Below are 72,089 nucleotides of genomic sequence, written 5' to 3'. Positions count from 1 at the left end.
CTTCCAATGAAAAAATAGTCAGTCTTGGTTTCCTCCTCTGTAAAATAACAAGTGCGTACTAGCATGGTCTCTAAACATTCTTTTTACCATAAAAGCCTAAAAACTACCTGCTTTCCTCTGGTTGGCAAGCATTTATGCTCTGTACTTTCGGTTGTAGTGATTCGGCAATGCCTGTTGTTTTTATGGAGGATGTGTTTGTACCCACACGTGCTGTTGACATGATCCATGTAGATTCAGTGTCCATCCTAACTGGCACGACTTTCGAGAACAGCCAAAAAGTCCAGAGGGCACACTGAAGGATTCTTACAGGAAGCTTATAGCCTGTCTCCTCTGGCTAATTTGCAAAAGCATTTTTTGATTTAAAACAGAAGGAGGGAGAATCCCTGGGAGAAAACTCACATCCACTAATGTTCCTTCTGGAGTGAGTTATGAAAGAAAGCCCCAGATGGATTAGAGACGAAGGTTAAACTTTGAGACAATAATTTATTGAAAAGGTAAAGATAAAAGAACAAAAGTGCCCTGAATGTTATGTCCATGTGTCCTTCTTGCCCCATACCCCATGCATTCCAGTAATTTAAGGATCTCTAAAAGGAATATGTGTTTCTATAGAGATGATTTCATGCAGATCTCTAAAGATAATCTTTGGAAACAACTGAAATGATCATTCAAATTAGATTCTCCAATTAAACAAAAAATGGACAAACTTTAAAGAAGATATTTCAGTTTGAAAACAGCAAGCCTAGCAGAACTGTTTGGGGGCAAAGGTATCAAAGCCTACAGTGTTATTCTGGAAAAATATTTTTGTGTACAGTGAATTCAGTGATGTTTAAAACCATATTTCATCAATTGGAAGTTACCCATTATTTTTACATTTCTGAAATCGTTTTATAACCAACAAAGTCTTATAATACTGCAGGTCAGGTGAGAGTTGGGGTCAGTTGTCACTGAATACCCACATACGGATCTGGTTATTTCTCCTGATGGTACAGCCTGACAGCCATAACTTTGTAATATTTCAGTCAATACACCTTGTAAGGCCCATTTGAGAAAAGGATATGCATACTGATTCTTTTCTGAAAAGCTTCTGTTGACACCATCTGGTAAGATTGAAAAAAGCACCTTCATCTAAACTTGCAGAATTGGGGGCAGTTGGTTGGAAGAAAGTTCTGGGCACAATAATGGTGTACTTTTATGAAATGCTCTATAACCAACATGCTTGAGGAAGGGGACATAGAGGATAAAATTTTAAATCTTTATATATTTTCTAAATATCATTTTAAAATCTATTTTTGTTTTTCTTCTTTTCTCCCTAAATTCCAGGTAATAATCATGCATCCACACAGCTGTCATTTGGTAGTGTCGTATGAATGGCTGATGAAGATGTAGTGTCCAAATGAACTTTGGAGAGCACATTAAAAAGAAAATCTTTATGGAATTCTTCAAAAATTGTTTATTTAAAAATGAGATATAGGGGGCACCTGGGTGGCTCAGTGGGTTAAAGCCTCTGCCTTCAGCTTGGGTCGTGATCCCAGGATCCTGGGATCAAGCCCCACATCGGGCTCTCTGCTCAGCAGGGAACCTGCTTCCTCCTCTCTCTCTCTCTGCCTGCCTCTCTGCCTACTTGTGATCTCTGTCAAATAAATAAAATCTAAAAAAAAGCCTCTGCCTTTGGCTTGGGTCATGATCCAGTGTCCTGGGATCGAGCCCTGCATCGGGCTATTTGCTCAGCGGGGAGCCTGCATCCTCCTCTCTCTTTGCCTGCCTCTCTGCCTACTTGTGATCTCTGTCTGTCAAATAAATAAATAAAATCTTTAGAAAAAATGAGATATAGTGGATGGATATATTAATGGCTCCACTTAAAGTTTTCTGTATCCATACCCTTTGCAATGTGACTACATCAAGAATTGGGAACCCATGTTTCCATCACTGGAAGCTTGGTTGGCCCTGTGATTGATTTTGACCAAAGTAATAAAGTGGTGTGCCACTTCTGAGGCTAGGTCTGCGGAGGTCTTGCACACTTATGCCCTCTCTCAGAATAGGCAGGCCTGGGGTAGCCTGCTGGAGTATGACAGATCATGGGGAAAAGAGGCCAGTTGTCCTATCAGAGGCATTCTAGACTAGCCCATAGCCAGCCAACTTTCAAGAATGTGAGACAACTCAGCTAAGACTAGCAAAGTTAGCTTACCTTACATATAGCTAGCTGAACACTTACAATTGAATGCAGCCAAGAACAGAGTTGCCCAACTGACCTACAGAATCATAAGCCATTAAAAATGCTTATTGTTTTAAGCCACTGAGATATGGGGTGATTTGTTACACAGCAATAGCTCACTGATACATGAGGGGCAACATATGTTTCTCACATAAAATCAGGTCACTGTGAAGTTCACATCAAGATGCTTTTTCTGAAGGTGTTTTGAAGCTTTTGAATCCCACATATCCATCTATTTCTGTATTTCCCAGGAGTAGAAGCACTGAAATTCTGTAAGACAGGCTGCTCTTGAGATATTTTCAACTTAGCTGGAATCAGGATTTGCCAGAAATGTCGTGAGACAGCTTGTTTAAGTGAGATTTCCTGCTTAGTTTCTTTTTTTAAAAGAGAGAGAGAAAAAGAAAGAAAAAATAATGATTTTTGGATAGAATTCATCTGTTCTGGACACATTTCGACATGTAGTGGAGGGGAACCAATATATAAGGATCTTTGAGTTCTTTAGAAACTTTGGCAAAGTCCTAAACCACCTGGAAATTCATAAGATTGAATGTTTGAAGTGTGATTTTAAATTAATAACACTGACATCACAAATTGCTTGCACAAATCAGTCCCTCACTACTCAAAAACGTTCTGTTTACAGATTGCTCTGTCTTACTATGGCTGTTTTTTATTTAGGCTGGATATGTTCTTTTACTATCTTGCTTGTAAATTACTGGAAGATTGTCTTCATTTCTTCTTAGGCTTCACACTGAAAGGTTAGTTTTAGATACCTTACTGTTTGGTTAATATTTTACATTTCAATTTTTCAGTTCAAACAGGGAACCAGAGAAGGGTATGAATAAAACTTAAGCTATAGGTGAACATTTAGAAAAAAGAAAGAGCAAAGGATGAATATGTATGAAACTTATTTAAAATGCCATATTTATGAGGAGAGGAAAAATATTGGAGCCTTGCTTTCCTTTTACATATTTTCAAAACACCACATGGGATTGAGTGGGACCAAGTGAAAAGTATAAAATTTGTTGAGTGTGGCGGGTGTTTTAGTGTGGCAGTGCAGTAAAAAGTTGGCAGTGTGAATCATTTGGGGCTGTGGGTAGGAAGATACACTGAGGCCTTGGGATTAAGGAAAGACATGGGTTCTCTAGTGCCTGATTTTCAGTGGGATGCTCAGGAGGATGCTTGTCCTCTTTCTATGCCAATTTGTTTTACTCTAGAGGCCAAGAGTACAGAGGTCATGACTTGCTTCTCCGTGGGCCAGAACATAGGCTTGCAGCATCCTTATTTCCTCTGAGCCTGCTCTGTACCTGTACCAAATCCAAGGGATGGTGATAATAAGGTCACCTTGTTGCAGTAGACCACAAAAGGGAAGAAAGGGCCAAAGGTAACAACTGACTCAAGGGATTTTAATCAGCTGGCAATTATTTCACCCATTCTGTGATCAGGTTAGGCCCTGAGTGGTTGAAACAAGAAAATAAGGGACCAGAGGCTGCACTCTCCCACCCAGTGATTCCACATATTGCAGCCCAGACCATGAAAAATCACACAGGCATAGGAGACATGGACAGAGTTGTTCGTTTTAACAAAGAAGAGTCTGGTTAAATAAGGTATGGATAGCTGTTCTTGGAGAATTCAGGCAGCAGTAAGTATGAATAATGTAGATCCACGTAGAAAAGACTCTAATATATATAATTGAGTTTTTAAAAAGCTGCAAATTATGATTTACAATGTAATACCACCTGGTATCATTATAAACCACCTAAACAAAACTATATATCTCTACCTTGTAAGGATAAAATTCAGACAAAAAGATTGGGGTGGCATGTACAAAATACTTACCTCCATGAAGGGATGGTGGCTGGTCAAGAAGTATTTTCCCATCTCATTACTGTAACACATTTATGTACTAACTGAATTAAATAAACAAATTAAAAATAATGGAAGTAACTGAATTATGAGCATAAAAAAAAATTCCCCTATCCTCACCATACACATAAAAACAAAGGCAGTCTCCTTCAGGTTACTTCTTTTCCTGTTTGTAAAAATAACTCACAGGGGTGTCTGGTTGGCTCAGTGGGTTAAAGACTCTGCCTTCGGCTTGGGTCATGATCCCAGGGTCCTGGGATCAAGCCCTGCATCGGGCTCTCTGCTCACTGGGGAGCCTGCTTCCCTTCCTCTCTCTCTGCCTGCCTCTCTGCCTACTTGTGATCTCTGTCAAATAAATAAATAAAATCTTAAAAAAAAAAAAAAGACTCACAGATGTACTTCAAGTTTCAATGAGATATGTGCTTTTCTTCATTTCCATAAAAATTTTCTTTTGAGGTGTCCCCCTCCCCTTTCCTGATCTCTTTTCTTCATTTTTAATTCCAGTATTATGCATGTTCTCCAAGGTTTGTCCTTAGCCTCCTCTCCCTTTTTCTGGGAACTTTTACCCAGTTCCATAGAATCAAAGATAACCTCTAACAGAATGACTTTCTTAATCTCTGTTTCTACCTTTGCTTATCCTACTCTATTAAGCATTCCTACTTTGCATTTTCTATCACCATTTTTTTCAACATTTTAAATATATATGATAAAATTTTGTATGTATTTGGCTAAACACATTTTCAAAGTTTTTAATTTTAATTCCAGTTAGTTAACATACAGTGTTATGTTAGTTTCAGGTATATAGTATAGTAATTTAGCATTTCCATACATCACCCTGTGCTAAAACCCACAGCTGATATCATCCTCAGTGGGGAAAACTGAAAACTTTTCGTCTCTGGGCAGGAATAAGACAGGGATGGCCACTCTCACCACTGTTACTTAGCATAGTACTGGAAGTCCCAGCCATAGCAATCACAGAACAAGAAGAAATAAAAGGCATCCAAGTTGGCAAAGAAGAAAGAAAACTTTCACTATTTGCAGATGACATTGATAGTCTATACAGAAAATTCAAAAGATTCCCCACAAAACTACTGGAACTGAAACGTGAGTTCAGTGAAGTCACAGGATACCAAAACAATGTACAGAAATCTACTGCCCTTTTTAGCTCAGTTTTTCCTAAACCTAACTTCATCTCTCTTCATATCCCCAGTGGATTTTTCATCCCACCATCCTAATTTCAACTAAAGACTTAAAAGCTTGGTTTACTCTGTAATTCCCCTTTCCCATCTTCCTCGCCACTCACAATGTCCCATCCAGTCTTCCTTCCCAATGTCCTTTGTATCTGTGGTTTCATCTCCAACTGTACACTTCCTTATTGGATTCTCTCAACCAAAAGCACAACCAAACACTAAGTGGAGAAACTTAAGCCACTTCTTTTGAACAACTGATGGCCTCCAAATTTTTATTTATCTTCCTGTTCAGTCCGATCTTACAATGGTTATTTTGGTTTTAATTGTACAGTTACCACTTCTTCACTCTCAATCATGAATCAATCACTAATAATCTACCAAGTACAAGTTTCACAATCAGCCATGGGAGATATTATAAACACAGAAGACATAGGCTCTTCTTTTGAGGAACTAATTGATAAAAGAAATCAATACATAAAAGGAGCAGCTTGAAATAAATTTCATAGTGGTATAGGGTATGTACAAAACTCAGTGGAAACAAAATCCATGAAGCTCCTCTCCCGTCTCTGCATTACTTCCACAAACATTAATTAGGTATCTACTATGTGCCAGACACTAATCTGAGACTACAGATATGGCATAAATAAGTCAGATTAGTCCTTGCCCTTGTGGGACTCTATTTAAGTGCAGGGAAATAGATAACTAACAGGTAAGCAGATAATTAAGGTGGTTTCCAAGAGTAACAAATGTTATTTATAAGAGAAAAAAAATAGGGTGAAATAAAATAATATAGGTGAAATTTAGCTAGAAAGGTCAGGAAAGCCCTCTCTGAAGAGCTGATATTTGAGTTGACACCTGACTGTGGAAAGGAGCCAATTATGGGGAAATCTAGATGTAGAAAATCAAAGGCTGGACTTACTCCACAAACAAGTGTGCAAGATGACCATGAGGCTGGTGTGCTTGAGGAACTGCCAGATGAAAGAGGTGCTTAAGAATGATGAGAAATAAACTGGGTTGTACTGAACACCATAGTCCACAAATCCACTGACAGTTGGGAATTTAGGACATAACCTCTTTGGAGGGAGTAAAGTATCCTTAGAGGGAAATTTCATAAGTGACCTCTCTGTGACCTGAGCAAGGCCCTTTTTGACCACAAGAATGTGAAAAGGCCCTCCAGTACCCTGCATATTCTATGATGTAGCATTTAAGTCAGATGGATAAATAGGGAAAAGAAGAAGGAATTTGCCAGGGAAGGGAAAAACTAAGTGAATCAACATTTTCCTAATCGGTTTCCAGAGGCATTTGTCTATGCGAGAATGAGATGTTTGATATTCTGGTTGAGTAAGTTCTTGATTCCAGGTCATCAATTATGATAATAGAACAAATCAAAAAGTTTCCAGCAAACAGAAATTCTTCATTTCCTGGCTCCTACTCAAGTTTATTGATTGGACTATTGGGTAAGACAATAAATTTCATGTAGAAATGTTAGAAAAGATTTGGCTGGGCCCTTTGCTCTTTGCAATTTCAAAAATGGTTTGAGATGCCTGTAACAATTTGGATTATTCATCCCTCTCTCCTTTGCCCATAAAGAGAGGCAGGTGCTTTATGGATAAACTATCTTCACTCTTGTCATGGGAGGAATGAGTGGCCTTATACATTACATATCAAATTAAAGATATCTACAACCCTCATTTTCTTCCAAAATACTCCTTCTACTTCTACTTCTACTCCTTTTACTTCTACTAAAATGCCCAAATTGCTAATCATTAAAGTATAAAATGGGATTTTTTCTTAAATTAATATATGTTCCCAGGAGATGAGGGGGGCACGGTTGTGTGATTTCTCTTTCTAAATAGGTTCATATTAATATTCAGGGGGACTGTACAAAGTGCTGAAATTACATAATATTTGGAGTCCAAAGACCCAAGCTCAAGGCCCACCTTTTCCTCTCAATAGCTGTGTGACTTGGTAAATCACTTAATTTCTATAAACCATAGTTTCCTCCTCTGCTAAACTTAAACTTCCTCTGATGTTTAAATGAGTATTGTTTTGTATATGTTAAAGCATCAAATAAGTGTAAATGATTATAAATAATATTAATAGATTTGTTTTTAAGATTGATTTTATCATTTTGGAAGGCACTGGAATTCTGAGTATTTTAAGCAGCAAAATCCTGTGGCCTTTAGATAAACTTTAAATATAATGAAAAGAATAATGTTTAGTGGTTACTTACTATCTGTTGGTAAAGATGCTGGTACCTTCCAAGTATTCTCATTTTATCCTCACAACAATCCAGTGAGGTAGTTACGCCCAAAATACAATGAGAAATCAATCATATACGTTAATTTCCTTCCTTAAGGACACACATTAATAACTAGTAGAGGTCTTCAGAGCTCAAGAGCTTAGGAATCCAGGAGCCCCGACTTGCCCTCGCCACAGCGCACCAATACTGGATTTTAGAAAGAAGCCAGGGTTGTAAAATTTGAGAAAATACAATTCAAGACAAGTATTAAAGGTGACAGGATGTAGAAAAATAGTGCTGACTTGGAGAGAAAATTGGAAAATATGCTCATGTTCTTCCCAATTTTGCTTGCAGGTATCACTTTGTAAATACATACCTTTTTTTTTCCAGTTATGATATCCTTCTTGTATTGTGTATTTGGTATTAAGATGAAATGATACCTCCAAATCTCCATTCTCTCCAACAAAATTCCCTACTAGACTCCACTACATGACTTGTACCCAAAGGAAAGCATCTTGATCTTTGTCACCTTTCCTACCCCTAACTCTCACATGATTACATGATTTAAAATCTCAAGCCACTTGCATTAAAATCCTACACTTTGAACTCCTACTTACAAAATAGTAATTACCCTAACAGCAAGAACTATTCTTTTTCTAAAATTTCATTTTGGGTACTAGAGCAAGACTCGGACAACAGTAACTAAGTGATAAATACTCATAGATCGATTCCAATAAAGGGACTGGGACTGAGAGTAAGTATAGATTACACTCTCCTTTTACCAAGTATTTAATTTATTTGGCACATTGGCTGAATTCTTTTCAACCATTCCGTCTGAGGATATTATGCTTTGCTGAATGGCATGGGGAAGCAAGGGAAGAACAGATTTCTCAGATAGCCAAGATATGCATAGTCTGGAGATATGTTGAGTGGTGTATTTGTGCTTGAATGATTGAGTGGAGACCACCTTCGATGTTTCTTGAACAGGAACCCTCTTATAAGTGCCTGCTCCTTGAACTCTAAGTGTTGATGTTCCTCCTAGAAATCCTTCTTTGATACCTTTAACTGACACAACCTTTCATTAACTGAAAGTCATCTCAGCTTTGGCTGTGTCTACTCCCTCTGAAATCTGAAAGTATGTCCCATCTTTCCCCCTAATTAGACTACTTTCTTGTGGAGGTTGTTTCTTTAAATACGAGAATCCTACTACCTCAACTGTTTGGACTGTAAATTCTTAGGCGAATAGAAATCATGTCTTCTTTGGGTCACCTCTCCAGAAAGGATTCCAAGTCCTGCATAATACGGCTGAAGTCCAGTTTCCTCTAGGAATCCTGTTCTTAATACCCCTGCCCAAAGACATATACCTTCCTTATTTAAATCCCTCTTATATTTTTCACTAGTACTATTTGCTTCATGGTCTTAATTATTTAATGTGATTGTATTTTCTATTTCAAATAATGATTTCAAATCCTTTAAGATAAAGGCCATAAATTTACTTTCTATGCATTTGTTGCAGTGCCTAGCCATGGTTTGGGGGGAAAGTGTTAATTTCTCAGTAAATTATGATGAATGAATTGCATGAATACATGCATGAATGAATGAATTTCTCTTATTGTGACTGCATAGTAGCAGGGCATTTATAATTTCTCTCCTGGCATTTTAGTTGGCTTAGGGAATTTTATTGGATAATTACTGTACGAATGATTTCCATATCTCTCAGCCACCATTTAAAAAAAGTTAGAGAGCAGAATGACTGTCTGTTTGTAAAAACATCTTTCCTTTTCACAGGAAAATCCAGCCTCTTACCTTCTTCCACCTGTGCTTGCGAGTCTGCCCTCTCTCACTAGTAAAAATGATTGAAAAGCATCTTGAAAATACAAAGTGCCATATAAATGCTAACTGAGGCAATAATAAAACAGTAATAATAACTGTTTGCTGATAAACGTCACTTTCAAACCCAGGGGAGACATTTCGCTGGGGGAAGCAGAATGGGTCCTGTGCTTGTCCCTGGGCCATGCCTTGCTCTGAATCACACAGTTCTCTCTCTGTTTGGACACTGTCATTTGCAATGGTCATGAAACAGTACCGGTATGTAAAATTATTGTCATCACCCACGTTATAGAATGCAATGTGTAGCCAAGTAATCCATTCCCTGACAATCGCCAGGGTTACCTCACTCAAGCAGATCATTTAGAAAATAAATGGGCTTGGGAGGGAGTGTGCAAGGACTGCTCAGCTCTTTTTGGCCACAGATCAGCCCCGGATGTAGCTGCGGCATCCATTCCAGTTTTGCTCAGCCCTGAGCTGAGTTCTGTCAAAGAACTGACTCAGTGTAGATCCAGAGGAGTTATCAGCCAATATGGTGGGATTTGAGAGGATTTTGGGAAGTCTCTTGTCATGGACTTTCTCTGTGTGTCTGTACCTCTTTCTCTGATGAGAAATATGAAAGCAGGGACACAGAGGATGGGAGTCAGGGCAGAGTTTAAAGGGGAATAGGCATAAGAAAGGAAGCCAGAGCATCAAATGCAGACCTAGGACTGCATACCTCTGGGAGATGAAGAGGGTGTTCTAAGCAGTCCCCTCCAGGGCCCTGCAAGTGAGAGAGAGGTGCAGGGCCTTCTACACACTGGGCTTTAGCCATAGATGGACAGGAAAGATAGGTGAGGAAGGGCAGTCCAGGTATGACTAAGACAATGTTGTCCATGTTGATTGTAAGGATGATGACGTTCCCAGTAAATGTTTACAATCAGACAAATCATTGTCATTCCCCTGTGTGTGCCCCCTCTTTCTCTGCTAAGGCCCCATGGTACTCCTGGGTTCTCCTCTCTTCTCTCTGCAGAGTCCAGTTGAATCTGTCCTTTCCTCTCTGTCTCCACAGCTAGCACTACAGTTCATCTGGGTGCCCCACATGCAGTTCACTCTATTTATCTGAAAGGACTTAATAGCTTCAATATTTTCAGAACTGGTTCCATTGCCTTCCTATAGTGACTTGTATTACCAGTCCCTGTCACTTTATCAGAATCTAATTGTCATTCTTAATTCCTTTCCCCTTCCCTGCTTCCTATATCCTGTCAGTGATCAAGACCTCTGTTCATCCCCTCCTCTCCACTCTCAGTATTACTCCCAGAGATGAACACATTTCGGTAAAAGAACACGAAATATTCTGAGCTGAACTTACCTCCAGGGTTACAGGATGGGGAGAGGGACTGCTGTGAAGCTGGAATCTTCTTCTTGCACAGAAGAGAGGTTTCAGAAAGAAGCTGAGCGTAAGTAAAGTATCTTTTAGAGAAAAAGGACAGAAAACAGGCTTTCATTTATTATCATATATACTTTTCAGGTACAAGAACAAAGACTTAAGGATTTTTTAAAATATATGATAACATGTAAGGTTTTCAGTTATTGATGGTTTTGATATCTCCCTATCTATTCCCCTGAAGTATTAGCAATATGGTCTTCATAAGGAAAGGATCTAACTTCAGGAGTAGAAAGGATGTGAGCTACTGGTTATAATGTGGAAAATACATGCCAGTCTTTGGGGCAGGAACCCTAAGGATAGAGTGATTTGTGGCAACTACCAAGTATAGAGAAGACTAGAAGCAGCCTATATTTCTGCCTTTCCCACTCTCCTGTCCCTAGCAAGAAATACATAGAGGAGGGGCAATACCCATGGGATTCCTATATACCAGGTACTTCATATATGCTATCTCTAGTGTGCATAAACTCTTCATTTCGAGACACCTATGTTCTTACTACAGACAAGGAAACTGAAGATCAGTGGTAGAGTGGACCTATTAGTTTTTCCATGGCCAATGCTCCTCCTCCCATCTACCATTCCTTCTCTATTCTTCATCTGATGAGGCTATCAAGAAGTTCTGATGTTTCTACACCAAGTCTAGACATAGGATCCAGACTGATCAAGCAAAATGCTGGATTCCTCTGCTGAGGGGTCTGGAATGGTTCTGTGACCCAGAAGACCAAAGTTCTTTCTCAGGGATTGATGCAGGTATTTTGAAAGAGAAGATTTCTCTCCTTCTAATAAATGAGTTGGTAGGGCCATGTAAGCCTGGAATCTTTGCTGCCATGGGGGAATGAACCTGTTAAGATTAAAGCCAGAAAAAGAGGAGAGCCAAGAGATATGACGGAGTCTATGACAGAGATGAAGGAAGTTATGGAGTTCCTAACAGGCTTCCTTCAGGTTTTTACCTAAACATCACCTTCTCAGATCACCTGGTGAAAAAATAGCCCTCCTCTCATGTCCAAGCTTATGAATTCTTCTCCATAGCACTTACCACCATCTGTCACGTTATGTGGTTTGTTCACTGCTATGTCTCAGCACCTCAGACAGCACTTGACCCAAAGTAGGCCCTTAGCTAAAATTTTTGACATGAATAAATAAATGAGTCATTTGAACTAATGGATCTAGCTCTGACTAAACCGTTCCCCAGCCCTTGTACTTCCCAGTCAGACAAGCCAATATTGTCCCTTTTCGACATAAGCAAGCTTGACTTGAATTTTCATCACTTGGAAATAAGAGACCTCACTAATAAGAAGGTGCAGTACTGCATCACAGTCCCATAGTCGGTACATGGTAGAATCAGAGGTGAGCTTAGTTCTCAAGACCCTGAACCACTGCTTTTCTAGATGCCAGTGTCCCCCTGAGACATGATCCATTTGCTCTCTGACATTTCAGCCTGAGGGACTTTGAGAGATAATTTTCTTCCAGCAGCTGACACGTTGGGCAGCTGGGGAGGGAAAGGCTCAAAAGGTGGAAGTAGGAGCCCCAAAATAACTGTACTTTGGAAAGGGTCAGGATGTGATGATTTCCTATGATTTCTCTTTGTTCAAATTGGTCTAATTAATTCACTCTTTCACCAGAACCAATTATCTTGATAAAGGCATTTTATGATATATTTAGGTATCTCTAAGCTTTAGCAGAGGCTATGTCTGGGGAAAACAAAAACAAAAACAAAAAAATCCAAAAAATCCACAGATCACTGGGCCAGGCAGGTCTATGATGATCAAGTGAAAACTATAGAACTTTCGTGGGGGTGGGGTAGGGGATGCGGGCCTGGTCTACCCTTGCTGAGACTGGAGTTATATGGTAATAGATAGATTATTCCATATACATTTGAAATAAAATATATGACTAAACTAAATTTTAGTTATGGATATTGATTTTATTGATCAAAACCTCCTCCTTACAAACTCCTTGGTTTGTCTAACAGAAATGTTACCATTTGACCAGGGTAAACAGGAATGAGGCCTAGAGGTCCATGCACTGAATGAGCAAAGAAGGCTGCAGACTTTTCTCCTGAGAAGAGTTTGCTGAATTAAGACATCATTAGAGTTTGTCTTTTGTGTCCCCAGGATTACTACCCATTCAGTTTCTCTTCCCTCAGGCTCCCTGTTCCCCTCTCAGCACCTACTCTCAGATCTTTCATTTATAACAAGCTATAAATGACCAAAATCAGTCTAAACTACAGCTCTTCCAAGGGAGATTTACACTTTGATCACAAAGAAGAACTCCATTTAAGCTAAAACTATGCAGTTCAGTGGGAGAATCTCCGGCACAGTGACCAGCTGGGAAGTACTGGGAGTCCCCGGAGTGTTCATATTATCCTTGAAGCCTTCTTATGCAGGCAAATGTCAATCAACTCATTGTACCAGACATGGAAGTTTGGGGATTTCTCAGTTCAAGTGGGACTAGAGAGAATACTTCAGCCGCTTTGACAGACATTAGAATTTAGGCTTCAGGATGCCTTTAGTGAAACATGGAGTTGTGCAAGGGCATTGTTAATGGTTGTGCCCTGAGTGGGGCAGGTGAGTCCAGCAAGCTGAGAAGGCAGGGCTTTCAGGAAGAGGCAAGGTGTGCTGGGATGCTGGTTGTCAAGAGTAGGAGATCTGGACTTGGTCCGCCACTGGGAGGATTAGTTTGCTTTCCTTTTGGAGAGCTTCCTCCAGCATATAGATGATTCAGGATACAATAGATCTCATTTTGGTTCTCCATCTCTAGTGGCTTTTCCCTTGATCCATTTTAATGGACTCCCTCCAGAACCATACTCTCAATCATATCACAGCCCAGACATATTCTCTAGCCAAAGTCTCCCTCTACTTTAGGCACTCCTTCTGCTCCTGCTGCTTTGACTGGCTATACCATTTCCTTCTGAACTAGAAAACCCCTTTGATCTCCACATCTGTCTACATTCAGCCCTGCCTTTTGACCTCTTCAATTTTAATCCTTTCATTGGGGAGGGTCATTTTATGATTTATTTAGATTTCTCTAAGCTTTAGTTGAGGCGCCATCTAGGCAAAACATAAACAAAAACTAAAAAGTACTAATAGGTAGAACCTTATGTAGATATTTTGTGAGGACTGTGTGACTTAATGTAAGTAGATGAGATGAGACTTCTACAGAGCTTTGACTTCATTTGGGGTGAGAAGTAAACAAGTTGTGGCTCCCAGTGGTAGGGATGGTGACTGTGATAGCAGTAGCAGGTGTCACACAGGGAAATGCTGCCCATCTTTCCACACTCGCTATACACAGCCTTCCTAACTTACCTGTCATTGCCTAGTAGCTGAGATCCTATAGCATGCATCGTGTCAGGTTTTCTTAGAAACAGGTTAACATACTAGGTTTAAAATTTCTTCCTGTTTTTTCACTTCTCATTCTTGGGAAATGTCTTGTCCCTTGAGGAAAGCAAGTCATGACTCTCCATTTCTCTTCCACCTTCTGTAAGTGAAGAGTTGAGTAGATAATGCAGGTCAGGTTTTTCTCTGTAACACTGCAAATTTGTTTTTCTTTCTCTGATTTTGCAAGGATACCTGAACCTACCTTTTCCAGTCTTTGGGACTGGGAAGGGGCACAAGAGGAGTTCCCACTGAATTCTATGACTAAAGCAGAATGCTTTCATCTATCTTTTATCAGACTTCTGTGAAGGTCTCTGTGAAGGTGCTTCCTCTGCTCTTAATAAATGGATAATTTTACACATATTATGAAATTGTTCCTTGTGTGTCTAGCTTCCCTGACAGCTCAATGGGAGGATGAACTTCATCCAAGGCATAATTCTGGTTAGCTGTTTTTCTGTTATACCACCCAAACCAGATACTTAACCTCCCTTATTCCTACTACATCCACTATATCCCTTCTATCATTACTACTCCAGCCAAACCAGACCTTATTCTGCTCAAGGATATAAAGACCTTTATTTGCATTTCAAATTGATCATTGTGGTGATAGTATGAAGTTAAGTAGGGAAGCAATAATCCAAATCATAAATGATGAAAAAGTCGATATCAAAAGGAGAAAACAGCATTAAGAGATAGCAGGGGCTGGAATGGAGAGGACATGAGGAAGGGCTGCATGACAAGGTTCTACACACTGGGAACAGATGGTGGTAGTATTTGACAAGTAGGAATCACATTTTGGAAAGAAGTTAATAAGCCATTTAAGACCACTGGATATATAATGATTCTGTTTTGTATATCAAGTCTGGGTCAAAATATTAAAATAAGTACCTCTCTGCAACATCATAATGCCCTAGGCACTACATTATACCATCTTATCCATGTTAAATGTGCCTATTTTGCAAGTGTACATTCTTTTGTTTGCTTGCATTAAAAAATCCCATACACCTAATCTAAATTATATGCCTAAAATTATAATATATCATTCCTAGTGATTATTATTTTGATAAACTAATTCATATTCACATGTTAGTAACCAATAGTAATGAGTATTAGTTTTCCTCTCCCAGCAGTGTTTTAGACATGTGGGTTCAATTCAGAAAATTGAATTCCAGTGGTAGAATTTTCTGAGTATCTATTAAAGCAGTGGTGAACTTTTAAAATGTTGATCCCTAAATGTGTATGTGTGTGCATATAGATATACAGTCTTTTTGTAATATCCCACGATTGCACCATGAAGGTGTCACCTACATTTTTAATTGTAGGGGAAGCAATGTTGTGCTTTCTCATATGCCTCTTTGCCTTTGTGCTTGCTAAGCTGGGGAGCAGACCTGCTTCCTTCTTCCTCTTTCCTTTATTTATTTATTTATTTATTTAAGATAGGTTCTGAGTAATGGTCACACTGATAATACTTCTAATTAAACATTCAGCATTCTTTACTTTCTTGGGAAATACCAGCCTTCGGAAGTAGTTTAAATGTAATATATAATTTGATTAAATAAGTCTGATATATTTGTATTTTCTTTTAATTTATTAAGTGGCTATTGATTTCTTGGTTGGTCAATATCAGCATTTCTTAAGTTGAAGTTACTGTTCATCAGTCAACTACAACTTTCCAAATTAAGGCATTAAAAAAATATTAACTATAGATGTGTCCACACATTGAGTTTCATTTTATTAGCCATGTATTGAAGCAGAATTCATGTTTAGTCTCACAAACCAGAAACATTTATTCAACATGTTCTCTAAACTCATAGTTTACCTTACTCAATATTAACTATTTCTGCTTGTAAAGAATAGCATGGCCCTAGTACACTTTGCTAAAGTTGTGTGTTGGAGACCTGTGCTTGGTTGTAGTCTTCTATGGATGTGTGACAGGCATCCTCCTATTCCCTGTTGTTTGACAAATTTGTACAGACTTCTCTAGCCAAAAATATCTTCTTCTTGGCTGACAGTCATGTTGTCTGAAATTATCAGAGTTCATAGATGTGGGGAGTCCCTCATCAAGGATGATCCTTTTGGAGCTTCCATTCAGTGCTAGAATTCTTTCTACAGCATTCCCCCACCCCCAATAGATCTTTACAAGAAAGTTCTTATGTGCATTGGACCTGGAGTTTGTTACCTATAACTTTGATACTTGTACCTTCTAGAACATACTCCTTTCTGACATTTTAAACAATTATCTTACTGCTACATAATTCCATCACTGAAGTTCCATTTCTTGGAATTTCTTTCCCTTAGATTCTCTTGTAAAAAAGCAAACATATGTGTGAGACTCACTGCTTCATCTTCCCATGAAAAGTATAATGTCACAAGAAATTAAGAATAGTTTTCTGAAGAGAGATGTCTGTCCTAATTCTGAACAACAGTAGCACAGAAAGAATAGTGACAGGAAGATATGACAATGTTCTTCCAACCTGTTATAAGAATTCATGAACCCACCACTGTTTCCACATCCCAATAACAAAAGAGCAACAGCTGGGGAGTAGAGGTGTTATAACTACCTAAATTGTGATAGGACATGAAATATTGGCATCCATGAAACAAGCTACAGAAAGGATGAAAAAAGTTACAGTTTTAATTATTTTTAATAGTGAAATATCATAAATGTTCTATCTATATGAAAGCTAAAAAGAAAGATGAGTGTTCTCTATAAATGGACATAGCATTTCTATCTCAAACCATACTCCCCAATCAGTTTTTCTGCTTATTTTGGTTATGGTAGAGTGTTGTACCATGGGATGACGTTGTTATGTGACCTGTCTCTACTCTTTGCTACTACTACATTGCTATACTGTAAAGGTGGCCTATGAATAACAACGAGAACAACAAGGCAAGTGCAGACAGTTTAGGGTAGGATGGGTTCTGTAATGGGAACTGACATTTCACTCTTGGTGGATGAAAATCAAAGAGAGCAATATTTCAACATCATCACCATCATCACCATCATCACAACAAAGTTTTCTTTCTTACATCTTCCCAGCCCTCTTTCACAATATCCCTTCACATTGCCTTCTGCTCTAGAGAAACTTTCCAGCAATCTCTAATGTCATTAGATTTTATCCTTCCCTATTTCTGCCAGAATTTTATTCCTCTTTTATATCCAGATCAGAACTCATCCCCTCTTTGAACTTATCCCTAATATAGTCTCAACGCATGGGATTCCCTTTCTCCCCTCAATTTTGTTCATGCCATGTTTATGCCATGCCTAACATACTTCCAAGTATATTATATTCCATTTATTGTATTAATAACTTATTTCATCCTTTGGAGAGTGAGCATGTCTGGAGACATTGCTGCTGAACAGAGCAATAGCTTAATAGGCACCATAGTCTCTTCTGCGGGGTGTCACAGATTGAATTTAAGTGGGACTCAAGGAGGTTTAGGTATCTGCTTAAGTCTGGGAAAATCGTGGGAGAGAAATCACCATAACCATGGAGTTAAAAGGAATTAGGCACAGAAAAATAAATGAAAAATACTTCTTCTATGTGGATGTTGATGGGGCAGGGGCAGAAGTGGAACAGCAGGTATAGAATTAATTGCAGCATGGTATTTATTCATGCTTAATGATCAGCACATATGGAAATGGTGGAGGAGCTATTTCAGGGGAAGGTGCCCTATTGTGGTCTAGAGCTTCTGTAAGAGTACACTGTAAAAAGAGCTAGCAGGAGCTGAGAAGTTAGGCAATGTAACCAAGACCACACAGTTCATAAGGACATGTGATTATATCTTCATCTGAGGCCTAAGTCTCCTTCCATCCTCACCAATCTGTGCTACTTTGGAGGCATTCAATTGAAGTTTGTTGAATGAATAAAAAATTGAAGATGAAGCTAAGGGTTTGAGGTGGGGCATTATCTATGGATTATATGCATCTCTTTAGGAAAGGAAACAACTTTGCAGTAATAACATTCATTTGATTTTCATGAGATTTTTGGTTTTATAAAGTCTGCAAACCCTATTGATGATGGACATATTTCATGAATAAAACAGCTTTTTAAATACAAATTTAATATTTTAAAATGGGAGTACGAGCACTCTTATTTATTAACAAGATTAGACCAAGCACCCTGCTATTCCTCTCTCTTTGCAACAGGGAGGAAACTCATTCAAGGCCACATGATTCAGAATACATCACAGGGACAATATTCTTATTACTCAATATTTAAAAGCAATAATTTCAGGAGAACTAACCTCATTGATTTTCTAATACAGTAATATTAAACAAAAAACACCCTAAATGCAGCTGATATAACCCCTTCATGTGCAATTAGCAAATATTAAATAGAAACTTTAATATTAGCATTATTCTTTATGCCCCAGTGAGTGGGATATTATTTAAATTGATATGACATTAGAGGATATAAATAATTCCTAAGTGTAGATTTAAACTGGAATTTCAGTCAGAGTTTGAAATCAGTAAGTATTATCAATTCCCTATTTCCCAGTGTATCATTTATTACCAGCCTGAAGATTTTTTTCAAAGAGATTAAATTAGCATTAGAGCAATGATAAACATTATAAATAAATACAAAAATTGTTATTCTGAAAATCCAGTTGAAAAGAAAAATGAATTGGTGTGGTATCAAATTCCATCTTCCCTAGAAGAGCCCAGGCACAGTTCTAACTTCTTCTGCAATCAAAACTGAAATATATTAAAACCTGAAAGTATAATTTCATTATCTACTCTTCTAGATACACAAACTAAGTTTCAGAAATAGCTGTGGCATGAGGGGAATTCTGATTCACTTCAAGTTGGTCAAGTCAAGCAGGAGACAGCTTTAACTGAAATCTCAGACTTGTTTTTCCGGCCTGAGGGCTTCCTTTGGCTTGTCTGAGGGGGAAGAGCTAAAGGTGACAATGACGAACCTCCTCCACCTTCCCAGGTATGTATGAACTTCTCAGCATACAGCCTAAGTTGTTAGGATGTACTGGCAACATTGGGCTTTTTCTAGTCTTAGTCTTAGAGTGGTTTCTGCAAAGACAAAGAGCCTATGTATCTCCATACCCTTTTTATACTGAAGATATGGTGCAAAACAGTGACAAGGCGAGACTCCACTGAGTAATATACATATGGAAAATTAACACTTCTTGGGCTGTGCTGGAGGCCAAGATGATTTCATTCCTATACATGCTGAAGAGCCACCCATACAGCATTATTTGAGGGTTTTCCAGAAAAAAAAAATCTAAAATATCTATGAGGTGCCATCATGTCCAATGTGTACACTGCTAGTATATCATCCTATTTCATATAGTTCAAGACCTGGGTCCTAGGGCTGAGTTTTGTCACCTAACTTGGCATTCAGAAGTCTATCACTGAGTTCCCCACTACTGTGTCTTCCTCAGTAATAAAATCATATTCCTCAGCTTCTATCCTATCCTGTCTTGGCTTGTTTCCTCTCTCCAACCAGTTGATTAATGCTGAGGTATCCATAATGCCACCAAATGAAATGCGATTGAGAAATTTTATAATTATAATATATAATAATTATAAACACCAGTCCAACATGTTACATCATTGTGCTTCCTTCCTCATTAAAATATAGATACTCCTGAGAAGATAAACATGCAATCACTTATATTTTCAGTATAGAGAAAGTAATCTCATCATGTATGAGGCTGTGGAAAAGTAACCAATGGACAACTGGTCTGAAAAAGATGGCAGGAAGTTCTACTGTTTTCAGTAATTTTATTGTTTTCACTGTGCTGCCTGATAACTCTGGAACTGTATTTCTTTTTCCTTCATTATTTTTTAAAATTTCCACCAGCACATATGGTAGAATCCTACTAGAGGCTCCAGGCCTCCCATTTAACCTCAGAAATGAAGAGAAAGCAATTCAGTAGGTGGTTAAGAATATGTCATAGGCACAAACTCAGCTTAAGGCATTATGAATTTTCTGTGGAGAAAATGCATTTATTCATTCTGCTCTAAGTCAAGATGGCTGAAACCCATTATCTCAAACTTTGAAAAAAATCCCCTTTGGGATGTGAATAGCCTATGAAATATTTCACTCAAAAATGAAATTTTTAGAGAGAGTGAGGGTCCAGTTGAAACTGATGGTGTAGAGTTTAGGCTTGCAATCATCAAAGCTTTCTCTGAGCTTTCTAGATGGAAAGGGGCATAGAGAGTTAATGGGTGATATTATCCTAATTATTATTGTATAGCATAAGAGGGCCAATCTATTTCTGTAGAATAATAGAGCTAGGATGAGATTCGACAGCATCTGTCACAATAAATGCAAATATATAGAGAATTGACAATGAGCCATGATCTCATAAGTGATTCTATTTTCCATCTGAATAATGACAATGCTGCATTTCAAGCTCACATGACAGATACCTTCAGAGGCTCTCTGGGGTCAGCATTGGAGGTCTTTTCTAAATGCATTTGCAAGGGTGAATGTATTCTGACTTGGGAGTTTTTCTAAAGCTCTTTATGTCCCTAGAGAATTTCCCAGGCACACATTTTTAGCTTAGGTCTCAAAACTTTCCTTTTCATGGGCATTTATTAATTAGTTTTCATATGCTCATTTCTATGCTAACAGCTTAAGGAAATGCAGAAGAAGATATGTTTTCTGCCCTAAAGGAGCTTACAATCCTTTTGGAGGAGACATGAGTAAATCTGATCATACAATCCCAATGCAAGACAGGTATTAAGTGCTAACCTGTGCCCTCTGCAATAAGTGCTGTCTACAGAAGATCATGGACTGAGGGGCGTGGTAAAACACTCACCGAAGAGGGGGACTTGAACTGTGTCATATGGGATAGAAATGGCTCCAATAGAGAGGTGAGAATAAAGCAGTGAGAGCGTTTGAATAAGAACCCACCCAGAAAATGCTGAGAAGTGCCAAGGCATGTGTGGATGGAGCCCATCATGGGTCACTGATGAGCTGGCTAGGACACTTGAACCAGCCTATGTTGAATGTCCATCAGTTATGCAAGACCCTCATCCCTGTCCTCTTAGCTCCTCTGAATTTTACAGAATATGATCAGGGCCTTTGTTATAAATCAGCGGATTAAGCAGCAGCAGACTCTTCCCATAACATTGCAGGTTACCAGAAAGGGGAGGCAGAATAATGAATAGAAATAGCCACATGCCTTATATTCTCTACTCCTGTTTCTAGAGGAGAGAGCATTTTGGGACAAGGGACACTTGTATCCAATGACATTATATGTTGGATTGACCACAGGTGTATATTTCTTTCCCAGGCCAGTGAAATGTTAATTAAATATTATTTAAACCCTTCCCTTCTTTGATGTCTTTAGGTCACAGGTATTTGTCCAGCTTACTTCTTTTCTACTGTATATCTACTCTGTCTCTTCTGCTTAGGAACATTCAAGCAGATTTCTACAGCACCTCCTACCCTCTAAAACAACCATTCCGTTCTATACCTAAATAAACATGTCTTTTTGTTTGTTTGGTTTTACAGTTATTTATAATAACAACAGTAATAGAAATAGCTCTAGTTTTGCAGATCTGCAACTTGCTAAGCACAAAGAAAAGCACATCAGCATTAGCTCATTTAATCCTGTACAAAACCTATGGGGGGATCTTGTTAGACATGGGCACAGAAGGTGAGTGCCTCGCTAAGGTGCAATAGCCAGAAAGTGGTAGATTGTGGACCCATGAAATTTAAATGGTTGCTTTTTCAATCACACTGCACTTTCACAGGGGAAACAAATATGGCAACACTGACTAACTTAAAATAGTTCAAGGGACTACCCCAAATACTCAAAGCAGTTAGCCATTCTTTGTAATCAGTAAGTGGGGTAAAGTATATTTACTCAGTTTTGATAAGCTTTGAAGAACCACACACAGCCCAGAACGGGTTGCCTCTGTGTGAAGTAGGGCAAGTGTAACTCTGATTTACTACCCAGTCAACTCTTATTCATTAGTGCTCCTTTGCCTTTCAATTCAGTTCAAGAAAGCCAGCCTCAGCTGAGATAACTGGCTGATGTGGCCATTTCTGGGGGTCTGCAGTGGGGTTGTGAACTAAAATGTAAACCAATTACTCCAGTCAAAATTGTTGGGGGCCAAGGGACAAGGAAGAGAGGTCCAGCTTGTGAAAGGCATGGTGAACTCGGGGCACGTCCTGAGGAGATGACAATAGAACCAAGAACTATCTACCTAGGAGACTAGATCAAGCCTTGGTGTACTTATACGTGGATCAGCTGCTGGTTCTCAAGTTTTCATTCTGTTTATTTTCTCCCAGAACCTCTCTCTTTTTTCTTACGGTGAACCCTGCAGTATTCTCTATGCCTCTAGATTAGTCTCTTGTGTCCTACCCTTGGCCAATGCCCTGGTAAAGAAAGGCAATTTCACACCTGGCTCATAGAAGTCTTTTTTTTTTTTTTTTTTTTTTTTTTCCCCAATTTATTTATTTTCAGAAAAACAGTATTCATTATTTTTTCACCACACCCAGTGCTCCATGCAAGCTGTGCCCTCTATAATACCCACCACCTGGTACCCCAACCTCCCACCCCCCCGCCACTTCAAACCCCTCAGACTGTTTTTCAGAGTCCATAGTCTCTCATGGTTCACCTCCCCTTCCAATTTACCCAAATTCCCTACTACTCTCTAACGCCCCTTGTCCTCCATGCTATTGGTTATGCTCCACAAATGAGTGAAACCATATGATAATTGACTCTGGACTATCCGAGGGAGACCTCACATTGCAGCTTTTATTTCCCTAGGAATTACTGTTCATTCTGGTCCCAAATTCATTTCTCTCTTTCCTGACCCATTTCTTTTAGCCTGAAGCATATTCACTAGCTTGTTTTTTTTTTTTTAAAGACATATGGGAATCTTAAATCAGTGTTCCAAAATTATATACTTACTTCAGATCTTCCATGGTTTGTTAATAGACATTACATAAGAAGGTTCTGTGAGTAAACATCTTTGGTAAATGCCTGATTAACCAAAGTTAAAACATGAACAGAGGAGTCAACAACAACTTCAATGTGGTCCTTACATCTAAAGGGGGAGGTGGAAGAATACTTTGAAAATTCAGTTGCATCTGGTACAGCAACAAGAAAAAAATGTTAATCTGTATTTAATCTGAGTGGTGGGTATATGGGTGTTTGTTATTATATGCATTTGAAACATTTCATAATTAAAAATAACTAAACCTGTATGAATTTTGTTTTTCTTTCCTGCAAGCCTTTCAATTATTATGTTATTTTGTATTTTGAATCTTTAGGAGGCTATGGCTAAGCACCTGGTGTTTAGCAATTATTTGACCAAGAAAAATTTTAGGAAGAAGCACCCCTCAGGTCTCAAGATTGCACACACTCTGTAACACACTTTGAAAAGTGTCATTTTAGAAGACACCAGTCCTTCTCAACTATTATCCTGTTACTTATTCTTAATGTCATTGTTGGCCCTAAGACCCCAAAGCTGAGAACTGTCATCTCAGAAGTCTCTGTACTACCTATTAGTTAGGTTCCTATAAGGGTTAGGACATGATATTCACTATTTCCTGTTTCAAATGGCTGTCTTTCTCCACTCAGAAGATGATTACTTTCTGAGAATCCCTAGTTTTGGTTTATTTTCAGAGCTCAGATGATTTGCATGTCCAAAATTCAATGAATAATTTATCCCTCCCCAACTTCTTCCTTCTCTCCAGATACTCTGAAACCTTTCTTAGGTTGAAGACCTTCACAGCCATTCCCCTTCCTTCAAAGGAAGATGTTTTATAATTACAAAATATTTTAAGTATGTAGAATCTATAATAAACTTAATTTTTTAAAAATGGAAGTAGAGAATTATATTCTTACAGAGAAAATTCTCTTTTTTTTCCTTGCTCTATACTGAAATTATATTAGTCATCAGTAAATGAATTTGAAAGACATGGCTTGGCTTTCTCAAGGAAAAAAAAATGTGCTGATTAGGTAATGGAGGTCAGTAAAGTGTTCTGATATATAAGTGCAGGAAATAAATTAAGTGACTACCACACAAGGTTAAGATAACAAGCCAGTAAAGTGGAGAGAGGTACAAGATACTGGGAATACAATGAGTTTAGGAAGCAGGGGCTTGGAATGTAGACTAGACTCTGCCACTAACTTGCTGTGTGCTTTTGATAATTCACTTTATTTCTTTACGCTTGAATTTACTGTTTTAAAAAGAACTACCGTAAAATCTACCCTGTACACTTTATGCTATTGATCGAATGAGAGAAGATATTAAAAGACATTAAGGGTCTGAAATGTTGTTGAACAAAAATGGGACAGATGTTACCTATTAAAATTTCTTAAGGTTATTAAGTTGGGTAGCTGTTGACCAAAGTCAGTGGACTGAATATTTCCATGATAAAAGACAGGATAATAAAGCTTTGGTAAAAGGTCTTTTGTTGGTCCACCCTTTATTCAAACTCTCAGCTGGGTAAGACATGGTTGAGAGGCCAGTGACAGAGGGAATGTCAATGTATTGTTTATTAAAGAGTTTGTGAGGTCAGGTCTTGAACCATATGTGATATGTGGAGTCTGGGCAAAGACCTGTTTAAGTAAGTTACCAAGTTAATTAAATCCTGCTTTGTGTATCGCTAAGTACGTAGAATAGCCTGGCAAAAATGATCCTTCTCTCTACCATTGGGTCCTAACTGACCCTCCTGGTTAGGGGTGATGGAGTCAGCTTCTGTTTGGGAAGCTACAGAAGCTGTTAGGGATGAGACAGGGGGAGGAAGGCTATGAAGTTTCTTTACACCTCCCTCTCTCCATCGCATTTGATATCCTCTATTGGTGAGCTATGGCTGCCAAATCAATAGTGGTATTCAATTTACAAGTAGAGAAAATAAGGACATTTGTATCTTGACAAAGAGTGCAAAAGAAAATATAAGAGGAATGAAGATAAGGAGGGAAGAAAGGTAAAAAAATAATTACAAAAAAAAGAAAAATGGTGAATTCAATCCTAGAGGGATTCATGCTAAAGGTGAACTTTAGGAAGAATCATGACAGACTAAAGGATCAAGAACAAACAGAGATGGGAGGGTGTGTGCATTGTCATAACTTCACAAAGAGTTAAGGACTCAGTTCAAGTCTCTTGCATGAGTCTGAAATTCCATTTTAGCATACCTGTCCCTGTGGACTAACAAGGAAACAAACTCAATGGGGAACCCTAGCACTTGGGCCATTGCTGACTTTGTAATTTCTCAACTGTCAGGTTTCAATAACTATTTAATACTGTTTTGCCTTTCTTGAACTTTTTTCATACTGTATGCCCACAACTACTATTTTGACGAGGGCTATCTATTCCTTATTAAGGAATTATCTTGGTGGCCTGAACTGGCTTGGGGCTTATTTCAGATGGAACCATGTAGCTCCTTTATTTAATATGTAAGTTCTCTAACCCAGCACAGATTCAAGATTTTCTTTCCCTGTCTCAATATCACCCCAAGTTTGCCTTCCTCTTTCCCTTTCAGAAAATTTATGCCTTACACTGACTGTAACCCTCAGTGTGTCCTTTACACAGAACTAGTCCTTAGTAATTCATTAAACCAGGTTCAATGGTATTTATTTGTTTGGGTTACTGCATGTATGTTTAAAGGTAACAAAAATGTTTATTCTTGACAATCTTGTAGTTCGAAGGCCTTTCTATACAAACTGCATCCCCTTAAATCATTCTAAATCAGTGAAATTTCACAGTATTGCTTTGAGTGCCTGTTCTGCCAGGATGCTCACCAATATTTAAATTCTAGATTTAGGAAAGTAATTCAGAATTTTTTGAGTGTGAGAAGTATAATAAAAAAATATAAATTCTATTCTTTCTATAGTTTACCTCATGGCCTAAATGTTACTCACCCCAGAATGTCCACACGCATATAGAAAACAAGTACTTATTTAAAATCAAAACTGCTTGAATTCCAGATGGTTCAAAGTATATCTTAATCTATCTTGAGCAAGTCCCCTAATTCTGCAGGAACAAATGGTGGAATGTTATTAAAATGTTAATTAGTTAAATTTAGTCCCCAAAGTATAAAGAAAACAAAACTGCACCTACATGATTTTATTTTTACTAATGGGGGAAAGAAATTCTGATATATAAAGAAATGAGGTTATTTTAGAGGAAGAAGAAATACATGATGTGAGTTTTAGATTAAAATATCCAGGGGTGTAAAACAAGTCTGAACAAAATTATTGGGGTATGTTTCCAACCTATTATATGAAGCTATTTTCAAAATAAGCTATTTTTATCTTGTATCATGAGTTCTTTCTTTATTCAAATGGAAATTGGAGAGATAGAGATGCCAGTCAATGACAGAGCTATTAGATTTGCACGATTTGATTTTTTTTCCCTATTTTTTGAGCTATTGGAATTAGAAAGGCCTTCAGAATTTCCTGGAACCCTCAGATCATTCCTGAAGCCCTGCCTGTATCAGGAAAACATCTGTTTGATACTCTCCAAAGGAAAGGAAGAACAATCTCTCTAATTTAAGATCTTGGGTATAAATCTTTAGATTTAGATTGTATAACTTCAAAATAGTCAATAAAAAAAGACAAATGTGAAGATTTAACAAAATGTATTATGTGAATCTTGAGGGTACATCAGTTTGTTGACATCTCAAATTTTTCTCCAGTCATTCTGTTGCTATAGAGTACACTGCATTTATATTTATGATTGGTTTAACTGCTTCATTTTAATCATTATGTTTGTACCTGGATTAGTTTAAAAAAGGTACTAAAACATTTCCTGGTTTCAATCATACAGCTTTTAAAAAACTCTGGTAATGAAGAGTCAGCAAAGGTTTCTGAGCAGGTGTTTTGATGTAATTGGACATTAGGAATAGTAATATTGGTAATCTACCTAATGCATAGCATGCCTTTATTAACTAGCCCATAGTAGCCATGTCAATGGGGCTTTCAGAGTTACTGCTTTTGATCAAGGCCTAACTTCTAGAGCTACTCAAGTTATACAATATTACATAGTGCCAACCGTGTTTCCATATAAAATGATCCTCTCGGACATCTGAGTGCCCTCCTGACCCAATACTGAAGTTCAACTCATAAATGATGGGGAGAAAGGAAAAGCAATAACCAAAGGTAATGACCCCAAGCCAGTGGGTCTCATTGGCAGAATTCATATTGCTTCTCTCTTAAAGTGACTGGTCACTGAAAGACTCAGCTGACTTGGGGGCGGCAACTGGTAAGACTTAAGTATGGTCCACCCATTATGATAGCTCTCAGAGTATAAGTGTGTAAACACATTTTATTGTTATGAGTTTTATAAGCAGCAGAATGAAACACGTTTGACTCTATATCACTGGGCATTGAGTAGGGAGAGATGGATGCAATGCAGTGTTATTTTTAGCCTTTATATTATATTCAAAATTATTAAGCTGCACTTAGGACACATTTGAAAAATAATTCTGGGATTTGGACCTCATATAGATAAGTCAGTCTCTGTTCCATAGGGTGCTGTGGTTTGGGAAGGAAAGAAGAAGAAGAAAGAGCCTATACAACACTCCCCCCAATCTGACATAGGCAGAAAGATTTTTTTTTTTTTAATTTTAGGTGATTGAAGGATATCACTGACTATTGTACAGAGAAGTGGTTTCTGGGATCCATGTACAGAAAAAAGATCCCTTTACTATCCACGGGGCAATAGGCAGACTTGAATTATTTTTATTATTTATTTGGAGAGCCTAAGAAAAGGCTACCCTCACCGACCAAATAAGGAGACAGGTCTCTGCCTGCTAGGCTTGGTGGTGCTCAGTCAAACGCAGCCATGCAGAATGTGAGATAACCAAGGAAAAAGAGATAACGGCTGGATTCATCAGAGAGACAGGAAATCTTGGAAAGGTGGACAGAAGAAGCAAATTCTGAGAAAGTATTTAAAGAAGGAAGACAGATTTGTCCCTATTTGTAGACAGACTAAGTGAAGCAGATGGTTGCTTCTAAAGTGTGAATTTAGGCAGGCCTCACTGCCCCAAATTATCTTTAATGCTGGCCAATCCTTGTATCAGACACTCTTATCAGCAGGAACTTCTAAGTGGAAACACTGATCACCATCGTTATATGCAAAGGCTAACTGGAAAGTGAAATGCCTACACCTATTGTAGAGCTCCTGTCAGTACATATGTAGGCCGTTTCCCTCTTTCCGCTGATAATACTTCAGTTTGGTTCAGGCACAAGGTGAATGTTTTTGGATTTCTGGGCAGGTGGATCCACCCGACCGTTTATGAGCGTGCAGTTTACTCAGTTCTGACCAACGAGATATAAGGAAGACTCTGCTGGAAGAAAATCTTAAGTAAGATTCTTCCTCTGATAAGGGGGAGACAGCTAAAGCAACACAGAAACTTGCTGAGTTTCTGATTTCTATGAAGGTCTTGAGAAGAAATGATTCCTGCCACTACTGTATCCATCTTGTGACCATTAAAGGAAGGGTGTGGGACTAGCAGAGATCCTGCCTCAAAGCTTTGAAATCCATGTAGCAATCATCAACTGCTGAATCTTCTGCTAGGTGAGAAAATTAATATGCATATGTTTAAACCACTGAAAATTCGCTATTTGATTAGACAGCTTAATTGATAACCCACTATCAAAATGACTTCTAATACCTTAACAATCACTACTCCTTGACTCTATCCCCAGCAAAGAGCAGGAGTAAGTAAGTTCGAACAACTCCTCTCTCCATTGACAACTCTCACATTTGTGGTCTCACTATTTGGCACTATCTTGATCACTCTTTATACTAATTATCTTTTCTTATATATAAATTGTTAAGATGTAAATATACAATGCATGTTTAAGGATTTTTCCCAAATGGAAGTTCTTTGGACTTAGATAAATTTGGCGAATAGGTAGGCAGAGAGGTGAGATAGTCCCCTCAGAAAATGCTGCACAACATAGAAAATAAAGACTTGGATCTTAATTAACCTTAGTTTTGCCATCATGAATGCTTAAAATACAGTCATCATCTCCAAACCCATAGGTCTGTGGTCTAAGCAAATCGTGGAACCTCAGCATTTTCCACTTCAGCTTTTCACAACTCCTTTCTCTGGTGCTTCTTACATTTTCAGAAATATGAGCTAATGGCTAAGAGGATGCCCAGTTTCCTAAGTGGCCCCAGATTATGTCATTCTTTTTGGCTCTGTTCTGGAGGCCCAGTCCATCACATCAGGATTCTACTTAGAGGTACACCACTCACAGTCATACTGCTTGGTCTGCCTAGATCCCTAGACACTGCATAGGATGGGAATCCAAAATTAGGGGATTTGGAACCCAGTCTGGTGTGTGGAAAGTTATCTTTCTCAGGTCTGGATTCTGGTCACTATACCTCAGATCTCTGTTATAAAACTTCCTGTCATGCATGTGCACTGAACACTCCCAGTGGATAACTACTTATTTACCTGCGTGTCCCACCCTGGTGCCACCCACACCATTGCACTAGCCCAGCTTGAGCTTAATATTCCCGTTATCATTGTGCATTAAACAACCTATTGCCCTTGTTTGTAGCCACCATCTGCTACTTGGAGATTTCCCTAATCCTACAGATTTCTTCCCCAGGCTGTATGTTATCAAAGTCTCCATAATCTTTCTTGTATCCATCCCCATAATGAGAGAAAGCTGTCAACAATAAAGTATGGAGTAGAATCTTTTTCATACCCTGCTTTGCCCTGTTTATGGGTTAGCCCTTCTTAGGAAGATCTTCTTTTTTAAGAAATATCTTGCTAGCAGGGATCTCTTTGGCTATATATCCAATATTTAATTACCGTTCAGAAAAAAATTACAAGAGCGATGAAGCAACCCAGAATATAAAAGGCAGAGGCCACTAGTACCACTTCATTGGTGCCATATTACTTTCAATTCCAAATATAGAGTAATAGAAGAAAATCTTAAATATCACAAGAAAACATCTTGAACCACTGAAGAACATCCCCCCTTACCGAGGATTTACTTCAGCAAACTAAACACTTCATGTATTGCATTTTGCCACAAATGGATTTACTGTAGAGCTACTGAAGGTGGACCTTTAGGAACCCCAACCTGCACAAAAGACTTTCAAGTTTTCCAAATGAATCCACCTAGTTTGTATTTGGACCTTTGCATTCTTTACAATTTAAAGCAACTTCATACACATTAGGCCCCACAAAATTTAATCCATTTCTGTGTTTGTCATAGCAGGAGGATAAAAATATGACAGTCATAACCTTTTCTCTAAAAATCTAAAATACTTGTGAAGTGACAGGTGCATACTCAAATATGCACACATAAAAGGCAATCTGTTCATTGCTATGAGGAGGTCAAAGGAAGTGGCAAGTGAACACGGGGAGGCTACTTCCATTTAGGGTGCTGTCTTGACTTCAAGGAGGAAATGACTTTGGAGTTTGAAGAATGAAAATATTTTATTAGTTGGAGTAATCAACTTTGGAACATTGGACATCCCAGGCAAGGGAAATAGTAAATAATGTTCAAGGATAAGTGAGCAGTAGAATATGGAGTTGAAAGGTAGCTTAGGGTACATCCATGGAATGTTTGTTTTGTCTTGTTTTGTTTTTATTTTTATTTATATATTTTGAATACATAAAAGAATATTTTGAATACATAAAAGTAGAAAGAATAGTATCAGGCAGCTTCTCAACTGCCTCTTTTAACATCAACAGACACTTAGAAGGAAAAAGACTCAGATGCTGGTTTCACCTCTCTGAATAACTCTATTTTCCAATATTTGACCCATAAATTTCCACTTCATTATAACTGTCTCATATCTTTAAGCAGAAAATTTTTTGTCCAGTTTTTCTAATTGCTCTACTCTAAGAGTTGCTTTGAATTACTAAAAGCAAAAGTAGGGAGCCTTAATCTTTATGTGAAAAAAAATCAAACTCCATATACACTTTAACTGGGATCATACCTCAGAAAACAATCAAAGCAGATGGGACAGTATGGTAACTGATTTAGTAATTGGAAATGACATGGTTTTAATCCCATTACAAATTTTTAATAACTGTGAGTCCTTATGGAAATTACTTTATTTCTCCAAGTATGAAAATAAAATGATGAAAGCGACGTTTGCTTTTACACATCATGATAACCTGTTACTGGGAACTTACATGTTTTGAACATTCACTATAGGCCAGGTAACCATTAAACACTTTTCATGCATTATCTTATTTACTTTTTGCCAACTCTGAGATAAGTAATATTTTAAAGGTAACATTTCAGATGATGTATCTTGCAGAAAGATGCTTATATTAGTAAATTATTTTAATTTATAAATTAAAAAATTAATAAAACCAGCAAAAGTAAGGTCAAATGTTAACTCCAGGTTCACAAGGGTTCAGCTAGAACTCTTGACCTCTGTGCTACACTGCCTTGCATTACCAGTTTTCATACATCATAATTTTCTCTTTCATTCCAAGTCATACCTTTATAGCTAGTTTGCTTTCTTTTGTTGTCCCATATGCTTTACACAGTAGTATACTGTGAGTAAAATTATTATACTCTTCACTCAACCTTGATGATTAACCTTTAATCTTACTTTTTGACAATCCTTGTGGAATTGTCACCTGATTTAATCAATCCCCCAAGAAATTTTTGAAAACCACGGAAATAGCCAATATACAGTATCTTAAAATTTTAAGTTGCTAATGGATATATTTACAGTGCCTTCCCCCACACTCTCCGCCCTGCCGTTTTATCATTTTGAGTCCTTTCTCATACCAAGCCAAATATCCTTACAGTGAAACTCAGGACCTACGGGGTTTCCTTACTTTCTTCAATATAAGCTAGTCCTTTTTTATTTTTTTATTTTTTAACCTTAAAACTGACATTAGCTAGGACTGACTCAGTTTTGTATTTTTACTGACAAATCCATATTAATAACAACATCAATACTGTATTAAACCTGAACTATGGGAATAATTTGTAATCACGCCAAAATTAATAACATTGTGTATCACCCGGAGAGCCTCTCAGGGAGGAGAGTGAAATGGTTATTAACTTGGGTTATTATTGCAGCATTATGGACATTTAAATAGGCTATAACTCTAGAAATTTAAAGGTCAGTTTGATTTATTCAATTTAGTTTGTCATATGTTTGGAAAACTAATTAAAATCACAAACAACATAGTTATAACATTTTTGATGGCAAGTCAGAAGCCTGTATTTTAAGACGCAATAAGTAATAATTTTGCTGGGTGTGCTAGATTTTCTTTTTAAGTGAAAGGGACAGATTCTTCCATTTCCATGTTTGGGTCTAAGAAGGTAGGTTCTGTGAGAGCTTCTTTTTCTGGATGCATGATCTTCCTTCTTATGGATTTCTTGTCTCGAAACACTATACCTCAAAACCTATGGTGACTGCGTGCTGCCTTTTTGATCTGACCTAAACATCTGAAATAATCTCTTAGACCAAAAGATTTCCCTTTTCATTTGCTTTAGAATATCACATTACTTCTCACTGGAAATATATTCTTTTGTCTTAAATAGTTCCAGTTTGTTGGAGACTGACATAGCGAATGCCCCTGGAAAGTTAACACAATATTTTGAGTTATGTTTATTTTATAACAAAGTTTTATAGGAAAAGGAAATAGTGTGGGGCAATGAAGTCTGAAAAATACAGAGAATGAAAGATGGATGCAAGACGTTGGAAGTGGGAAGATGACAAAAAATATAGTTAATGACTCATGCTGGAGTAAATTAGGGATGAAAAAAGGGAATATTCTTTTTTCCAACTTGGGACATTACATGGGGCTCTTTTTTCATGTAGTGTCTACCTACAGTTTTAGAGAGAACAATTCAGACATGGCTATTAGTATCAATAGTAAAAAGAAATATGGGAGTTGAAATACCAGTATAATTAAAGGGCAATACATAAAGAAAATGTGAACCAGGTCTTTGGAGCATCCTAATGGATATGACTGGAAGGAAATGAAATAATAGATTTGAGACCAACTTTCAAGGTACCCTCAACATTTAGCTGCCTTACACGACTGTAATTATCAAGCTATATCTTATAGCCAAATAGCTTCTAAGAAGTCCTTAAATTATTTGGATGACAACTTTACGATCCCCAAAGCAGAAACTTCAGCCACAGGAATATCTACTTTATGTTGACTGCCTAGTGACAAGAAAGGACTGATGGAGAGTGGGAAAGGCAAAGGGGGAGGAGACAGAAAAGTAGTAGACCATTGCATTACTAACCACTGGGTCAGATTGGTAACTATGATAACTGTAAACGCGGTACCTCCAGAATTCATCCTGGCTGAAAACAGACCCATAACTCTTTCTTAGGAGTATTTTACATCCCACGTGATGTGACCAAAGAGTTTCCTTGCCATTTATGAAAATAACCCTTTATTTCAACTATATATCTAAGCATGTAGGATGTAAGTAGAAGGGGAAGTGTAAAAGAAGATGGCCTGACTCTTAAATTTAGGGCTCATAATCTAAGAGGAGAGAAAAAACAACTACACAAAAATATTAGGGAGTGGAATTAAGTCCTTTTTAATTATATTTTGTTTTTCATATATTCAGAAGTGAAAATATGAGGTAAAATCATATAGTTATGCAATTTATTTAATGTCAGTTGGAAAGGGTAAAGGAGGAGATAGAATGAGAGATTACTCTTGTTCAAAATATCTTCTCAGATATGAACTAAAGATCAAATTAATAATTGGCAATGAAGTTCAGTTAGCCAAGATATAGTACATTAGTTTTTGATGTAGTGTATCTCTACTATAGGTTGGCTAACTGAACATAATAAAAAAAATTGTAATTCACTAATCTGACAAGGGACTTATATCCAGATTATATGAAGAATGTCTATAAATCAAAAATTAAAAAACAAAGCAAATTTTAAAATGTTAAAAAAAAACCTGTCAATCAAGTGATAGCTTCTAGAAAGGCTTAACCCATAAATTATATTGAAGGTATATAAAAAAAAAGTGTAAATTTGTTTCATGAAAATATATTGGGGAAAAAGTAACTTAATGTCCAAAAAAACCTGAATTGTAGGTGCTATCTACTATAAATAGAAAGGTAGGAGAGGCAAATAATTATTTATCAGGTTTTTTTTTTAATCACACATTTGTGTGCTTGCAAGGTACACATTTTCATGTCAGAGATTATCTGGCTGCCCTTTGGAAGCTTATGATGAAAGGTGCACTAATATCAATTTGGTAACAGTACAAAAACAGAAGGATTTTATAAAGTTACCATATCAAATGAGTGAAACCAAAAGAAAAGTGGGCATCAGGAGAAGGACAAGATGAGTGCTATGCACTATACTTGCTAGTGAGGAATTCATGATAACTAGTTTTGAGTAGAGTCTTGAAGGATGGTTAGGATTAAGGCAATTCAATGGTGTGTGCTCACTGGAAAGGTACTTCACATTGGCCCCTTGAGGGATTCCATAGAATCTCTTTAGCTTTGTATTTCTCTTCTGCTAGATATTACTAAGTATCACAGTGTGAGGTATTTCTATTGCTATACGTAATTATTTGAAGTTATTCAGAAAATATGATTTAGACTGGTGTAATATTCTCCAGTTTGCCTGTTACAACACCTACCTTCATGTAGGTCCCTTTGCTGAGCTTCTAATGTAGCCATGTTGGAATTTAGACACATTAAAACTAGTGTTATAAATATGAGAAATACTCTATCATCAAAAATGGACCATCAGTGTTGCAGATGTGAGACGAATAAGTGTGTTTTCAAGCTGTACCAGCAACGTATTACCCTAAACATAGAGTAAACAGGTTACCCTAACCTAGTTTGATTTTGCAGGCTACGAAACGTTTTGTCTTCTAAGTGGTCTGATTAGAAAAAAATAAATATTATCACCTTTTCACTCTTGAATTTCGGGGTTACAAGAGTTACCTTCTTCAATCCAATCAGCACAGAACCTTACAAAAATAGATGCCAAACAAATATACATCTCATTTTAAGCCAATGTTTTCCCTCTAAATTGATGCATTCCCCCATAAGCATGAATTTAGCACTTAAGCGCATGAGTGAAGAAAATTGAGAAAGTGAACAGTTTAGGAGTTCTCCCTATGACAGTTTTTCTTATTTTCTAATCAAGGGCTTTTTATTTTATGGAAAAGTTATTAGGGTATTAGTAGAATTGCAAACATCTTTGTCTAAGCAGCAGCTTGAAAATACACTGAAGAATATTTGTTAAATATAGACTTCCTAGAAATGATAGAAAAGACACAAATGAATAAATCCATATTTATCCATGGAGGAAAAGTAAGAAGGAAAGGCTATCTATGGGATGGACAGTACATACCAATGAAAGAGAGGTATGGAGAGAATGCAGAGCTAAGAACATGCATAGGAAATGCTGCTGTAAAGGTGAGGAGTTGCTTATAAGTTGTCTTCTGCCCAGAGGTGGTGACAGCTAAGAACAAGAAGGCAGATAGAAGGAATACAAGGCAGATTAAGGATATCTCAGTGAAGCAACCCAGCTGGTCAAAGTCTGAGCATTTTCCTCTCTTGGGGCAAGAAAGCCTCAAGACAGAACCAATAGGTATAGGACCTTGAGTGGAAGAGAAAACCCATTCTCTGAATGAATGGAGATGCCTGGGTGGAGTGGAAAGCATCCATGCTTGGAATACCCACTGGTAAGGGACCTTACTGATCAGGCACTACTACAGTTGGTATACCATTGTGTCTAATGTTTGTTCACCATCCTATTTTCTCATATAGCAGTGTCAACAGCTATCAACTTCTACCAAGCAGATTGCATGCTTCCATCCAGATCTATTTTATGCCTTTCTCTATCCTCCCCAATGTTCCTAGAAGCTGACCAAAATAGAATGCATCACTCAGGCTTCCTTGTCCTCTGGAGTTTTGTTGGGTTAAGCCATTGGAAAAAATTAGCAAAGGAACAGAGGGCTGGAAGAGTGAGAAGTCTGGGAATTTATTTCTCCTTACTGACTCCTACTTTGATAAGACTGTCAGGGGCTATACTTCTCTAAGGCTATATATACCTCCCATGGATAGTGCCTTTTTATTTCCCAAGCACCTGGTAACTCCAATTTCTCTTCTCAATTCTTCAGACCTAGATAACAGATTTCCACAGTCTCTGCTACTCAAGTGTCTAATCATCATTTGGGGTTACTTAATGGTACCCCCCCTTATGTAAACTATCCCTTTAAAATATATCTTCTCTTTTCTAAAGAGAACTCATAGAACTCATAGAATTACTGGTACTTGGAATATCATCCCCCTATACCTTAAAAACATGGAATTCTGGGGTAGAATTATTCATATTTTTGAATAACAAATAGATAATCTCTGTGGAGACACTGATAATCCATGATTACAGTTATTAAAATTATCACTAGTAAAGATAGAGTGAATTATAGGTGGAGGACAGAGTAAAAGGAGATCAAGTGGTTGAGGTACTTAATTGCTATGGTGATAATGGTGATTACATAGGATGGGATGGGGGGAACTGCTTCTAACTGTATTAAAGAGCTTACCAAAGAATAAAAAAAAAAAAAAAAAGAAGCTTAAGGATTTAACCTCTTAACTCAAGCCACGGACAAAGAATCAGAGAGCTTCTAAGGTGGCCCTAAGGGAAACCCTTCTTTTTTAGTTACAGAAAAGGCAAGGATGAAAATCAGACCTAAGGTCTAAATGTATGTATTTCTGAATTGCAACAGACATCACAATAAGCTCATATGCTGATCAAAAGTACTGGCTGGGGAAAAATATAATTTGCAATGCTGGATGAAGACACTGGGGAGACAAAAATGAATCTGAGAATTTTGAATCCTCATATCCGTCCAGAAGCAGGTCTTCTCATAATCTGAGTGATATAGACTTCTTTTGAGAAAAAGGAAAAATTAAAAAAAGAATGGTGACAGTACCTTAAACAGTTGACTTACACGCGAGGGTCTTCTCACAGCTCTCTGGCACCACTTTCTATTATTTGTATTATTCTAAGAAGGTAAATTTCAAACAAAGAAGTAGAAGAATGCTCTGGGAAGAGGTAATATATACACAGAGTTTCAGGATCTTTCCCAATTAGATCCCAAAGGTATGGGTCATACCAAATATACACAGGTAGGGGGTATATCCTAAAGATTCAATATTTGCTATATCATCTCAAGTAACTGGGAGTGCTGTTAACTGCTGCTAACTTGGTTACTTAAAGCCTGCATTCAATAGTATATATAAACTCTAAATACTAATAAAAGTTAATAACACCAGCAATAATCAGCTAGAAATTATAAGTAAAAAGTAAAATGCAATTCACAATAGCAACAAAAACTATAATGTATGTAAGAATTAACTTAATAAAAATAATAAGATCTCTTATAGGAAAAGTTTGGAATGTGAAGAAAGTACACAGAAGATAATTTGAACAAATGAAAAGTCCATGTTCTTGGATAGGATGATTAAATATTACTTGTATGTAAATTATCTCTCAATTTAGTCTATAATTACAATGTGATTCCACTAAAATACCCAGTTAGATTTATTGCTTAACTTAGTAAACTTAATATAAAATTGATATCAAAGAATAAAAGTCCAGGAAGAACTGAGTAAATTTATAAAAGAAAATTAAAGTTTGTGGGAGGGTATGCATAATCATAAGAGAAAGTAAGATGTGATACAAAGCTGGAGTAAAATAATGAAAAAAAAACCCGTATGGTTTTCTTATAAGGTCTGGAAAGTAGATCAATGAAACATCATCAGTAACACAGACACCGACTTAACATATTTGAAAGCATAATACATAATAAAGGCGGTAGCAGAAATCGATGGGAGAAAAACCACAAATTCTTACACAGTTTCAGAAAGCTGATTACTACATGGAGAATAACAATACCGGAACACTACCTAATACCACATACAAAGATGGATTCCAGATTAAAATTCTATAAAATTAAAATTCTATAAAAGTAAAAGTATGAAGGCAATAGAAATGTGTAAGAGTACAATGTCTCTGCGATGCATGGTTGATAAAGACTTCAAATATGAAAATTTAAAAGCAGAAACCATAAGGGATGGAGTGATACAGCAATATAGATAAAGGATAATGCATTTGACAAAGTGAAGTTTATTCTAGGAATATATGTTGGTTTAACATTCAAAAATCAAACAACATAATTCAACATTAATGGAACAAGAGATAAAACAATCTTTTTAATAGATACAGAAAAACATTTGGCAAACTTTCAATAGATATTTACCTTAAAAACTCTCAGTAAACTAGGATTAAGGGACTTTCTCAATCTGATAAAAACCTATAGGTAACATATTCAATGGTGAAACTGAATGGTTCACTCCCTAAACTTGGGAATAAAGCAAAGTTGTCTGCTCTCACCATTTGAATTTTCTATTGTATAGAAAGTGCTAATCAGCACAACAAGCATGCCAAATATATAAAAGGCATGCCGATTAGAAAAGAGAAAGTAAAACTGTCTTTATTTGCAAATGATATGACCATTTATGCAGAAAATCCTAGGAGAGATACCAAAAGCCAATAAGAAAATTTAGCTAGGTTTCTGGATATAAAGTCAATATAAAAAGCAACTGGATTTCTATGTTTTTCCAATGAATAATTAGAAAATAAAATTAATAAATATGATTTACTATAGCATTAAAAATAACAAATAATTAAGGATGAATTTAGCAAAATATGTGCAAAACCAGTATACTGAGGACTGTATGACATTGCAAAAAGATAATAAGGAAGACTAAAAAATGGAGAGATATTCATGTTCTTAAATCAGAAGATTCAATACTGTTAAGAAATGAATTTCCTCCAAATTTGTATATATATTCAACACGATTCTAATCAAAATCACAGCAAGATTTTTCTATAAACTGGAAAGCTGATTCTATAATTTCTGTGTACACACAAATGGCTTATAGTAGCCAAAACAACTTAAAAAAAACACAATTGGAAGACTTATACTACTTGATTTCACGTTTATTATAAAGCTACATTAATCAAGGGTTTGCTTTTTGCTTAAGGACTAACACTTAGAGTCTGAAGAAAATAACTATGGGATAAATATTTCCAATGTTGAGAAGTGAGGCGGTTGAACAAATTGGTCCTGGGAACCTTGATATCCCTCTTGGGGGAAAAAAAAAAAAAGAACCTTGAGCTTTACTTCACACTATTTATAAGAATTTGCTTGAGACATTTCATAAATTTAAATCTGAAAGCTAAAATTATAAAACTTGAAGAAGAAAACAGGAAAGTTTTTGTGAAATTATAGCAGGGCAACAATTTCCTAGGACTATAAAAGAAAATGATAAATTAGACAGTAAAAATTTTAAAATCTGTTTTCAAAAGATAGCATTAAGATGTTCAAAGGCAAGACAGATTGGAAAACTGTATTTGAAAAACACTATCTACCAAAGAACTTCTGTGCTGATTATAGGAAAACTGTAACAACTCAATAGTAAAAAGACAAACAATCAAGCAGAAGAAGGATCAAATAATTTGTATAAATACTGCACAACAGAAGGTATATAGTCATAAACACGTGAAAAAATGCTCAGAATCACTAGTCTTCAGGGTAATCAAAATTAAAATCACAGCAAGATGCCTATACATGTCTGCCATATGTAATTAAATGTAAAAGTCCAATCATACCAAATCTTGGCAAGGACACAGGGAAATTCATACTCTCTTTATTTGTAGCAGGAGTATAAAATGGTGCAACCACATTAGAAAACATTTTGGTAGTTTGTTTTTTTTTTTAATAAAATTAAGCATATATTTTCCATACAATAAAAGGTATTTATTTTATTCATTTTTTAAGATTTCATTTATTTATTTGAGAAAGAGAGAAAGAATAAGTCAAGGGAGGGTCAGAGGGACAAATAGACTCCCTGCTGAGTCGGGAGCCCAATATGGGGTTCAATCCCGGGACCCTAGATCATGACCTGAGCTGAAATCAGATGCTTAACTGACTAATCCATCTAGGTGCCCTAATAAAAGGTATTTATTAAAAGAGAAATGACAACTTTTTTTTCCACATAAAGACCTGTACAAAAATGTTCAATGTCCTTTTAATAATGATAACTAGAACTGGAAATAAAATGATGGAAACATAAATTATGGTATACTCATAAAAAAGAAACAAACCACTGATTATGAAAACAACTTGGTTGAACCTCTTAGGCTAAATGAAAGAAGTTTGACACAAAGGGGTACATAGTATATGACTCTTTATATATGAACTCCTAGGATAGGCAAAAAACATCTGAAGTGAAAAAATGAACATGAGTAGGTCACCTGGAATTGGGAATAGTGAGGAGTGATCTCACATGGGCGTGAGGATCATTCTATGATCCAAACCAATGGTTTCGATCAATTGATCTATTTAACTCACTTAGTTGTTAACTTTTAATGAGGATGACTATTTGACCACTGATCTGTGATATATCTTCTGAAATCTATTTCAACAGCTTTAATTCTATTTTCACTTATTCTTTGGTGTGTGTTCCTTCACAGAAATGGAAATATTCTTCTAAGTGACACAGAAAGTGACTTGAAAAGAAGGAAAGGCATTCTTGGATAGGACTTCTCATTCATAAGCATGGAAATTTTTTGTAAGTCAAACTAAAAACATACTCCTCATAAAAAATAGAAGGTAATTCTTTAATAAAATAGAATTTTAGTTCATATGGAAACGTGAAAAAAATAAACCCCAGAAACAGCTGAAAAATCTCCCTTTAAAGAAGAGTTACATTTGTAAAGAAGTATTTTGCCCTCGACCATCTTTCTCAATCTCTTCTACTCTCTAGAGGCAACCAGTTAAAGGGTGTTGCTGTGTTGGTGTTTTTGCGGTGTATTTCTAACAAGCTTCCAGTATCAAAGAAAATGTATCTACTATTTTTAGCTTATTATTTTTAGCCATTATCAAGTAATTTCCTACTCTTACAGGTGTGAATTTAATTACCTTATACCACTTTCCTCTAGCTTCTCCATCCTCCCAAGGAAAAGACAGCCATCTATGACCTGGGAAGTGGGCTCTGACCTGACACTGAATCTTACAGTAACTTGATCTTGTACTTTCCACCCTCCAGAACTGTGAGAAATAACATTTCTGTTGCTTATATGCACCTGTTCTATGGTATTTTGTTGTAGCAGTCTGAATAGACTGAAACACAGCTATATCAGTTATTCTAACAATTATCATTTTTCCCAATTGCCTTTGCATCTGAAGACCCTTGTCTTCTTGTTGTATCCTGGCCCAGGTTTTCTCTAGGCCTGCCTGCAAGGGTGTCAATCTAGGGTATGTCTTGAAAGGTCTCTTGCTTGAGTCCACAATTTCCTGTTTTGTGCTCTCATTTTATTAGAGGAAGATTTTGCTTTAGGGTTTTTTTTATGTTAGACATAGCTCACATCCCAGTATTAGATGCTTTGTCTCTTGTACTATTTGAATTCTCCTGATAACTTACTTCTAATTTTCCTTGAATGCGATCATACTGACTGTGAGAGTGAGAGTCCCCAATTGCCAGAATAAGAAAAGATTTTCTCTATGATTCCAATACCACCATTCTAAATATCGTCCCTGATTCAGTCCATTTCTGTTAAGAACAATGTTCTATTGTTGTGCCTGGGGATAAATGTGGGGCTGCCTTTAACTCAGGGAAGAAGAACAGGTTAGAGTAGATGGGGACAGGGGTGGAAGTGTCACCTGGTTCAATTGCTTTATTCATGGAACTTTAATCAGTCCCTTTGTTGTAATCGCATCTTTCATACCTGCTGTCTAGCATCTGTGCCTCCACTGAGCCCAAAGCCCTTCCATTCGGGATTCTGAAAGGCAGACCATGTTCCATGTAGGCCACAGCTCTGTGTGTATTCTGCCAGGTCATGTCAATTTCATATTCCTCTGATACTACCTGCTAACATGTTCCTACCTACTTTCATCTTCCCCAAATCCCTGTAGTCTCTTATGTTTGGTGCTGCCCTTCCTCAACACTATTATTGGTTTATTCCTTGTCATACCTCAAAGCTTACATTTCAGCATTTCAGTGGAAATTTTAGAGAACAAGAAGTGAGAACCTGCTGGGTATGCCATCTTGTACTGGAAATCTATAATGTTTTTTATATGGTGAGGCAATTCCCCCCCAAATACTCTTCTTTTTCTAATTTGTCTTGGCTATTATTTCCTATTATTCATCCACATGGAGTTTAGAATCATTTTGTCAAGTTCAAAGAAAAAAAAATCCAATTGGAATTTTAATTGGAAATGTATTAAATTGATTAACTTGGGAATGATTGCTTTTTATTTTTAATTAAATTTCCAAGCACTGTTTTTTAGCTATGCTAATTATAAATTTCTAAATTTATTGCATTTTTCTCATAACCTGGTCTCTGCAATTTCTCCTTTCCCAAAACAGTACAGTAGTAAATGTATTGTTCTGGCATCACCTGGCTTTGTGGTTCTTTTTTTTTTTTTTTTTTTTTAAAGATTTTTATTTATTTATTTGAGAGAGAGACAGTGAGAGACAGCATGAGAGGCGGGAAGGTCAGAGGGAGAAGCAGACTCCCTGTGGAGCTGGGAGCTCGATGTGGGACTCAATCCCAGGACTCCGGGACCATGACCCAAGCTGAAGGCGGTCGCTTAAGCAACTGAGCCACCCAGGCGCCCCCTGGCTTTGTGGTTCTTTACATACTGACCAGCAGCATCAGCATCGACATAGAACCACTGGAAATGCAAATTAAAGGATGACAACCAGACCCACTGACTCAGAAAATCTGGTTATAAGGCTCAGCAAACCCACAAACCCAGTGGACTCTGGTGCATGCTGAAGTTTGAGAGCCACAGAGCTTAACATCTGACTCCTCATGTAACCTTGACAGAAATATTTAACCTAAGTCGAAATCCTTCATATGTAACATCAAGATATAACTGCGTCAACTTAATAGCATTGTTACCAGGAATAAATGGACTAATACATATAAAACATTTAACATATGTCCTGGTAAGTTGTAAATACAGAATGATAACAGTGATCATCAGTGACTTTTATATTATCATAATCATATTTCTGTCCAATACACATCTGAAATTTTATCTGTCATGAATAGTTTTGGCAAATGTTCAATGTTAGTTGTAAAAGTGATTATATTTCCCTTTCTTTGTGTATGAAATCTTTGCTGTCTTCACAAAAACATATATTACAATTTTTAAATCTTTTGTATACTTATTTCTATTTTTTAATTATTTTCTTCATTGTACAAGATTATGTCTTTTGTTAAACTTTCCCCAAACTGTTGCATTTCTATAAAATATTTCCTGCAGTTGAACATTTGGTTGATATATGTCCCTGCCCTATGATATTGTAATAAATGCCTCTTAGTTTATGTTCGTCATGAACTGTATTTTTATTATTATGAAATAACCCTTTGGTTTTGGGTTCCACAAATTATTGTCATCCTTGTGTTAACTCTATTTTAATTTACTTAATATATATTTACCCATGCTTTTAATTTCAAGTATTTTCTTGTGTTTTTTTTAACACTGAAATATATTTTAAAAGCATCATAAAGTTGTTTTATTAATACATATATATACCTATATATGTATTTATTAAAACATATATATAAACATATACATGTTGGTCTCTTTATCAGGTGGCCAATCTATTATCATCATCTCTCCTTGTAATTTTTTTTTAAAGATTTTATTTATTTATTTGACAGAGAGAGATCACAAGTAGGCAGAGAGGCAGGCAGAGAGAGAGGAAGGGAAGCAGGCTCCCTGCTGAGCAGAGAGCCCGATGCGGGACTCGATCCCAGGACCCTGAGATCATGACCTGAGCCGAAGGCAGTGGCTTAACACACTGAGCCACCCAGGCGCCCTCCTTGTATTTTTTTTTTAACTTTTGCTATAGTCACTGTGTTTTCTTTTTTTATTCACACATGTTCTGGATGGTTTTATTCATATTAATGGTTGCTTTTACATCTTTCAAAACTATTAGTTTTTCAATATTAATAAAGAAATTAGCTTTATGACCTCCCATTTAAGGCTATGATAATTTGTTTTCAATATTCTCATGTAGTCACATTTAGTAAAATTTTTACACTGCTATTGGGTAAATTTTATACTCCCACAATTTATCTGTGAAGGCCTCCATGTGACTGTATTTGGAGATAAGGCATTTTGGAAATAATTAAGGTTAAATGAGGCCATAGGATAGAGTCCTAATCCGACAGGACTGGTGGCCTCATAACAGGAAGAGAGGGAGATCTCTCTCTCCATGTGCATGCACCAAAGGAAAGCTATGTGAGCACAAGTGAGCATACAGCCAGCTGCCATCCAGGAAGAGAGCTCTCACTAGAATGTGACAGTGGTGGGGGGGTGGGAGGTTGGGGTACCAGGTGGCGGGTATTATAGAGGGCACGGATTGCATGGAGCACTGGGTGTGGTGAAAAAATAATAAATACTGTTTTTCTAAAAATAAATAAATTGAAAATAAATAAATAAATAAATAAATAAAGAATGTGACAGTGCTTGCACCCTCCTCTCAGACTTCCAGGTCCAAATCTGTGAGAAAATAAGTATCTGTTGTGTAAGCCACCCAATCTGTAGCATTTTGTTCTGGCAGCCTGAGAAGACTAATACATACACCAATCATTATTAATTATCTTTTGTGTGTTGTCTTGTTTCTAGGGAAGTTAACTGATATTTGGACTCTGTTTTATAACTATTTACAATCCTTGACTGTTTCATTTAAATGGCTTTATCATTGGTATTAGTCAGGGCTCTGTAGAGGAAATACAACCAACAGGACTAGAGATCCTATAGATACAGGTGTAGATATTGACATAGTTGTATAGACTATAAAAAGAGATTGAATATGAAGGGCTGGCGCATGTGGTTATGGGGGCTGAGAAGTCCCATGATCTGCAATCTACAAGCTACAGTCCCAAGAAAGCCAGTGGTGTACTTCCAAACAAACCGGAAGGCCTAGGGGGAATGAGCAGCACCAACATATAAGGACCGGAGAAGACAAATGTCCCAGCTCAAGCAGGGAGCAAATCCATCCTCCTGCATTTTTGTTCTATCTAGGCCCTTAGTGGAGCAGATGTAGTGCACTCACATGGATGAGGGGGACACTCACTCAGTCTGCAGATCCAAATGTTAATCTCTCCTCGAAACAGCCTCACAGACACCTCCAGAAATTACATTTTATAAGCTAGCTGGAGGTTCCTTAGCCCAGACAAGCTGACAACAAAATTAAACATCACAACATTATGGCCTCTTTTTTCCTTGCTTTTTGTTCAATTACCACTGTAGGCTGTGTCATATATGCAAGTTATTTTTTTTCTCCTTTAGGAGGGTATATGAATATCTGAGAAGAGTCTCATAATTGAAGGACAATTTAGACAAGTATAAAATTTTTGCTTTTCAAATTTTCTCATCAAAACTATCTTGCACGTTTGTACTTCCAACACCCAGCATTCTGCTTTGCAAATGAGTTTGGACGGCAACATAAATTTTATGCCTTTGAACATTGCCTGCTTACTTTTCCAGTTTGATACTTACTTAGTTTTGTAATTACAATAAAAATTGTCAGACATGGATCTAAATGTGGTTTTTCTTTCATTGATTTTGCCCTAAAACCTGTGGACCTTTCAATCTGTACATACTTTCTAGAGCTGAAGAAAGACTTACCTTCAGTACATCTCTGATGTTTTCCTCTGCTTGCATTGTTCTTTTCTCTTTTTGAGAGGCACTTTTTACCTGCATATTTCTCCATTTTGGAGTCTTTCTATGAGTTCTAATCTATTTCAGGAGAATGGTCTTTGACATTTATGATAATTTCTCAAGCTTGTCCTCCAAATCAAGGACTGGATTTCTTATCATTTAAAATCTTTTTTTTTATTTACATGCTCCACCAGGCTTTTGAATTTCATTATTTTCCATATGTACCTTAATTATCTTACCATTTTTTCTTTCCTTTTATTTTGCAGAATTTACATCTTAGTCCTAGTGGGCTTCTCCTTATGAGCCTTTGGCCAAGAGGCTGTGCGTTCTTACATCTTATTGAAAAAGCCAGTATCTGGATTCTAAGAGGTAATTTCCAGAGGTTTTGCATCTAGGTCCCTTTCCCTTTTTCTTTCTTTCTTTCTTTTTTTTTTTTCTGTTTGCTCATCTTTGAACAGTTGGGGTGTAGCCACATATTTTAGAACTAGCTATAAATATACAGTGTTTCGGATTTCTCTTGGCTTACTCTGAACAGTTCCTACCCCAGTTTCTACTTTCGATCAGACGCTTTACTGCAGATTTCTGCTACAGAATCTGAATGTGCTCTCACCCATGTTGGCTTAGTGATATTCCAAATTGAAAGACTGATTTTAAAAAATGGGATTGGAAATGTTCCCATTAATCCAGGTTCTTCTGACACTTCCCCTGCCTCAGTCCCCTGTGACATGTGATTTTTCTACTTGTGGAGAATGTTATTCTTTATGCTAAAATGTGCACACATAAATGCTTAAATGTGTTCTAAGAATTTCTGACTTCTAAATGGAAATAAAAATTGAGGGGTGGGAGGCAGTGTCCTGAATGCCTGAGAAATCAGTGATTGTGCTGTAAAGTAGCAATTACGCAGCTTTCTCTCTTCATCAGAGTCTTGCCCCTATAAAGGCTGAGGGATGAAGTGACTTCCTGCCTTTATACAGGTGATTTTTCTTTCACAATTTAAAGTTTACCATGTCCCTGTGATGAAGTCTGGGCAGGTTTTCCCTGATATCAACATTTTAAAAGAGGAAAGTGGGGTCCAGAGAGGTCACCTAATATCATCAAGGTCATACAGCTAACAGTAGAATTGAGGGAGAGCATCAAGGTCTTTAGACTCAGCACACTCTTCCTTAGCAGAACACCATGCGGTCTTTCTTGGGACAAGTTTGTTCACTGATAAATCTAGGGAAATCTGATGGTCAAAGGATTCTCCAACAGCACTGAACAGCATATCCTTTGTAAAAAATAGTATCTAACATTCCTGTCCTGAATCTTATATAAAATAGCAGCATGATTCAATTAATGCTTTCCCACATGTCATTTATCAACTGGAACTTCATTGCAATGGATTTTTACCTCCTCCTAATACCTCCCTTAATTGCACTAGCTCATGCGATTTTCTCCTATTCTGACCTCTTTTTATCCATATTGTTTTTACCTTCATTATATTCCACTGTGTACTTGGTCCTCTTTCAGACCTTGTCTCCCTAGATGGCACCCAACATTCTTTGCAGAGGCCATGCTTTATGCAATTCTTTTCCCATGCCATTTAGTATAAAACTGGGCCCACAAGAAGTGTTTATCAGTAGCCTAGTCTAGGTACAGTGTTAAAATAGCACACTTCTCAGGAGACCACTTACAGGAAAATTAAAATTTAATTAATTATCTAATAGTATCTGCATTTCTCTTAAGCAGGCACAAAATAGTTTTCATTTACCTTTCTTGTTTCCACCATTATATAGGCAGTTCTTCATGGATATTAAGACATCTCGTTTAGCAAACATTGCATGAGGGTTTCCTCTGTGCTGGGCACTATGCCACTCTGTTGGGAAAAATAAGTGAAGAAGATACAGTCTCTGTTGCAAACACTCACTGTCTGATGAGCAAAACAGACATGTATGTAAATTATCTCGGTCAAATTTGGGAAATGCTCCAATAAAGTTATGCACTAGAGGAGAAGCAATCAACTAATTTACCTTGAGAGAGTGTCAAGCTCTCTAGCTCTTTTTTTTTCTTTTTTTCTTTTTCCAGAATAAAATCGAGCAAGAAAGCCCAATTCCAAAGTACCAATAAAACCGTAGCTCTCTGGGGACTTGAATATATTGAACAAACCTCACCTAATCCTGTCAATGGTGCTATTCGGGATTCTAAGGGCACAGGGATTGCCAAAGGACACCAGTAGACCATGACCAACAGCATAAGAAATAATGAACATTTTTACAATGATGAAAAAATAAATCCCTTTCCTGTGTCCTTCTAAATTTACTTTGACTAGCTATTGAACAGGCATTTCATAGATTCAATACATCACAACATATTAAGTGCTGCTCAGCTCCCGCCACTCCTGCTGCCCTGCTGTGGACCGTCTCTTTCTGTTTGCATCTTGCCCATCCTCCGTGCATATAAACTAAGCATCTCGGTTTCTGCTCTCAGAGTGTACCATGCCATACAACCGAGATTTCAAGAACAAATATCAACAGTGGCTAAGCCAAACATATCTTGTCAAGAGAGTGCCACTGCAGTGTAAAGATTGATTTGTTGAGGGAGGTCTTGCATATAAGTAGATGTGAAGGCAAGGACTGAGGTTAACAAGTTTCCACTGAGGGAGTTTATTTATAACAAAATAACAAAAGGACAGTTCTGCCTCTGCCAATTCCTTTCCATCTCTTCCCGTATCCATTGACACAGCAGTTTTAGTCATCACCAGAAATCAGCCTCTCCAGTGCAAATCCAGGAAGAACTCTGAACAAAAAGTTCACCCTTAAGTCTTCTGTATTCATGTAGATCAGGATCGATTCAAGCCAGTCAGCACTGCTGGGAGGTGCTCTCTGTGGCCAGCTTAGTACTTAGATACACAGAAGGAGTAAAAGAAAAGGGGTAGACTGAACTGGACACGTGAGATGCTCACAGAGACCAGACCCACAGACGTCACACAAAAGAAAGTGTGATCGAGAGTTAGTTGCATAAATTCTGAACACTGAGTGTTGGAAGTCAGAGAAGGGATACATCATTTTAGCCTAGAGCATTCTGGCCCAGCTCAGTAGAAAAGGTGGTGACTGAGTTGGGACTTGAGAAAGTGGTAGGTTGGGAACAGATTGTGGTCAGTTCCATGGTTACACATGGATGGTAACTGTGTCATCATCTTCAGTCTCAGCAGACTGATAGAATCAGGGCCAGGGCCAGATGGCTGGATCATAGAGAGAGTAGGCAGACACGGAAATGCTTTGATTTAGGTACCCACACACTTAACAAATATTTAATTTATAAACTCGGAGCTAGGATCCAATATCATAAAAGACCTAGTTTCTTCCAAAAGAAGCTCACATCTTCGTGGAGCATACAGATAGTGATAGGCACTGAGGCAGTTATAAGAGAGCAGGAAAATTACTGTAATGTCATGGGAGCACACAGATTGGACTTGGACAGTAGGAAAGGATTTCCACAGGAGTTGATATCTGAGCTGAGAAAATGTGGGGAATAGGAGGAAGGCCTACACTGACTCAATATTTCTGGCTTCTAGAGGCCAAAAAATCCAATTCTGCAATTACAAACTTTCTCTAGCAAACACTCTTCTCAGAAAGTTCCTGTTCTGAAATTGTTCTCCCCAAAATGCCAGCAGGCCATGACCAGGTCTAGAACCAGTCAAAGGACAAATAGTAGCTGACCAGTTGTATTCAAGAGCAGGATGCCATCGAGTTACACCATAATAGCTTTTCAAGTCCTTAGGGAAAAAAAAAAAAAAAAAAAAAAAAAAAACACCTTCAGCCAGTTCATGGACAACTGATTAAGATTTTGAAAATCATTGCTTGGGCAGCACCATGGCTGGACACTTTTACACTGTTCCCCAGGAAAAAAAGGGGAGGTATGGAGGTTCCTAACCCTGGGAAATGACTATCCCCTAAGCTTGGCCCCCAAAGATCTTCTGTACCTAAAGATAGATGTCAACCATGGTTAATTAACTCTTAAAAATGTAACCCTGGATATAAGGGGAAAGAGGCAAATATGTGGAGAGCATCTATTTTCCAGTCATAAATTTTAGATGGCCCAGTGGAAGAGAATAAGCTAAGGTATAAATTGTTGCAGAACACATGAATTTAAGGCATGCTCCCACCCTCCTCATCATCTCCAGCTCCAAGGTACCTGTGTTGCCTTTTGAATTCTGCTTCCTGCAAAGAACCGACTCATGGCTCTCATCCTTCCTCCAACTCCAACTCATCCAGCTCTACTCTGCATGATTGTATCTGACTTCTCCAGGATAGGCCTTGTTTCTTCTACTGACTTACCTAAGCACCCAAAACTCCAGTCCCACAAAGGTTTTGCCCACCTGGAATCTTATGCTGTCTTCTGGACCAGCAATACCATCCTGTAATGTTTTCTTAATATCCAATAACTTCCTGTGTTTGGAATGGTCACCAATAATGACTTGGAAAGGTGAAGAATTAGTCAGTGAAACAGCATATTTTAGAGGGTTTTTTCCCTTAAACTTTTTAATATTTACTGCCACCCAAAGAGTTTAAACCGGATGAGAGGCAGCTCATGATGAAAAAAAGAATGGATCTATTTGAGCCTAGAAAGGAGAATGATAATTTTAAAAAATGTATATATTATATAAATACATATTATAAATTATGTATTAAGTTCTGTTGACCAGTTAGCATTGTGGAAATATCTACTATACATAAATAACATTTCCCCAAAATGTGTAGAAATGTATTAAAATACACACTTTATGAGATTATCAAAAATAGTTTAATGGTTTTGATGATTATGTTGCTAAAAAATATTTTCTTTGATTTCCTAAATAGAATATGCAAAATGTCTATCAAAACAATGACTATGTTCTACTTCATACAGTTTGCAACATGCTTGTAGAATTAATGACCCAGAGCTGTGCCTTTTGATTTCTTGTGAAAATTTCTAAAATTTCCTCTTTTCTTACTCTGAGGCTATTGGCAGCACCTTCTGCTTTGGGTGTGATTTCACTGAGCTGTCTTTTCCTTTTAGTATGATGATTTTAATCTTCTTTGGGCTTGGAGAGTTAAATGTTGCCCTTTGTAAGATTTAGTCATAAAGTAAGTGTCAGTTGGTCATGATGACCATGCTTAGGAGTTAAGATTTGACACATGATTCTAGCCATCACTATTTAAACCAATAAGCCACCTTTCCATTTGACTCCAGATTTTTATTTCTTTTTTTCTTCCATTTTTTATTAACATATAATGAATTATTTGTTTCATGGGTATAGGTCTATGATTCATTAGTCTTACACAATTCACAGCACTCACCATGGCAGATAATCCTCCCCAATGTCCATCAACCAGCCACCCTATCCCTACCCCCGCCCCCCACACCAGCACCATTCAGTTTGTATCCTGAGATTAATAGTTTCTTAGGTTTTGTCTCCCTCTCTGGTTTTGTCTCATTTCATTTTTCTCTCTCTTCCCCTATGATCCTCTGCCTTTTTTCCTCAAATTCCACAAATCAGTGAGATCATATGATAATTGGATTTCTCTGATTGACTTATTTCACTTAGCATAATACCCTCTAGTCCCATCCATGGCGTTGCAAATGGCAAGATTTCATTTTTTTTTTTTTTTTAGATTTTATTCATCCATTTGACAGACAGAGATCACAAGCAGGCAGAGAGACAGGCAGAGTGAGAGAGGTGGAAACAGGCTCACTGTCAAGCAGAGAGCCTGATGTGAGGCTCGATCTCAGGACCCGGGGATCATGACTTGAGCTGAAGGCAGAGGTTTTAACCCACTGAGCCACCCATGTACCCCAGATTTCATTTTTTTAAAGATTATTTATTTATTTATTTGAGAGGGAGATAACAACTAGGCAGAGAGGCAGGCAGAGAGAGAAAGGGGAAAGTAGGCTCCCTGCTGAGCAAAGAGCCCGATGCGGGGCTCAATCCCAGGACCCTGAGATCATGACCTGAGCCAAAGGCAGAGGTTTAACTCATGGAGCCACCAGGTGCCCCAAGATTTTATTTTTTGATGGCTGCATAATATTCCAGTGTGTGTATAAGTGTGTGTGTGCGTGTGTGTGTGTGCACGTGTGCTTGCACACATACATATATACACATATACACTACATCTTTATTCATTCATCTGTTGATGGACATATAGGCTCTTCCCATAGTTTGGCTATTGTGGACAGTGCTGCCATAAACACTGGGTATACATGCCCCTTTAGATCACTACATTTGTATCTTTGAGGTAAATACCCAATAGTGCAAGTGCTGAGTTATGGGGTAGCTCTATTTTCAACTTTTTGAGGAATCTCCATAGTGTTTTCCAGAGTGGCTGCATCAGTTTGCATTCCCACAAACACTGTAAGAGGGTTCCCCTTTCTCCACATTCTTGTCAACATCTATGTTTCCTGACTTGTTAATTTTAGCCATTCTGACTCGTGTGATGGTATCTCATTGTAGTTTTGATTTGTATTTCCCTGATGCCAAGTGATAATGAGCACTTTTTCATGTGTCTGTTGGCCACTTGGATGTTTCCTTTGCAGAAATGTCTGTTCACGTTCTTCTGTCCATTCTTTGATTATATTATTTGTTCTTTGGGTTTTGAGTTTGTAAGTTTTTTACAGATTTTGGATACTAGCCCTTTATCCGATATGTCATTTGCAAATATCTTCTCCCATCTTCTGTTGGTTGTCTTTTGGTTTTGTTGGCTGTTTCCTTTGCTGTGCAAAAGCTTTTGATCTTGATGAAGTCCCAATAGTTCATTTTTGCCCTTGCTTCCCTCATCTTTAGGAAGAAGTTGCTGCGGTTGAAGTCAAAGAGGTTGCTGCCTGTATTCTCAAGGATTTTGATGGATTCCTTTCTGATATTGAAGTCTTTCATCCAATTTGGGTCTATTTTTGTGTGTGGTGTAAGGAAATGGTCCAGTTTCATTCTTCTGCATGTGGCTGTCCAATTTTCCCAATACCATTTGTTGAAGAGACTATTTTCATTTCTTTTTTTTTTTTTTTACTTTATTTATTTATTTATTTATTTTCAGCATAACAGTATTCATTGTTTTTGACACTATTTTCCATTGGACATTCTTTCCTACTTTGTCAGATTAGTTGGCCACAGAGTTGAGGGTCCCTTTCTGTGTTCTCTATTTTGTTCCATTGATCTATGTGTCTGTTTTGTGCCAGTATCATACTGTCTTGATGATTACAGCTTTGCAGTAGAACTTGTAGTCTGGAATTGTGATGCCAGCATCCTCAGTTTTCTTTTTCACCATTCCTTTGGCTATTCTGGGTCTTTTCTGGTTCCATACAAATTTTAGGATTATTTTTTCCATTTCTTTGAAAAAAGATGATAGTATTTTGATAGGGATTGCATTAAATGTGTAGATTGCTCTAAATACCATAGATATTTTTGCAGTATTTTTTCTTCCAGTCCATGAGCATGGAATGCTTTTCCATTTCTTTGTGTCTTCCTCAATTTCTTTCATGAGTATTCTATAGTTCTCTAAGTAGAGATTCTTTGCCTCTTTGGTTAGATTTATTCCTAGGTATCTTATGTTGGGTGTAATTGTAAATGGGATTGACTCTTTAATTTCTCTTCTGTTTTGTTGTTGGTGTATAGAAATATAATTGATTTCTGTGCATTGATTTTATATCCTGCCACTTCACTAAACTCCTGCATGAGTTCTAGCTGTTCTGGGGTGGAGTACCATATGGTTCTTGTGTTTTTAAAAAAAAATTTTTTAAATTAATGTATTGCATTACATTGGTTGATTTGCAGATACTGAACCAACCTTGCAACCTAGGAATAGGAATAGGAATAAATCCCATTTGGTTATGGTGAATAATCCTTTTAATGTACTGTTAGGTCTTATTGGCTAGTATTTTGGTGAGAATTTTTGCATCCATGTTCATCAGGAATATTAATCTGTAATTCTCCTTTTTGATGGGTCTTTGTCTGGTTTTGGGATCAAGGTAATGTTAGCCTCACAAAATGAGTTTGGAAGTTCTCCTTCCTTTCTATTTTTTGGAACAGTTTCAGAAGAATAGGTATTAATTCTTCTTTAAATGTTTGGGAAGCTGCCTGGCCCTGGGCTCTTGTTTGTTAGGAAATTTTTTGATGACTGCTTCAATTTCCTTGCTGGTTATGGATCTGTTCAGGTTTTCTATTTTTTCTTGGCTCAGTTTTGGTAGTTTATACATCTCTAGGAATGCATCCATTTCTTTCACATTGTCTAATTTGCTGGCATATAGTTGCTCATATGTTCTTATAATTGCTTTTATTTCTATGGTGTTGGTTGTTTTTATTTCAATGGTGCTGGTTGAATAAAATCATTGATGATTTTACTTATTTAGGTTCTCTCTCTCTCTTTAATGAGTCTGGCCAGGGTTTAGCAATCTTATTAACTCTTTCAAAGAACCACCTCCTAGTTTCATTGATCTGTTCTATTGTTCTTTTGGTTTCTACTTCATTGATCTCTGTTCTGATCTTTACTATTTCTCTTCTCCAGCTGCATTCAAGCATTATTTGCTGTTCTTTCTCCAGCTCCTTTAGGTGTAGGGTTAGGTTATGTATTTGAGACCTTTCTTGTTTCTTGAGAAAGGTTTATATTGTTATATACTTTCCTCTTGGGACTGCCTTTGCTGCATCCCAAATATTTTGAACAGTTTTGTTTTCATTTTCATTTGTTTCCAGGAATTTTTTAAATTCTTCTTTAATTTCCTGGTTGACCCATTCATTTTTTAGTAGGATGCTCTTTAGCCTCCATGTATTTGAGTTCTTTCCAACTTTCCTCTTGTGATTGAGTTCTAGTTTCAAAGCATTGGTTTCAAAAATATGCAGGGAATGATCTTAATCTTTTGGTACCAGTTGAGACCTGATTTGTGACTCATGATGTGATCTATTCTGGAGAATGTTCCATGTGCACTAGAGAAGAAAGTGTATTCTGTTGCTTTGGGATGGAATGTTTTGAATATATCTGTGAAGTCCATCTGGACCAGTGCATCATTTAAATTCTTTATTTCCTTGTTGATCTTTTGCTTAGATGATCTGTCCATTTCAGTGAGGGGGGGTGTTAAAAAGTCCCCTACTATTATATTATTATCATTGTGTTTCTTTGATTTTGTTACTAATTGACTTATATAACTAGCTGCTCCCATGTTAGGGGCATAAATATTTAAAATCGTTAGATCTTCTTGTAGGATAGACCCTTTAAGTATGAGATGGTGTCCTTCCTCATCTCTTGTCATAGTATTTGGTTTAAAATCCAATTTGTCTGATATAAGGATTGCCACTCCAGGTTTCTTTTGATGTCCATTAGGATGGTAAATTGTTTTCCATCCCCTCACTTTAAATCTGAGGGGACTTTGTGTTTAAAGTGAGTCTTAGGCAGGCAGCATATTGATGGGTCTTGTTTTTGTTTGTTTGTTTGTTTTGTTTTGTTTTTTTAATCCAATCTGATACCATGTGTCTTTTGATTGGGCATTTAGCCCATCTACATTCAAGGTAACTATTGGAAGATATGGATTTAATGCCACTTTATTGCCTGTAATAGATAGCGTTCTTTTTAAGTACTCTTACTGTATATTGTCTCTTTTCCTTTCTGGTCTCTGTTACTTTTAGGCTCTCTCTTTGCTTAGAGGACCCCTTTCCATATTTCCTGTAGGGCTGGTTTGGTGTTTGCAAATTCTTTTAGTTTTCATTTGTCCTGGAAGCTTTTTATCTCTCCTTCAATTTTTCAATGACAGCCTAGCTGGATATAGTATTCTTGGCTGCATATTTTTCTTGTTTAGTACTCTCAATATATCATGCCATTCCTTTCTGGCCTTCCAGGTCTCTGTGGATAGGTATGCTGCCAGTGTAATGTTTCTACTGTTGTAGGTTTCAGACTGCTTATCCTGAGCTGTTTTCAGGATTTTCTCTTTGTTTCTGAGACTTGCAAGTTTTACTATTAGATACCAGGTTATTATACCAGGTTATACCAGGTAAATAGGTTATTTACCTATTTTTATTGATTTTGAGGGTATTTCTGTGCCTCTTGGATTTTGATGACTGTTTCCTTCCCCAAATTAGGGAAGTTCTATAATTTGCTTCAATATACCTCTCTCTCTCTTTCTTCTTCTTCTGGGATCCCAATTATTCTAATATTGTTTCATCTTATGATATCACTTATCTTTCAAATTCTCCCCTTATGATCCAGTAGTTGTTTATCTCTCTTTTTCTCAGCTTTTTTCATTTGGTCTTCTATATCACTAATTCTCCCTTCTGCCTCATTTATCCTAGCAATAAGAGCCTCCATTTTTTATTGTACCTCATAAATAGCCTTTTTAAAATTTCAACTTGGTTAGACTTTATTCTTTCATTTCTCCAGAAAGGGATTCTCTAGTATCCTCTATGTTTTTTTCAACACCAGCTAGTATCTTTAAAATTGTCATTCTGAACTCCAGTTCCAACATCTTATTAATGTCTCTATTGATTAGGTCCCTGGAAGTCGGTACTGCCTTTGTTCTTTTTTCTGAGGTGAGTTTTTCCATTTTGTCATTTTTTCCAGAGGAGAACAGATGAATGAGAGAACAAAAGGCTAAAAGAGTAACAACAATCCTAAAAAAAATACACTAAACAAATCAGAAGAGACCTGAAACTGGGGGGAAAAGAGGAAAAAAGACTATGGTCAGGCTGGTGAATAGAACAGAGCCACATACTAGATTTTGGGTATATTTTGGTCTGTTAGAAGAAACTGCCTCCAAAAATTTTAAAGAAAGAAAAACTTATACATATACAAAAATAAGGGTGAATACAATAAAGGGATGTAATATGATTATAAAAATGAAAATTAAAAAAGATTTTGAAGTGGCGGGGGTGTGGGAGGTTGGAGTACCAGGTGGTGGGTATTATAGAGGGCACGGCTTGCATGGAGAACTGGGTGTGGTGAAAAAATAATGAATAATGTTTTTCTGAAAATAAATAAATTGAAAAAAAATAAAAATTAAAATTAAAAAAAAGATTTTAAAAAAGGAATTGATAAGGTTGAAAAAGAAAGAAGAAAAATTTAAAAAAAAAAAAGGAGAGATTGTACTCAGGCAGGAGATGAGAAGAAAGCTATACACCATATTTAGGGTATATTTTGGTTTGTTAGAAGAAACTGTATCCCAAAATTTTAAAGAAAGAAAAAACGCATATAAATATATATATATATACACATATATATAGTTATATATTGAATATATATTGCATATATAACTATATATATAGTTATGTATTGAATAGCTATATATATATATATATAAACACAAAAAATAAGGTTAAATACAATGAGGGCATAGAATATGACTGTAAAATGAAAATTTAAAAAATATTTTAAAAAAGGAATTGATAATGTTGGCTAAAATATGAAAGAAGAAAAATTTTTAAAGTAGAAAAATAAAAATTAAAAAAAAAAGGAAATTTTAAAGATTCACTTTGAAAGATTAAAGAATCATGGTAAGAAGCCATGAATTCTATGGGCTGTATTCCCCTAGTGCTGGAGTTTTGCAGTTCTCATTGAGTGGTGAACTTGGTCTTAGCTGGATATTCTTGCTGATCTTCTTGGGGAGGAGCCTGTTGCAGTGATTCTCAAATGTCTTTGCCTTAGGCAGAATTGCACCTCCCTTGCCAGGGTCCAGGCTAAGTAATTTGCTCGGTTTTGCCCTATGTGGCTTTTGTTCCCTGAAAGTTTTCCATACAGCTTTGGAGGATGAGAATGAAAATTATGGCCTCCCAATCTCTGGCCTGGAGGAACCAATAACTTGGGGCCCCAGTCCTCAGTGTGCTCTCAGAGAAAAGCAGTCAATTACTTTTGTCTCCCTGGTCTCCAGCTGCACTCTGGGCTCACTTGGCCTGTGAACAAGCATTTCTATCTGGCACACAACCCCATTTGGAGTTTCCAAACCCAGAAGATTCCTGCAGTGTGCCTCCATGAGCTCCTCCCAGGGGAGGAAGGGGTGTCTCCCCAGATCTGCCAGTGGTTGTGTCCCTGTATGAAGGGTAGTGGCCCAAATGTGCTGTGGATTACAGTTTATGGCAACCCTGAGCTGACAGCTCACTCCTTGGCTCTGTCTTTGCAGTAGGCTTCCCTGTTCCAATACCTGGGAGCCCTGCCACACTTAGGCAACACTGGTCTTTCTGTGACCCCATGGGTCATGAGACCTCACTGTCCCAGAGAGGGTTCCACACCCGTCTCCCCAACAGAGCCACTGGTGTGATGTCCCTCAGTGGAGAAGACTTCTAAAGGTTCTGATTTTGTGCTCTGCTGCTCTATCACTTGCTGGGGGCCAGCTGACAAAAGCTCCCTTCCCCCATGGTCTATCTTCCCAAATATTGCCTCAGATTCGCTTCTCCACATGTCCTACCTTCCAGAAAGTGGTCACTTTTCTTTCATAGAATTGCTGCTCTTCTTTTCTTTGATCTCCTCTTGAGTTCATAGTTGTTCAGAATGGTTTGATAACTATGTAGCTGAATTCCTGGGACCAGATGAGATTTAAGTCTCCTCCTCCTCTGCCATCTTACTCCTCTAGATTTTTATTTCTATTTTAAAGTTTTAGGGTGCCAAGAAGATTGACATCAGAACAATGGGTTATTACAATTTTCAATGCTATAACATGAAGATGTGTTGATTTATAAGAGACACAAAGTTATAAATTCTGGAGCCAGAAGGGAACTAAATTTTAAAGGAGTCACCCATCTTCTTGGAGTTCAATTATCCCCAGAATATAGAATTAAGATGAAACAGAAGCCAATAGCCAACTGACTGCAGTTGATTTTGTGACAGGATTGTATGAAAGGTAGAGAGAATAAAGTTTTAAGTTCCTTTTTCAAATGACTATCTATTTTCCATTCTGAGCCTTGTGGACTGGTGAGCAAATTTAGCTTTGACAATGGGGCCATTTGGGCTGTGTTTATCTTTTTCAAAGCTCTGAAAATGATTGTTCACACAGAAGCAATGCCAAACAAGAGAAGGTGATCTCAGTCTGTATTTGGTTGTACAGGCATCAGACTTGAGTTCATTTGAGCAATTCTGGAGCTAGTTTGATCTAAACCAAAGCAGGTACAGAAACATCACATTCTTCCATTAATGAATTTTTGGAATTCAGTGGATTTCTAGACTTGAGGTCACCAGTACACAGAGATTTTAGCCCAGGAGAAGAATTCAGCTTTTGAGTTAGTAGTGATTCTGGGCAATATCTCATTTACTCCTGCCCAAAAGAACCACACTCCAGAAGTCATCCCAAATGAAGAATCTCTTCTTTCCTACTTACCTTCGATTTTTAAAAACCATCCAACAAACACAGAATACCATTAGGTTCTAAGAGTACTATCCCAGACAAAAACACATCATCCTGCCCTCAAAGAGCTTACAACTGAATTTACTTCCTTCACATTCCACCACTGAAATGCTGCCTACAGCCTACTGGCACCTTGCCAAGAAATTTTCACAGAAAATACCACAATAGCAGGAAAGTGGGAATATAAGTCAATTGTTGTCACTGAATTTGATACTTTTTATAGCTTTTTTTTTTTAAAACAATCTACTAATCACCTGCCTTAACTGACAAGTAATTTTGGGGGGAAAGGTATAGGAACAGATGAATTCATATTATTTCTGCCAGACAGCTCCAAATCTCATAAAGAAGAGAGTCTTCTACATGATAATAGATCATAAACTATAGGCAGAGTTACCGTGTGACTTTATTATTAGGCCACACATAACCTGATTAGGCCCCAGTTCTTTGCTTTTCCTTATTATTTCATGCAATCACTCAAAAAACATGAATTAAACACCCACTAAACATAAAGTACTTATATGCATAAAGTGTTTTGAATGACAGGAACCAAGACAAAGACAATTCTGAAGAGTCTCTATAGAAGTAAACTACCTCTAGTCTGAGCAAAGTTTACACAGATTTTTTAAAATAGTATTCTCACCCTAATACATCCTAATTTTTCAATTCTATTTGGACACAAATAAATCAACAATCAAGCTTTCTGTCAACTTTTCTACCATCTTGGGAAGACTGGAGAAATAACTACTACCCTTCTATTTTTCTTCTCCCTCACCCCTCCTCCCAGAAAGACTTGCAACAAATTAGATTGGTCAGTCACATGCTTGCAGAGACTTGTTGACAGTAATTCACATGTTTTCCCCTGACTTTGTCTGGTAACTGCCTATCTCCTAGATTGGTCATCAGCGCAGTGAGCTTCCATCTGCTTCCTTCTCTCCTATAAAAGTTCTTTTCCCTATACAGGGAAGATCCATCTTAAGCCTCGCCCTTTGTAATCAATAGATAATGAAGTCTATGCATTCTTCTCTACTATGTTGAGTTCATTTGAGCAATTCTGGAGCTAGTTTGATCTAAACCAAAGAAGGTACCCTGCTTTGTTGACCCCTATTAATGGTGAATGGAATACCAAGCTCCACTTCGATCCTCAAACTCCCGCCATTTCTTTGAACACAGTTTACCAGAAGCTGTTAATTCATCACTGTTTCCAAATAACTAATAATGTTGATGTTTTCAGTCTTATTTTGGCTAATGATGCTTGTGTCTATTTTCTGATAGATTAAAACTTGAGGAAGGGAGGACTGTCCCTTCTAACTGTCACCTCTATGTTCTAACCCTCATATACCGTCAAATCTGAACTAACAATTATCTTAACTTTTCTTTTTTTGTACTAGGCTTTTAAAGAAAACACAATTTATCTAAGGAAAATTAAAAGGCAGAATTTTTTAAAAGAAAAAAATCCAGAGTTCCTCGTTATTTAGTTTAATTTCTCATTCCTCTGAGCTGAATTCAAGGAGAAGAGGTAATAAAACAAAAGGAAGAAAATTTTTTATTCACCTTAAAAAATTGGAGAGTGAACTGATTACTGAAATGCGATAGGATCTCTGGGTAGTTCTGAGGGCCCATTTGAAGGGCATTTTTATATTGAAAATGAAACCAGTTGTGGGGTGCCTGGGTGGCTCAGCAGGTTAAGCCTCTGCCTTCGACTCAGGTCATGATCTCAGGGTCCTGGGATCGAGCCCTGCATTGGGCTCTCTGCTCAGCAGGAAGCCTGCTTCCCTCTCTCTCTGCCTGCCTCTCTGCGTGCTTGTGATCTCTGTCAAATAAATAAATAAAATCTTAAAAAAAATAAGTGAAACCAGTTGTTAAGAAGTTGATATGAATCTTGCCAGTAATTGCAGCACACTTTCCTCCTTCCCCTTCCTCTTTCTTGAAGCTATAACCAGTCTTCTGAATTCTGCCTCTATCATATACCTGTGGGGTGTATATGTGTTGTGTGGATATATGTTGGTACTACATACATCTGTAGCCCTAAACTAAATATTGCTTAATTTGCCTGGCTTTGAGCTTTAAAACATACTGAATGAGTTCTATGACTTAATTTAGTTCTGTATTATATTTACTAGCTACATCCATGGTGTTGCTTAGAGATGTAATTCATTTATTTCCACTTACTGTATAGCTTTTGTTTTTGCTATTACAAAAATGCTGTATGGCCATTCTCATGCATATCTCTTGGTGTATGTGTGCAATTTCTCTGAGTTACTCACCTAAGAAGGAAATTGTTTGCTCATAGAGTAGACACAAGTTTAAAGATAATGCCAAGTTGTTTCCCAAATTGGTAGTAGAAATTTATACTCCCTCCAGCAATGGTTTCTAGAACAATTTCAGTTGCTTAGATACAGGCACTAAAAAGGCAGAAGGATAGGTTTAACCAGATTGAGCATTTGCCCAATGAATATGATAAAGGGGCAAGGGAATTAAGATTTTATTAAAGAAGTGATCACAGTAAAGTTCCATAGAATTTAATCTGGAAAGAGTATAAAGTAAGGATCTGAGTGCAAGATGTGTAAGATAGGAATGATAAAGAATCCATGAACTAGAGGTCCCTTTAGCTACACTTAGAGAAGTTGAGTTCTACTCTTGGGCAGAGAGCCAGATAGAAATCCTAAAAGATAGACAAAGGGAGAACAGAGTATGTGGATAGCACTGGGGAGAAGGAGAAAAAACTCCTTAGATCTGTTCAGATACATATTTTTGCTCCTTAGTCAAAAATGGCTTTTGAAGAAGTACAAAAACTGAAATCTAATGAGTCAAACTTTTGTGTTCAAGTGCATTTGAATGGTTCTGACCACAATGTGTGTGTGGGGAGTGTTAGTGTGAGTATGAACCCATTAAGAATACTTAACTGCACATGAAACAAGAACAACTTCAAGACAAAAACAAAAATTTAGAACGTTTAAGTAGATAGAGGGAAGTCAGTCTGCTCACAGGTTGAAAATCAAGGATGCAAAACCAGGTTCATCAGCTCTACAACCAAGGGTGCTATAAGATTGTATGTCTGGAGTGGTGTGATTCTTAAGCATTTTTGAAGAGACTCTTTGGGGAAGTTTCAGAGGTTGTGTCCCTCTCTGGTCTGTCTCCGGAGAACAAGCACAGACTTCCATAAACGTTCTAATTTACATGCCATTTCAGGAAGTTCTAGAGCCTCTGAAGTTCCATCTTTTGTTCTCCTCTGGGCTTTGGGGCAGAAGCACTACAGAGGAGCTGTGTAAGTTCTGTCCTGTAGGGAGGGACCCTGGCTGGGGAGGAAGGAGGGACAGAAACCTTGTTGATTCTCTCACTCTTCAAGCTGGGTGCTATTAAGCAACAGTATTCAAAGACAGAGAAAGGTGCCTAAAGAAGATACTTGTTTTGTATTCACAAAAAGATGCCCTTGGGGCAAGTCCAGGTAAGATATCTTATTATAGATGTTCTCAGTAGTTAATTTAATTATTTCACATTAGCTTCCTTTTCAATAGGTTACTTATGAGAAAGTTAACAAATAGAGGACCCTTTTGTCAGCTTTATTGCCCCCCACCCCTTGGCTGTGTTTTTTAGAGCCTGGAGGGCGTGAATGATGTTTGCATCTTCCCAGCACATTGCAGTGTTATACAGGAAGAGAATCAATAATTGATGTTTCATTGATTACTGATGGGTAGATGAATTAAATATTTTAAAAAACTTTTAAAAATAAGTGATTATTTAACAGAGTCTAGAGGTACCAATGTTTTGTGTTTTATTTAAGCTTTTCCTCGGGAGGAAAGGTAGACACAGCCACAGGCTGAAAAGAATGAAACAGCTACTATATTGTATCCCTAGGCCCCTTATTGGGGAGGGCTGCAGGGGTTGGAAAATGGGAACTTGGAAATTAAAGAGGGCTGTGACCCCAGCAAGTGAGACAGAGGGACTCACGCCATTGAAGAGAAGCAGAAAGGCTTAATCCAGTTTCCTCGAGATGCCAAAATACACTCTAGAAGAGTTTTGTCGAGATTAAGAGTGATGGAAACAAAATCGGAGATATTCAGGGAGATAAATTAGTGGGAGAGATTTATTGATGAAGCATGTGTCGAACTAAATGTGGAAGTTAAAACAGCAGAAAATGAGGGCCAGGAGAGGAAATTGAGGGAAGAGGCAGCATGTATCAGGGGAGGAGGAACACGTGGGGTACTGAAAATGGAGGCGGAGCTGCAGTAAGAGTCACAGTGTGGAAGTGAGTTAAAACGGGAATGATTTGAAAAACCACTCCTCCAGGCATTGGAGACATACACCTGGGTCTTAACATCAGGAGTGAGATATGGATCTCATTAATAATCCTTGGGGGAATATACACCTATAAAAGCCTTTATCTCATTCTGTCAAGTAGAATTTCTAATATCATAGATGCTCAATGCATGTCCAAATAAATGAGTAGTTACAAGAATGGTCTGTTTGCAGGTCATGTGGAAGTGGGATTCAGAGTAGAGAGCTAACTGTAAGACTTGCTGCGTGCTTATTCTCAGAAACTTAATGCAGATCTTAGATTGTAACAAAAATGAGAAAGGGAGATCAATTATATTAGGATATACTATGTTCTTATTTCATTTTATAATTTAGTTTGAATTCAAAGTATTTTCAACTCCTTTGGATCAGTGGAACTGATAACCTAATGAGAAGTGAGACCTGGGGTCCCAGCGCAGAGACGAAAATGTGGACCAAACACTTTCAGGAGGGTGCACAACTGACGGGGCTGTGGGATTTTTGTTTCAATTATCTATTTCTGTATAGTAAGTCACTTTGAAACTCCATGGCATAAAAAGCATGGAATCACTCGTGTGGTTTCAATTAGATGGCAGCTAGGATAGAAGGAAGGTCCCAGATGACCTTGCTTACGTTTGTAGGATCTTGGCACTAGGATTTTACATCAATGGGTCTCTTAACACTCAGCGATCCAGGTTTGCTCTCCTTACAAGATGGCAGACTATTCCCAGAATGGAAGCTGAGTTCCAGATTCCAGAACTCACATAACCTCAATCCATCCCATTTGATTGAACAAAGCAAGTTGCAAGCCAGCCCAGGATGATGGCTGGGTAAGTGGACTCTATATCTAATGTCAAGAGTTATAAAACATGGTCAGGATCTCCAGTCTACCACAGTTATCACCTGAAGACCTAAACTGTCTTACTGTTTATATTTTTAAAAGGCAAATATTAAACTTGATGATCTCTAATGTCTCTTCTATTTCCAAAATGCAAAAAAAAATATTAAAGTTTAATTCTTTATTTACATCTGAGGCAACAGAATTTGAGGATCTAGAACTTACTCAGGACCACATGGCAGGTGAATGGTCCACTGAGCACAAGATATTACCGTCCATACACTGGTGCTCTTTACCATTTATGGCTTTGGCCCTGTTCTTTTCCAGCTTTGTTGAGGTATATGACAAATAAAACTGTAGCATATTTAAAGTGTACAACATGATGATTTGATATACATTAATACCGTGAAAGGATTCTACTGAGTTAATGATCACATCCATCACCTCATGCAGTGACTTTTTTTTTTTTCCTATTAGAACACTTAAGTTCTACTCACTTAGCACATTTCAATTGTTCAATACAGGATTATCAACTGTAGTCACCATGTTACACTTTAGGCCCTCACACCCTATTCATCTTAAAACAGAAAGTCTGTACCCTTTTACCAACCTTTCTCCTTTTCCTCACCCACTGCCAGCCACCAGGAAACCACCATTTTACTTTCTATAAGTTTGACATATATATATTTTTAATTTCACACATAAGGAAGTGATACTGTGCAATGTTTGTATTTTTTTGTCTGGGCTTATTTTTGCACCATCCGACATATGCAACACAAAAGCTTTTTTCTTCAGACCACTGGGACCCATTAGGATCCATGTTTCCTCTCAAACTCTCTCCAGACCAACTAAAAGAGAATCTTAATGGGTACAGACCAAACTTTGGCATTATTAGCAAGGACCATAGCTGACTCAGATGGTCACTGATGTTTAAGAACTGTCACAATAATATCTGTTACCACAGACATAATAAGGAGTGACTTTAGAAAAGTGACTTGTTAACACTTAGTTTCAAATTTCTCATCTATAAAATTATAATAATAATCACCTGTTAGAGTTTTTGAGACACACATGTAAACAGATGCTTAAAAATATATATATATATATATAGACAACATTCCATAAATCAAGCTAGTATAGGTTTTTTGGCTATTGTTACTATTATAGCATTTATTAAAATGGTAACTATTTATGGAATAATAATGTGAATTCCATAAGGGTAGGGGTTGTCTCTAATTTAACTATATTTAGACATATCTGGCACATAGTAGGTGCTCAATAGTTATTTGTGGAGAGTATAATTGATTTATATCATGTCAAGTGCTTTAAAAATGTCAAGAGTTATAAAACATGGTCAGGACATAAAACATGCTTTAAAAAGCACTTGACATGATATAGGTCAAGAAGAGGGAGTCAATTATCATATGGTTTCACTTGTGGAGCATAAGGAATAACATGGAGGACATTGGGAGTTGGAGAGGAGAAGTGAGTTGGGGGAAATCGGAGAGGGAGACAAAGCATGAGAGACTGTGGACTCTGAGAAACAAGCTGAGTTTTGGAGGGGAGGGGGTGGGGGATGGGTGACCCTGATGGTGGGTATTAAGGAGGGCACATGTTGCATGGAGCACTGGGTGTGGTGCATAAACAATGAATCTTGGAACACACACACAAATATTAAATAAAAAAGATTTTTAAAAAAGCACTTGACATATTCTATCATTTGGTAAGTGTTCAATACATGTTAATTACTAATTTTTTTAAAGAAAATGCCATCCATGATATGTCTCAGTATTCTCTTCATCCCTCTTACACATGCTGTTTTATACAACTCTCATAATTTACCATACTTCTCATGTGCAGCACAAAACTGATGCATGATCCCTGCCCTCAGGGAGTGTAAGCTGCACAGAAGTGACAATAAATGTGTACCTGAAAGAATAAGAAGTGTTTGCTCTTTGTATTCATTGTATTCCATGGACAGTTCTGCATATAACCTACAAGTAATGCAGTTTTGAATGACAACAAAGATTTCACAGAGGACATAGACTCTATGATGGCCTGGAAAGATTCAGAAGTGAAGCTAGAAAAATTGGAGGCAGCTGGAGTGAAGGTTTATCTGTGGGAATGAACATGGACTCTCAGGAGGAAAATGAGGGGCTGTAAGGGATAGAAACTTTGAAGAGGCCCAAAAGCAAGAGGGAAGATTCGAGAGACTAAGCCCTACTCTGGGGGATTATATACAAAAAGTTTCTCGAGGTTTTGAGGAAGACTGTCGTCATGAAATGTGCTGGTTTTTGCAAGATCATTTTGAGTGTCTTCCCTGAAGGCAGGAGACAAGCAGATTATTACACAACATAATCCTGATTGCTCTGAGAAAACCGAGTCTAGCTTGAGGAAGTAGTCCAGACACAAGACCATAAGAGGATAAATCAGTATCTCCTCTCTCAACCACCCCCCATTCACATATGCAGATCACAGCTAGAGCTTTGCCGTAGCCTCATTTCTGCCATGAAAAAGTCTTCAGTTTTTGAATCATACTCTGATAGGCTTCTGGTTGCAGTTCCCAATTAGGGCTAGAGTTATAGAACTAGGTGTGTTAGCTAGGTGTGAAATACTATGAACTTTGTAGTAATTAATGATTATTATGATAGCTATGAGTTATTAGCGACATTAGAAGGAACAAGATAATGTCATCATTACATCTTTGTAACAGCATGAGGGGGCATGAAAAAAATAGCAATTGCCACAATAATAGCTTCTGTAAAAGGGAGATAGAAGGCATTTCTGATAATAGATCAGTGAAGAAAGAAAAACTGGAAAGTGTCTGAGAAGATGTATGAATGTGGGAAGTTGTTCGCTATCTGGGCAAGTAAAAGGGAAAATAAAAAAAGTAGAGGAAGAGCTCCATTCCACCATCGCACCCTCTGAAAATATCAGCACTGTCAGCAAAACTGCCAGGATTCCAAGGGGTAAGGGATAGAGGGTGTAGGCTTCCCTCTGAATCGGGATGGGGGTGGCGGCCACCAGAATTGCAGTGAACACTGCTCCCACACACCTCCACCCCAAGGGTAGGACTGTGTTTGAAACCCCCAATCAGGAGAACATAAAACCAAAGAAACTGAGGACTAAGTCTATTTAAAAAACTACAAAACACACAGGACAAACATTATAAAACTTCATGGAAGAGCTTTTAAAAGTCCAAAGAGTCATTTTGTGTTCTGGGATGAGAAGATACAGTATAGTATAAATATCTACTTTCCCAAATTAGTTTATGTATTTGATACTCCCAAACCAACATTTAAAAAAAAAAGAAAAAGATTTTATTTATTTATTTTTAAAAAGAGTTTTCTTTTCTTCTTTTTTTAATGTTTTATTTATTTATTTGACACACAGAGAGAGATCACAAGTAGGCAGAGAGGAAGGTGGAGGGAGAGGGGGAAGCAGGCTCCCTGCTGAGCAGACAGCCTGATGCAGGACTCGATCCCAGGACCCTGCGATCATGACCTGAGTTGAAGGCAGAGGCTTTACACAGGCACCCTATTTCTTTCTTTTTTTTTTTTTTTGAGAGAGAGAGAGCCCTCGTGTGAATGGGAGGGGGCAGAGGAAGAGAGAGGAAGAGAATGTCTAGCAGAGAGTCCTTGCTGAACGTGGTGCTCAAAGCAGGGCTCAAGCCAGGAACCTGAGTTCAAGACCCAAGCCAAAATTGAGACTGGGATGGTCAATAGACTGACCTATCAATAGATAGGTCAATCAATAGACTGAGCTATCCAGGTGCCACCAAGCCAACATTTTAAAATGTTCTTTAATACTTCTAAATTCTCAAATACATATGATAGAGAAAATGTGCAAGTATATCTAACACATTTTCAAATAAGTGTAACATGAGGGATAAAGTGCTCTTCTGAATATTTAATACTAAAAAGTTAGGACTAAATAAATTGATACTAATACAAGAGAAATGAAAGGAAGAAAAAAAAAAACAAAGAAGTTTACCTGTAGAATTTGAGAAATGTATCTAGTTATAGCTAATATTTCAAGTAAGTATAGAACTTAATACACTGTTGAAGGAATTGTTGGGGATGTTTGTTTATTGTTTTTATTTTTTGGAAGATTTTATTTACTTGACAGAGCAAGAGAATACAAGAAGGGGGAGTGGCAGAGGGAGAGGGGGAGGGAGAAGCAGGTTCCCGCTGAGCAGGGAGCCTGATATGGGGCTCAGTCCCAGGACCCTGGGACCATGACCAGAGCCAGAGGCAGATGCTTGACTGACTGAGCCACCTAGGCACCTCATTATTGGGATATTTAGATATTCATTTGGGGAAAAAATAAAATGAGGTCCCATACTTACATTATTTATGCATGGCTTATAGATAATAAACCAAAATGTAAAAAGTAAGTCAATTACCAAAACATTTAGAATTGTTTAATCATATGGTGGAAAATTGTTTTTATAATATTGAGGAGGGAAGCCTATCTTAAGCACGTAGAAACCCATATATCAAAATACATAAAAATAATTTGATGCATCAAAAATCTTGAAAGAACCAAAAACATAGTTTATAAAATTAAAAGACAAATGAGGAATGAAAAAAGTATTTGTATTCTCTATAAAAATAACAACTATTTGTATTCTCTCAAAATATATAAAGAAAAGGAAAAAAGGAAAATTTGGAGAGCAAAAAACAGGTGGTAATTATTTATACGACAAGTTCACAAAGAAAAAAATGCATTTGAAAAATACGCAAAATTCTTGATTTTACTTTTAATACAAAAGTCAAAATTAGAGAAAATATATATATAATCATTGAGTAGGTAGCATTGCGAAGCATAATAATGATCTCATGAGTGAGAATTTTAGGAAATAAACAATTTATCTTTGGTGACAGTGGAAAATAATAAAATATATTTGTGAAGATTTTAATTACTTTTTAAAATTGACTCAGCAAAATTGACTTTTTTTTTCTACTATGCACTTCAGTGATTTTTAACACAAATAGATCTGTTCTATGCTATCACTGTATAGTATAGCATTATATAGATGTACAGATTGGATAATTCTCTCAGTCAAGGACATCTCTAATGATTTCCCCCTTTGTTTCCTAGTGTTGTCAATTTCTTTCTTCTCCCTTTACTCAATCTTGCTAGAGGGTCATTAATTTTATTGATCTCTCCAAAGAACCAGCTTTTAGTTTCATTGATTTTCTGTATTGTTTTTCTGTTTTCCAGGTAATTGTTTCCAATTCTACTGTTTATTATTTCTTTCCTTCTGCTCATTTTGGGTTTATTTTCCTCTCTTTTTGTTCCTCAATTTTATTTATTTATTTAATGTTTCACATTATTATTTAAGTTCTAGTTAGTTAACATATAGTGTAATATTATTTTCTGGAGTAGAAATTATTGATTCATCTTTTACATATAACCTCTCAGTGCTCATCAGAAGTGTCCTCCTTAATACCCATCATTGATTAAGCCCATCCCTTCACCGTCCCCCACCTCCAGCAATCCTCAGTTTGCTCTCCATAATTAAGAGCCTCTCTTATGATTTGCCTCCCTCTCTTTTTTTTTCTTTCCCCTATGTTCATCTGCTTTGTTTCATAAATTCTGCATGTGAGTGAACTCATATAGTATTTGTTTTTCTATGACTGACATATTTCACTTAGCATAATACACTCTAGGTCCCCTCTTGTCAATGCAAATGGAAAGATTTCCTTCTTTTTGATGGCTGAGTAATATTCCATTACATATATGTCACACCTTTTATATCCATTCATTGGTTGATGGGTATTTGAGCTCTTGTCATAACTTGGCTATTGTTGACAATGCTGCTATAGATATCAGGGTTCATGTATCTCTTAAAATCAGTATTTTTATATCATTTGGGTAAATATCTGGTAGTGCAATTACTGGGTCAAGGGTAGCTCTATTTTTAGCTTTTTGCAGAAACACCATACTGTTTTCCAGAGTGGCTACACCAGTTTGCATTCCCACCAACAGTACAAGAGGGTTCCCCTTTTCTCTGCATCCTCACCAACATCTGGTTTTCTCCTGTGTTGTTAATTTTAGCCATTCTGATGGGTGTGAAGTAGTACTTCATTATAGTTTTGATTTGTATTTCCCTGATGATGATGGATGCTGTATTTTGTGCTGTCTTTTTTACTTTACATAGAAGCTTAGATTGTTGATTTGAGGCATTTCTTCTTTTCTAATGTAAGAATTTGATGTTATAAAATTTCTTCTAAGCCCTGTTTTAGCTGCATCATACTAACTTTGATATGCTGTATTTTCATTTTTTGTCAAAAGATTTTCTAGTTTTCTTTGATATGTGAATTATTTATAATTATGTTGTTTAATTTCCAATTCTTTGGAGACTTTCATGTTATCTTTCTGTCACTAACTTCTAATTTCATTCCATTGTAGTTGGAAAATACACTTCTGTATGATTTTAATTTGTTTAAATTGTTAAGATTTGTTTTATTACACAAAATATAGTCTATCATGATGAATGTTCCATTCTTATGTTATTATTGTTTGGTGGAGTGCTCTATACATGTCAATGAGATCCAATTGGTTGATGGTGGTGTTCAGTTATTCCATATCCTTGCTAAATTTTCTCTCCTGGTTCTATCTATTGCTGGGAGAGGAGTGATGACTTTAATTTTCTAATAACTAGTTAATATTAATTTTTGTTGTTCCTATTTTTTGCCTATATTTTGGCTATACAAATACTGCTGCTATGAATATTTGTGTTTGAACTTTTGTGTAGATATGTATTTTTGTTTCTCTTGAGTGTATACCTAGGAGTAAAATTGCTGGGTTTTATATATAAAATATCCCTCTCCCTAAATTTATATAATTCTGTGTCTAGCATTTTAAGAAAATTTCACTTTTTCTAAAGTGATTGCAGCATTTTACATTCTCACATTGTAAGATTTTCATTTCTCCCATATCCTTACCAATACTTGTTATTGACTTTTTAAAAAAAATGTTACTTATTTATTTTGTCTTTTTTTAAATAGCCATATAGTGGTTATTAAATAGGACCTTTTTGAGGGTTTTGATATTAATTTCCCAATTGGCTAGTGATTTTGAGATCTCTCCATGAGGTAGGTGCATATATAGTCAGGGTTGTTATGTATTTTTGAGGGATTAATCTTTTCATTATTAAGTAATGTCTGTTTTGTCTCTGATAATTTCTTTTGCTCTCATGTCTACTTTGCCTAATATTAAAAGTCACTTCAGTTTTGTGTATGAGTATGCAGTGTGTACATGGCCTTTATGTTTCTTTTTCCATCATTTTATTTTTTATGTGCCTGTGCTATTATATTTTAAGTGAGCTTCTTGCAATTTTCTTGGCATAGCATATGGTTGAATAGTGTTAAGTGTGTGTACATGTTCTAATCCACTCTGATAGTTTCTGTCTTAAAAAAAATGTTTTGGTGTGTTGAGACTATTTGTATTTAATGTATTTATTGAAATGTTTGGGTTTAGGTCTACCATTTTATTATTTATTTTGTTATTTTGTTTATTACCTTTTTATTCTGTTCCTCTACAGCCATGACCCTGCTTTCCTTAGGATTATTTGAGCATTACTTAAAATTCCAGTATAATTTATCTGTTGTGTCCCTCATATGTCTGGGCAGAGATTTTTTGTGAGTGCTCTAGATGTTACAGTATACATACTTAACTCTAACAACTCCAACATACTTAACTCTAATATTAACAGAGTGAATGTTGTACCAATTCATATGGAATATAGAAATCTCACTAATTCATACCAATATATAGGTCCTTTACACTACTCCCACTCTGTTATAGCTGCCAGGTTGGAGTTGACTCAACC

Source organism: Neovison vison, chromosome 3 (genome assembly GCF_020171115.1).
Source record: "Neovison vison isolate M4711 chromosome 3, ASM_NN_V1, whole genome shotgun sequence".
Lineage (NCBI taxonomy): Eukaryota > Metazoa > Chordata > Mammalia > Carnivora > Mustelidae > Neogale > Neogale vison.
The sequence above is the reverse complement of the archived record's forward strand: the minus strand, read 5'-3'. Positions refer to the sequence as shown.